We start from the raw sequence: 72,089 nt of genomic DNA, 5'->3' as shown, positions 1-72,089 counted from the left end.
TGGTGTGAAGATGATGTTGGATATCTTTGCTATCTACCACCGGGAATTATTTCCAAATACTTCTTGTCTCTTGACAATTGGTAATCATTTATGTGGTAGAAATTGGTGACCATCTTTACATTGTTTTTTGTTTTTAATTGCCTTATCTCTTGCCAAGGAATGTGTCAACTCCCGCTGCCTTCCGTGCCACTTGTGAATCTTGTTAATTTCTTGATCTTGCCTAGTGTTTCTCTAGACATAGTGAAAGTGGAGATCCCATCTCGTGCATTTTGTATTAAAATTAAAATTCTCTATAATGCACAACTCTTGGGGGAGCTATTCTATTTTCTTTAGAACACTCATCTTGTGATCCTTATAAAGTGTGTGTGGGTGAAATGAAAGTCGTTTCTTTTTGGTACTTTGTGCCATCATGAAACTTTGTAGAGGGTTTGGTTTGTTTGGAACCTTTCTCTCTTTTGGGAGTTTGATATCTTTAAATTAGTGTGTATCAATGCATAACTCTTTCCTTGATGTATCTTTTATTTGGTATCATTCAAGTGATGATTTCTTCATTGGTATCTCATTTTCACTTGGTATCTTCTCGTTTGGTATCTTATCAATCATGTGATTGATTTGGTTCTTGAATGTCTTCAGCATGCATGTTTACTATATGTACTTCTTTTGGCATGTTTTCTTTCTTTGAACCAATATATAGGGGAAACTACACCATGTCACATATTGGCTAAAGTGTGCACGAAATTCAATTTCATATCTATATGCACATATTTATGTGGAGTTTGTCCTACGTATTGTTGGTTCTCTAAATCTTTGGTCCCAATGTGTTTGGGTACCATTTTGTTTGTGATGATTGGTCTAGGAACAATTGGAGATACATTGGATGCTTGCCTCACTCACAAGGAAGGTGGTGTCACCATGTGCTTATCGGAGTCAAGCTAGGATGATCAATGAATCATTATCTACTACATCATTCCAATGCTATCTCGATAACAAGTATCTACTTCATGCATACAGTTCTTGCATTCAACCTTGTGTAGATTGCATCATTGCATGAATTTCTTGATTCCTTCTTGTGATACTTGTTTCCTTTCTCAAAGCATCCAACAATGATATATTGTTGCTAGTTGTGATGTATTTGTTTTCTGTGTGGTTGCAGTTCATTTATATACAATAAGATAATACTGAGCCATATACTATGCTTTTCAAGCAAAGATCTTGTTGGTATATTTATGACTCCCTTTTGGATATCTTGTTCCTTCCTTGTGTAATAATTTTGGTGTGTACATCCTTCTTTGTGGATATATATCATCATGATTGTCATCTACCTAGAATCTTATACACATGAGAGAAGTTACATCTCTAGCTGATATCCTTTTGTTTCACGTCCACCGTTGCATTCCGTTTTTATTTCCTTGGTGGTTTTGTGAAAGGTTTTGTCTTGAGTGCGGATCTTATATCTTTGTAACTTGATGCACTCATTCTTGGTGAAGATTGTTTTCCTCATACTTGTCGTGACGAGGCTTTTGCCATTTCATTTGGTATCCCTAATCTTGACGAGGCTATCATTGTCTATCTTCACTATGGGTTGTCACAAGTTTTGTTGTTTATTTGCATTTTAGTGAGCTTGTGAACTCATTGCTAGTTACGTGTGTGTGGGAAGGACATGTCTTGCACCTTGTATCTCATTTATTCAAGACTATGTTGATGCTTTATGCTCATGCTTATATTAGCCTTCTCAAGTGCTTTGCCATGACTCACACACATCATTTTGGTTGAGCCTATTCTTAAGTTGCCTCTTTTACATGTTGCTCAACCATGTGCTTGTTGCCAGTGCTATGCCTTGTTTCTTATCTTTGCTCACTTGCACTTGTTGTGAGTTTCTATTGATTTTGGGGGAGTGATGATCCTATTTCACGCACGTTGTATCCAAATACAAAACTAAATAATGCACAAATCATGGGGAGCTTCTCTATGTTCTTCAGAACACTCCTATGCTCATATCATAATATCTTTTAGTCTTGTGGCTCGTAGGATCACTTGATCGATTGGTTCAATTGGTTTCTTTCAATTGCTTGCTTCACTCTTTGGTATGTCTTTGTGCCATATCATCCCTTTGCAACCTTTGGATCCTCAATATAGTTTATCTTCCTCCAACTATTTATCATTGGATTTGTGTATGCCATTCCACCCATATTTTGAGAAATACACACTTTATGGAGGAACACATATTATACTGGCCTTCTAAGTTTTTCGCCCATTTTGGCAATCGTTGCCAATGGGGGAGAAGTTTGGAGAGTTTAGAGGTTTGGAAAGCAAAGAGGCTTTTTGTTTTCATGCTTTGGTTTTGTTCCTAAGCATTTGCATCTCATGCTCATGCATGATTTGTTGTTGCTTTGCATGGTTGTGCCCAATTCCTTATATAAACTCTCTCGAAAGTGATTGTCATCAATTACCAAAATGGGGGATATTGAAAGAGCATGGTGCCCCCATGTGTGGTTTTGGTAATTGATGGCATTCTCTATGGACTAATGGTTGCCTTGAGTTATATTTGTAGGTTTGTCCATAGACATTTCTTGAAGTCCATTTGTTGGTTTCAAGTAGATTATGTGATGACCAAAGTGCTATTCAAGGAATTATCCAAAGATTGGTCATAGAGAAGACATGATACGAGGTTGATCAACACTAAGTCAAAGAGTGAATCAAGTTGATCAACACACAAAGCGTACAAGACACGAGAGGGATCAAGTGATCCATGGTATGGTAAGCATTGTCCATTACACTTTGTGTACTAACCCATGGTCTACGTGAGAGTTCTATGTGGGGTTAGGTGTGTTTCCATGGGCTCGCGTCAAGAGGAAGATCTCATACAACACATGTAGGATGACATCAAGTGGTGATCGTCATCAAGATTGCGGTGTGCAAGTTCAAGTGGAGCATCACGAAGAGATCATGCTTGAAGCTTGCCATCCATTGTGGTGACAGTGGACTTGTGAAGTTGTGCCAAAGAGTTGCTCACCCATACTGGAGTATGGGGGAGCAATCAACTAGTCTTCATTGAGCCAACGCAATCAAGAAAGGTGGTCCAACTTGAGGAAGTCAAGATCGTCATCACCTAGCTCAAGTGGACTATGCGCAAGGCAAAGGTTTTCCCTTGATAGGTTTTCTATTTTACCGGTATCATGGTGGTAGTTGGGAGACTGGGTTATAGGATCGATTGTCGCACTATCAAGGGGGGGCTCTCAAGTAAGTACCTTGATCTTATCCTTTGCCGAGTGCTCAAAGCATTGGATCATTGCATCGTCTTTCTTGGTTCTTATTTGACTCTTCTCTTTGTGAGGTTTTAGAGTTTGTGTTCGTCTTCTTGTCAAACTCAAGCTCATCGAAAACAGAGTTCGCATGCTTCATCTTTAGTTTTCGGTGTTGGAGAGTTTGCCAGTTCATGCTTGGGGAATGTCCTCTTCCTTATCCTATTGACATTTCTTCTCCATTACTAGTTCGTAATTTATCCAGTCGCTGTTGGATAGTACTTGTCGTCTTCTATCGAATAAGCTTTAGTTTGCTGATTTTGGAATCCGTTTGCAGTAGTTATAGTAGTTTCAGTATTGGAGCACCCTTCTGTTTTGCTTGGGCAGTTTTTCAGCTCTAAGCGGTACTACCTCCACGAGCGGTAGTACCTCTCTAGCAGAACTTTTTCTCTTGTTGGGCTGTTTTGACCATGCTAAACGGTAGTACCGCTCCCTCGAGCGGTAATACCGCTTGAGCACGACTTGTGCGCATAACGGTTGGATTCAGGGGAGCCTATTTAAGGGGGTCTTCTTCCCCAATGGTTCTTATCCTTTGAGCCCATGTTTTGCCCCCATTGTTGACCTCCTTCAAGCTTGCTATCTCTCAATCCCTCCAATGATTCTTTCTAGTTCTTGAGGGAAAAGAGAGAGAAGATCTAGATCTACTGTAACATCCCAAATTTTCAATTTGGCATGTTATATATAGATCATCATTGCATATCATGTTTTATTGCATTTTGACAAATCCTCGATAAATCCTAAGCAACTCAAGGACCCTCGGAGAGAGTTGGGGATTTTCTCGAATTTTCATATTTGATTTTCATCAAATAATAAAACGAGGATTCCGGTTTTAATTATTTTTCTCCCGGAAAAATATTTCATTTTAAAAATAAATGAGAGGAGAAAATATGACTTCTCCAAAACAATTGAAATACTGGAGGAAAAATGTAAAAATCATTTATTGGAATTTATTTGGATTTTATTTGCAATTTTTATTGCATTAAAAATATTGCATGTTTTCAAAATATTTATTTTGATTTAGAAAAATGTTCACCCTATCCTAGATTTTCTAACTAGACGGGGAAAATTTATTTCATATTTTTCGGATTTGTATTTATTTTTCTGTGAATTATTTACCGCGGAACTTATTTAAAAAAAAACGAGCGACGCCCGCTGGGCCGAAGCCCAGCCGAGCGCCGGCCCACCCCGCACTTTCCTCTCCGCGCACGGGACGCCGCCGCCGCCATGGCCGAGTCCGGCTCCCGCACGGCACCCGCCGGCCGCCCCCTTCCCCAAGCCTCGCCGCGCCCCCCCTTTATATACCCCCCATCTCTCTTTCCTCGCAACCCGCCGCCGCCGCCGCCGCGTTCGCCCGCCGGAGCCGCCGCCCCTCGCCGCCCGCCCCCCAGCCCCGCACCCCGCCGCCCGAGCTCGCCGCCCTGCCGGAGCCCTCGCCGGAGCCCGACGAGGTACTGTCCGCTGCCCCGTTGACTTTGCCGGTTTTCGTTTTAAAAAAAACCCTTCGTTAAAAAAAACCTTAGATCGGTTTTTTTAGGTTTTATTATTTTAGCGAACGCGTTCGTCGGTTTTTCTCTGTTAACGAACGTCCGTTCTTTAACCGTTCGTCCGTTTTTTCTTTTTCGTCGGATTTTTCTGCGATTATCTCAGATTCGATTTCTGATCGAATCTTCGTTTCTGTTTAACTTCTCGCTCGTTTATCGGAATCAGGCGATTCAAGCGCCTAGAGTTTCGTCTCGAAATTCTCTTTCCGTTTAACCTACTCAAACAAGTTTTTGCTACAGTAAAATTTGACCTAGATCCAGATTAGCAAACGAAGTTTCTTTCTTCCGCCGTTTGACTTTCGTTGCTTCTTTCGAGTTGATTCTTTTTGCAAACCGGAGTTCTTAAGTTGAACTTTCTGGTTGGATCTTTCATTCGAGTTTTACCTGTGCATTAGATGAGTACTGATTGTATGCTTGTTTGTTTGCGATAGAGTACCCGGAGTGTGCCGCTTGTTACTTCGACTCGGTAGGTTTTACGGATCATCAGCAAGGCAAGTAACACTTTGATCATACTTTTCATACCCAGTTTTATTGCATTAGATCTTTCCCTCAAACACATTGCATGACTAGGATCTAAATAAATTGTGGGTATTGGGAAGTAGTTGAGGTAGTACCTATTACCTGTTTTATTATCAAACCCTTGGGAGTTACTTCTACGTTGCTTTTATTATTGCCATGCTATGCTCGTAGACGTGGATTGGGTTTGAGAGATATTCATGACAGATGTGAGATGTTAATTAATGGTTCAACCTAAGGTGGCAACTAAAACTCACATCTGGGTGGATTGAGGCACCTGGAGAACCCAGTGTTGTCTGTTTTTATAAGGACCCCCACCCAGGCTCAAAGGGATCATAAGATTATTCATGCTAGAAACTTCCGTGTGCAGCCACAAGCTATTATGGGCTCTAGCATAGTGGAGTAGGTTACGGGATCTCTTGAAGAGGTGGACTAGCAGATGTAGGGGAAAGTAGGTGTACCGGTCCATCCAGAGTAAAGAGTGATTGTTTCTGAAAGACTGTGTCTCGATCATCCGTTTCTCAAACATCATGTAGTGCGAGAATCAAGCGGAGGCAATCGAGTCTTGTGAGGAAAAGTGCGCAAACCTCTGCAGAGTGTACAAACTAATCATGGTTAGCCGTGTCCCCGGTTATGGACAACTTGAGTATCTAGTACCTGGATTATCATTTGAATCTCATCACCATGTTACTTTTAATTAATTTTGTTGGGTTAATGATGACACTTAATTGGGATTGAGTTGGAGGTACCTTCTCAATGTTTCAACCACCATGATAGTTAAATAAAATTTATTCCTTTGCAGTAGGATAAAATTGGCTTTTCGCAAAACTGTAACCATAGAGCTTTCCACCAGCCATATATGCATATAGTATAGCATTATTATTGTTCATTGCTCTCTATGTGTTACATTGCCAGCATATTCTATGTGCTGACCCGTTTTCGGGCTGCAACGTTTCATGTTGCAGACTTTTCAGACGACGAGTAAGGTGCCTTAGGTCGTGGTCTTATACTCAGTGATGCCGCTGGAGTTGATGGACTCACTTATCTTCCAAGTCTTCCGCTGTTATCGTTATTAGATGGCCTTAAGCCATGTTTATCATACTTATTCTCTTTGGAGATATTCGATGTAATAAGTGTGTGATTGCTACTCTGTTATAAATCCTCCATTTGTACTGTGCGTGTCAGCATTACTGATCCAGGGATGACACTGGTGCATAGCAGCACAGACCATTTGAGGTCTGGTCGCTACATCTACATTTCCACCAATCACTTTCTCCACTATGTGAGGGGAACCCCTTAGATCTATATCTTGGAGTGATTTGTGTTCACTTCTTCGTTCTTCCTCTCATTTTCCTCCATACATTAGTTGTTGTGGTGGGATTTGTGAGAGAAGGACTTGGGCACTCCGTGTGCCCTTGCCATTGCATTTGGTGCATAGTTTGAGTTATTCACGGTGATACGTGGAAATGAAGGTGAGAAGCTTATTACTCTTGGGTGTTTGGGCACCCTAGAGCTTGTTCCTCTTGGGTGCTTTGGTGCCCTAGATGGTTGGTGTCGCGGAGCTCAATCATTGTGGTGGAAAGCTCCGGGACAAGCTTCGGGGTCTCCAATTGAGTTGTGGAGATTTCCCCGAGTGATTTGTACGGGTTCTGGTGACCGCCCCCAAGGGTTGCCAAAGTGTACGGGTTCGGTTACTGCCCTCAAGGGTTGGCATTTGTACGGGTTCGGTGACCGCCCTCAAGTGTCCCTTAGTGGAATCACGACATCTTGCATTGTGCGAGGGCGTGAGGAGATTACTGTGGCCCTAGTGGCATTTTGGGGGGAATTGTGCCTCCACACCGCTTCAAACGGTGATTAGCATCCGCAAGGGTGTGAACTTCGTCGTCGTCTCCGCGTGCCTCAGTTATCTCTTACCCGAGCCCTTTACTTATGCTTTACTTTGTGATAGCCATAGTGTTTCATGTTATACATCTTGCTGTCACATAGTTGTTTATCTTGCTTAGCATAAGTTGTTAGTGCACATAGGTGAGCCTAATTGTTTTAGGTTTTGTGCTTGACAAATTAAATGCTAGTTTTATTCCGCATTTGTTCAAGTCTAAACCATAATTATTTTAAAGTGCCTATTCACCCCCTCAAGGCGACATCCACGATCTTTGAGATCCTCATGTACATCTCGTAGCTTGTGTACGCGTCCTTGGCCATGTACTTGATGTGTTTTCAATCCAGTCTCTACACCTAGGCACTGTGCCAGGCGGACTTGTTCTTATTGCACTCATCCTTCATGTTCCTGTAGTAGGGTTCGATGATGGCCGCAGCAAGGTCAAACAGGGAGTCCTTCTCCTTCGTGCTGCCCCAGACCCTGTACTAGCCTTGGATGTCGACCTTAGTGAACTTGGCCCCAGACCCTGTACTAGCCTTCGAGCACCTTTAGATCGTTGATGGTGTCCACCATAGTGAACCTGTAGTCAGGGTTGTTGACAAACCTGGCGAAGCACTCGCAAGGCCTTGTGGCCAGGCAGTAGTGGTAGACGAGGACGTGATGGCGCACACACAACTGGGCGATCATAACCTTCTGATCATACCCGGCACAACCGTCGGTTTACTCGAGGTTGAAGCCGACCAGTTGGTACTTGTCCTCAGCAAGCAATTTCTCCATAGTGTTGATGGAGCTCTCCACCCATACCAGCTCGTTGGTGTACACCATTGAGAGGTCCTTCTCCCTCACGTGGGTGTCCACTATGTGATGCATGGTGAACTGCCACTCGTCATCGTCAGATGCTAGGAGTGCTATTGGAGCCGCTAGATATCCTCTCTGTATGTGTTGGTGTGGGTGTGCTTATTATGTTGTGAGGCGCGAGAGATCAAGGTAAATGGCCGCGGGAATAAATGGGGGTCGGACGGCCTGGAATCTCAGCATGTCCGCATGGCAGTTTTTGCAGTGGGTAACTGCATCGTGGCACCGCACCCGGCACAACCACATGCATATGGCACCTGAACGTACTTGATCGTATGCCAGCCCCAACCGCTGGCAGCACACCTGGAGGGACGTGAGCAGAGCGCGCCGTGGCCGCCTCACCCGCGAGACCATGCGCATATAGCAGTTGAACATGCAGGGCATGGCCATCTCCAAGTCGGCTGACGGTTGTGAGCCGGCGGCGTGATGTGAAATGCCGCCGGCTTTCACATCACACCATGGGCGAACAATCGTTCACGATGCTGCATAGAGAATGTTCGTTTGCTAGGTAATTAAATTGCAAACATTTCTTATTATTTACCATATGTGTACGTGTCATTTCGTCCTCCTCTTGCACGTCTTGTCACCGCATTGCCGCCGGAGGATTCGAGTGCAACCTGCTTGAGCACCGCATAGGTGTTTCATTTGGCCATGCGTCAGCTCGAAGAGGCACCAATGAATCATCAATGAGACCATTCCCGCGCAATCGCGCAGGTTCCCGCATGCAGCCACACAAGATTCACGCCCAGCTCGGCGAAATCCTCCAAAACCTCAATGCTTATCGGCATGCTATATAAAGCCTCACGGCCGGTGACTCCCGCATCGCATTCTCCCATCCCTCCCTATAGCTTATCTCGTCTTCTTATTGATAACCTACAAGTGTAGGGGATCGTGACAGTCTTCGAGGGTAGTACTCATCCAAATTTATTGATTCGACATAAGGGGAGCCAAAGAATATTTATGAGTATTAGCAGTTGAGTTGTCAATTCAACCACACCCAGAGAACTAAATATCTGCAGCAAAGTGTTTAGTAGCACAATAGTATGATAGTTTGATAGCAGTGGTAACAGTAACAGTAGGAAAAGGAATAGTAATAGTAGAAGTTTTGTAGTGATTGTAACAGCAGCATCAAAAGTAGTAACTTAGCAAAGATCAATATGCGAAAAGTGTAGGCATTGGATCAGCGATGGATAATTGTGTTGGATGACATTCATCATGTAAAAGTCACAACCTAGAGCGATACACAATAGCTCTAATTCATCAATGTAATGTAGGCATGTATTCCATATGTAGTCATACATGCTTATAATAAGAACTTTGCATGACATCTTTTGTCCTACCCTCCAGTGGCAGCAGGATCCATAAGGAAATCTAAGGGATATTAAGGCCTCCTTTTAATAGAGAACCGGATCAAAGCATTAACACATGGTGGATACATGAACTCCTCATACTACGGTCATCACCAGAAAGAATCCCATTTTTTGTCACCTTGGGGAATGCGGATCATAACACGTAATAGGTGAATACAACTTGCAAGATAGGATCCAAAACACACTTATATTCATGAAAACATAATGGGTTCAGATCTTAAATCATGGCACTCGGGCCCTAGTGACAAGCGTTAAGCATAGCAAAGTCATAGCAACATCAATCTCAGAACATAGTGGATAGTAGGGATCAAGCCCTAACTAATTGACTCGATTACGTGATAAATCTCATCCAACCCATCACCGTCTAGCAAGCCTACGAAGGAATTACTCACTCTCATTGGTGAGCATCATGGAATTGTTGATGGAGGATGGTTGATGATGACAACGATGAATTCCCCTCTTCGGAGCCCCAAATGGACTCTAAAATAGCCATCCCGGTGAAGAACAGGAGGTGGCGCCGGCTCCGTGTCGTAAAACGCGATGAAACTCCTTCTCTTATTTTTTTTCTTGATGAAACAGAACTTATAGCATTGGAATTAGGTCATGGCCGCCTGTGGGGCCCACAAGGTAACAGGGCGCGCCCAGGGGTGGCCGCACCTTGTTGCCTTGTGGGCAACAGGTGGCCACTCTCTAGTGGATTTTTGCTCTAGTATTTTTCGTATATTCCATAAAAAATCTCCAGAAAGTTTCGTCCAATTATGAGAACTTTTATTTCTGCACAAAAAACAACACCATGGTGGTTCTGCTGAAAACAACGTCAGTCCAGGTTAGTTTTGTTCAAATCATGCAAATTTGAGTCAAAAACAAGAGCAGAAGTGTTTGGAAAAGTAGATACGATGGAGACGTATCAACTCCCCCAAGCTTAACCCATTGCTTGTTCTCAAGCAATTCAGTTGATAAACTGAAAGTCATAAAGAAAAAACTTTTATGAACTCTTTTGTTCTTGTATCCGTATATAAGCTTAGATAGCACCCAAGTTTTCAGCAAAGATCATGAACCAACAATGGAAATGATAACACTTAAAATTTATATTAACTCATATCAATGGCATAATCAACTAACGAGCAATAATAACATATCTCCAATGCCAACAATTTGTCAAAACAATCATCATATAATATGCATGGTATCTCGCTAGCCCTTTCTGAGACCGCAAGACATAAATGCAGAGCACCTCTGAAGTTCAAGCAGTGACGAAAATTCAGGGTAGAAGAGAACCAGTTATGGTATAACTATACTCAATGCATAAGAATGACAATAGCGCTCTCAGGATTGGTGCTTAAAATGAGAAGGTGACGACTCAACAATAAAAGTAAGTAACATAAAAGTAAATAGATAGGCCCTTCGCAGAGGGAAGCACAGATTTGCAGAGGTGCCAGAGCTCGAAACTTAAATCAGAGATGAAAACAATTTTGGGAGGTGTGCTTTTCCTGTCAACATCACGATCGAGAGTTTTCAATATCTTCCATGCTAAACACATTATCGGCGGTTCCCAAGCAGAAATGTAAAGGTTTACTCCCCCTCAACCATACAAACACAAGCCATGGCTAGCCGAATTCACGGGTGCCCTCCAAACTTTCCGGGGGAGTTTGTTTTGTTATATTTTTATTTATTTTGATTATAGGACTGGGCATCCCGATTACCTACCTCTCTTGTGCAATGACAAGTGAATAAACACCCATCATGAGAATAACCCGCTTAGCATGGAAGATATTGAGCGCCCCCCTATCGCTCCATGAGTGGTACAGGCACACAAAACAGATGCTTATTTGAATGATTAGAGGTGGCACATGCAAATTTACTTGGAACTACCGCATATAGGTAGATATAGTGGACTCATCTGGAACAACTTTGGTTTAAGGATTGTGGATGCACAAGCAGCATTCCCGCTTAGTACAGGCAAAGGCTAGCAAATAGATTGAGAAGCGATCAACTAGAGAGCGATAATGGCCATAATCATGTATTGCGAATAATTAACGTTGAATTCTAGCATGAGTAGGATATAAACACCCTGAACATAAATATCATGAAGGCTGCATTGGTTTTGAATCAACTACATGTGTGAACATGTGCCAAGTGAAGCCACTCAAAACATTCCGAGGAGGACACCATACTAACATACTACATCATAACTATTTTAATGCATGTTGACATTCAAGATTAACCATTATCCACTACTAGCTACTTAAGCATGGCATGAGCAACTATAATATCTAATTGCCATCACAAACATGTTTACTCATAATATGTTGAATCATGGATACTGTGTTAAACACATTTACAAAAAGAAAAAGAGTTCATACCAGCTTTTCTTTGCCACAGTCACTTCAGCAAATCATCGTCATCATTGCCTTGCACTTGCACGACTGAATGATATGAAAATAATAATAGTGCAAGGGTGTCGTGGAATAAGCTGGAATCTGCAAACATTTTATTCATAGGAGAAGACAAGGTAATATTGGCTCTTCGTTAGATAGACAACAAAGCATCAACAATTTCATTGTCGTCTTCTCCCTACGACGACTCAATGAAAAGAAAAGAATTTCAGAGAAACACACTGAAATATTTTTTTAGTTTTTAGTTTTCTGAAGAAAGCAAATTAAGCAAGAAAAACGAAAAGCGAGAAAAACTATTTACATGGAAGAACTCCCAACAAGCAAAAGAAAAAATGAGAAATCTTTTTGGGTTTTCTTTTAGTACTACGAACTAACTAAAGAAGCAGGAAAAACCGAAAAGAAGCAAGAAATATTTTTGGATTTTTGAAGTTTTTCGAACACACAAGAAGAAAGTGAAAAATAAGAACTAACATGGATATACAATGAAAGACGATGAACACCGGCAACTGGAATGAATGTGTGATGCATGAATGTAATGTCGGTGAGAAATGCATACTCCCCCAAGCTTAGGCTTTTGGCCTAACTTGGCGATCACCATCCGTAGTATCCGTCGGGTCCAGTAGGAAAGTGGCTGGGCTGCGGCACCCGAGAGTCCCAAGGTTGGGCCTCATTCTCCACCGCGGCCAACTCATCCTTATAAGCAATGATGTCCGGTGGCATAATGAAGTATCCACGCCTTGCATGAGAGTCAAACAAAGAAGGTGCAGGCAACAAAATAATCTCATGAGTATCCTCACTAAAAACCAAGTTATAACGAATGTGGTGAGGAGGCTTGGGGTTATCAATAAAGTGATGATCTAGATAAATCCTAGGTAGTGCAAAATCATCATCGCGTATATAAACAAGAAAACATCTCGCGAGGCGAGTAGCATAAATACCACCATGAATTTTACCCCTAGTTCTGTTAGTGTGCAAGCGGCATGCAATTATAGCTCCCAAACTATAAGTGTTGTCGCCGACGACGTAAAATGGCGAGGTCAGGGGCACTGACCGTACCACCTTCCTCCCTGGCAGTCAAACATTTCCCTATAAATAAACCAAAGTAGTGCACAGTAGGAAAATGCAAGCTAGTAACTCGGGCTCTCGACACGCTATTCACCCACAGTTAAAGTACGGAGGAAGCCCTCGAACTCCTCCGGTCGAGGCTCCCTAGGTTCCCCATCAGAGGGAATCACACATATCTCAAAAAATTCTGCAAGTGGTATCTCGAAGTTTTGAGCATATAAATCAAAGTGTACCATGGGAATATCGAGCCTAGGCATGAAATAGAAGTTTTACACAAAGGAATTTGTAAGATGGAATTGATCACACACTCATCTGCGAGAAAGTCGATCAACCCAACATTTGCAACGAATTGCGTAAACTATTGGTGAAACCTGGCTTCGTTCCTGAAGGCATTGTGTGGCCATTCACACAGCCGAACCTCCATCCTACGATGAAAGTGAAGGTCCGAGGCACCCCCGGTGACTCCCTTGGCACTATTGCTCGAAGAACCTCTCCAGAAGAAGTTCATTTTCCTAAGAACAAATTTCTAAAAAAATTGGGCCACAAAATGATGATAACAAAACTTCACAAGATTCATAGCAACTACTCATATAAGTGCCTAGAGGCCATACAAGCATTCAAACTACTTGGAACTCAAAGAATTCAACATGCAAGCTCATTTTCAGTAGCACCAATAGCAGCAAAATATGCAAACTATAATCCACTAAAGCAAAAACTAATTGGAGCAATGGATGAGTCACATACCAAGGAGCAATCTCCCAAAACAGTTTCGGAAATGGAGCTCCGAGCAAAGAGATTGAAAATCTCAGGTTTGGGAACAAGAACACGAGAAAGAGAGCTACTACAACTTGTGAGTTGCGTTGGAATTTTCCCCGAAGAGGAGAGGAGATGCAGTATAGTAGAGATAAATATTTCCCTCAGTGAGAACCAAGGTTTAATGAACCAAAAGGAGAATCACGCAAAGCCTCGTGAACAACACCTGCACACACAAAAGCAAAAATACTTGCACCCAACACGAACAAGAGGGTTGTCAATCCCCTTGGCAGTTACTTGCAGGGATTAAATCTTGTAGTGGTAGATAGATAAATTCCAAAGATAAAATAAAAGAAAATAGAAAATTGCAGCAAAGTATTTTGGTTTTTATATATGATAAAGGTAGACCCGGGGGCCATAGTTTTCACTAGAGGCTTCTATCTCGAACACATAGCATACAGTGGGTAAACAAATTATTGTTGGACAATTGATAGAAAAGTGCATAGTTATGACGATATTCAAGGCAATGATCATGTATATAGGCATCATGTCCAAGACAAGTAGACCAACTCCTGCCTGCATCTACTACTATTACACCACCCATCAACCGCTATCCAGCATGCATTTAGGGTGTTAAGTTAATAAAAACAGAGCAACGCCTTAAGCAAGATGACATGATGTAGACAAAGTAAACTCAACTAATATGAATAAACCCCATCGTTTTATCCTTAATGGCAACAATAAAATACGTGTCTTGTCCCCTACTTTGTCACTGGGATATAGGGCACCGCGAGATTGAACCCGTTACAAAGCACCTCTCCCACTGAAGATAAATCAATCTAGTTGGCCAAACCAAACGGATAGATTGTAGAGAAATACAAATCTATAACAATCATGCATAATAAAGTTCAGAAAAGACTCAATTACTTCTCATGTATATTCAGATCATAAACCCACAATTCATCGGATCACAACAAAACACCGCAAAAGAAGATTACATTGGATAGAACTCCAAGAACATCGAGGAGAACATGGTATTGAAGACTAAAGAGAGACAAGATGTCATCTAGCTACTAGCTATGGACCTGTAGGTCTATGGTAAACTACTCATGCATCATCGGTAGGGCAACAAGGTTGATGTAGAAGCCCTCCGTGATCGACCCCCCCCTCCGGCAGAGTGCCGGAAAAGGCCTCTAGATGGGATCGTGGAAGAACAAAAACTTGCGGCAGCGGAAAAGGGTTTCAGATGGCTCTCCATTGGTTTCCCAATATTTGATCATTTATAGTAGTGGAATTAGGTCAGACGAAGCCTCGAGGGGCCAACAAGGCAACAGGGCATGCATGGTTGCCTTGCCATCTCCTCGTACATCCTCTGGTCTCCTCCTGAAGCTTTCAGGGTCTCTTATGTCCAGAAAAAAATCGACAAAAAGTTTCATAGCATTTGGACTCCGTTTGGTACTGATTTTGTCGAAAAACAAAAACAAGTGGAAAACATCAACTGGCACTGGGCACTGGGTTAATAGGTTAGTCCAAAAATTGATATAAAATGGCATATAAAACATCCAAGATTGATACTATAATAGCATGGAACAATCGAAAATTATCTATACGTTGGAGACGTATCAGCTACCCCAATTTTTTCTGGAGGTAGGAGATGAAGTGGGTTGAAGGGATAAGTGAGTGGGGTCCTGTGGACCCCACAAGGTATCTTGGCGCGACCAGGGGGTGGTCGCGCCCTGTTGCCTTGTGAGCAACAGGGGCACCCCCCTGGGATATAATCGGTGCCACAAATTTTAAAATATTCTAGAAAAAAATCATGTTAGAGCACTTCTATTTTTGGGCCATTTTTATTGCACGGATAATTCAGAAAGTAGGATAATCATTGCATTTTACTTTATTAAACTACAAATAATAGAGAGCAAACTAGGATTACAGAAATTTGTGCTTACTAAATTCATCGACCACATGCCCCTAAAAAAGAATCCATTAATATGGTTGATCAAGTCTTATTAACAAACTATTTCAGAGTAACATGAAACTGAAGAATTTTCATATAACACTAAGTTACCTCAATGGGGATATGCATTTCCCCAACAATAAGAGTTTCATATTTCTTTTTGACGTTAGGAAGCGGAAATTTGAAACCTCCAATAGTAATTGTCACAATTCTTTCAATAGAGTTGATACTATTCACTTGGAGTTGTTTCTTCGGGAAATATACTGTATGCTCATTATCATTGACATGGAAAATAACCTTGCTTTGTTGCAATCAATAACATCCCCTGCAATATTTAAAAAGGGTCTACCAAAGATAATCGACATGTTGTCATCCTTGGGCATATAAAAAATAACAAAGTCTGCCAAGAGAGCAACATTTGCAACTACAACGGCTACATCCTCACAAATACCGATAGGTATAGCTGTTGATTTATCAGCCATTTGCAGAGATATTTCAGTAGGTGCCAATTTATTCAAACCAAGTCTTCTATATAAAGACAAAGGCATAACACTAACACCGGTTCCTAAATCACATAAAGCAGTTTGACATAACTTCTTTTAATGGATCAAGGTATAGTAGGTATTCCTGGGTGTGAACCATGGATGAATGTTTACTTAAGCCTTTCACATAATTAGCAATTCGAAACATCAAGTCACTCAAATGATCAATCATGATAGCATTACATTTCAATTGATTGCTAACATACATATTAAAGTGTTCTTGCTTAACATTGTAATTATCAAATTCATCCAAGCATTGACTAGCAGATTTATTATAAGGAATATCACCTTCATCAAATCTAATAAGGGAATTTACCTCTACTACCTATGAAGGGATGTCGAGCTCATGTATTTCTTCAATAGGTGGTAAATTCTTAATATCTTCATATTTAATACCCTTTTCTTTCATAGATTTCTTTGCCTCTTGCATATCTTCAGGACCGAGGAATAGAATACCTCTCTTCTTCGGAGTTGCTTTGGGTGGTGGTTCGGGAAGTGTCCAATCATTGGCATTCTTTAATATACCATTCAATAGTTCTTCAGCCTGTTCAACAGTCCGGTCCCTGAAAACACAACCAACACAACTATCTAGGTAGTCCCTAGAAGCATCGGTTAGTCCATTATAAACGATATCAAGTATTTTGTTTTTCTTAAGAGGATGATTAGGCAAAGCATTAACTAATTGGAGAATCCTCCCCCAAGATCGAGGGAGATTCTATTCTTCAATTTGCACAAAGTTAAATATTTCCTGTAAGGCAACTTGTATCTTATGAGAAGGAAAATATTTTTCAGAGAAGTAATATACCATATCCTAGGGACTACGCACACAACCAGGAGCAAGAGTATTGAACCATATCTTAGCATCACCCTTTAGTGAGAAAGGAAACAACTTAAGAATATATTAGTAGTGATTTTTTTCCTCATGAGCAAATAGGGTGGCTATATCATTCAGTTTAGTAAGATGTGCCACAACGGTTTTAGTTTCATAACCATGGAAAGGATCATATTCAACCAAAGTAATTAACTCAGGATCGACAAAGAATTCATAATCCTTATCAGTCACAAAGATAGGTGAAGTAGCAAACTTAGGATCATATTTCATTATCTCCATCATAGACTTTTCTTTCAGTTTACTCAATAATTTCTCAACATCCTCTCTATCATTACAAGCAAGGATTTCCCTAGCTGTCTCTCCATCTATGACATAACCATTAGTATCTTAGGCATTTCAATTCTAGTACGAGAGCTAGGCATAATAGGTGAATCATAATTTTTATCTGTTTCAACATTCTCAATTTCTTTAGCTTTAGCTATTTGTTCATCAAGAAATTCACCTAGTGGCAAAGAATCATCAAGCAGAGTTCTAGTATCATCACAAGTTTCATTATAGCAGAAGTAGTATCATCAATTACTGTGACATATCAGAATGAATAGCAGGTATCAGTGTCGCAAGACAACTTAAAACAAAATGTGAATCAAGTGCAGTGTTAGATGATAGTTCCTTACCTCCCCTCGTCTCAGAGGGTACGATCTTGGTCTTAGCGTCTTTCAGATTCTTCATAGTGATCAATAGATATAATTCCAAAGCGACTCAACAAAGAGAGCTATGCTCCCTGGCAATGGTGCCAGAAAAAGTCCTGACAACCCAGAAGTATAGGGGATCATGACAGTCTTCGAGGGTAGTATTTCACCCAAATTTATTGATTCGACACAAGGGGAGCCAAAGAATATTTATGAGTATTAGCAGTTGAGTTGTCAATTCAACCACACCTGGAGAACTAAATGTCTGCAGCAAAGTGTTTAGTAGCATGGTAGTATGATAGTTTGATAGAAGTGGTAACAGTAACAGTAGCAGTTTTGTGGTGATTGTAACAGCAGCAGCAACAGTAGTAACTTAACAAAGTACAATATGCGAAAAGCGTAGGCATTGGATCAGCGATGGATAATTGTGTTGGATGACATTCATCATGTAACAGTCACAACCTAGAGCGATACACAATAACTCCAATTAATCCATGTAATGTAGGCATGCATTCCGTATATAGTCATACGTGCTTATAATAAGAACTTGCATGACATCTTTTGTCCTACCCTCCCGCAGCAGTGGGGTCCATAAGGAAATATAAGAGATATTAAGGCCTCCTTTTAAAAGAGAACTGGATCAAAGCATTAACACATGGTGAATACATGAACTCCTCATACTACTGTCATCACCGGAAAGAATCCCAATTTTTGTCACCTTGGTGTATGCGGATCATAACACATACTAGGTGCATACAACTTGCAAGATAGGATCCAAAACACACTTATATTCATGAAAACATAATGGGTTCAGATCTGAAATCATGGCACTCGGGCCCTAGTGACAAGCATTAAGCATAGCAAAGTCATAACAACATCAATCTCCGAACCAAAAACAACACCATGGTAGTTCTGTTGAAAATAACGTCAGTACGGGTTAGTTTCATTCAAATCATGCAAATTAGAGTCCAAAACAAGAGCAAAAGTGTTTGGAAAAGTAGATACGATGGAGACATATCACTTCTTCCCCAATCGCCAATGCACCGGTCCGTCATCGTCGCTCAGCCACTCCGCCTTCAGAGGACAGCTCCAGCTGGGAAGCTGCACCACGGCAGTGGCATAGTCCCCGACCGCGTGTAGTGTGTGTGGTGGCCCAGTTGGGTGTGCGCACACCACCACCACACGCTCTACCACCGGTGCTCAACAGCAGCTGTTGTCGGCCGCCGTGGCCGCAGCCCCACCATCGGCCGTCGTGGCCGCCACTCCACCACCGGCCATCGTGGCCATCACCCGCTCCGCCACCGCGGCATGAAGACGGGAGGTGGCCACCGTGGCCGCCACCCCACCATCGGCCGCTGGGGCCATCACCCGCTCCGCCAGCGCGGCCCGAAGGCGGGAGGTGGAGGCCGCCGAAGGTCAGCCGCTCGGCATTTGCGTTAGCGACCTTGCGAGCTACATCGAGTTCCTACAGGAGGAGGAGCGCCAGGTCGCGCACACAAAGAGGCTTACCGTCACCGTGGCCGCAACAGAAGCCGCCGCAGTCACATGGAATGCGGAGATCTAGGAGGAGTCCCGCCTCTTCGAGCAGGATCGTCAGGAGCGGCAGAGGGCGTACGAGCTACGCATCGCTAAAGATGCAACAGTGACAGGCGCCAGATTCTACTGCTTCAGCTCGTCGTTAGTCCCCTCCTCCTCTGCCTCTTATAGAGCTCGCTCGGCAAAGGAGACGCTGCTGGAAGTAGTACAAAGCCCCTCCGTATTAGTATTTAGGGGCTATTTTTTCAGTTCATCTGACTATAGATATGGTTGAACTGTACTACGTACTTAAAATTAGCTAGTATATCTAGTTGAACACGCTATTTTAGTACGTGGTTGGCAACAATTGGGGAAAGTTTGTTCGGTTCAGCTGTCGAGTTGAACTGTTTGTATAAAGAACGACGGCTTAATCTATGAATGAAATCTATGCTTAGTGAATTTCAGTTGCAAAATTAGACAGTACTAGTGACTTTTAGCTGCAAAATTTGACAAATGGCGGTGTTACATGGTTGACTAATGACAATGTTACTAGATTGACAAATGCCAATGTTTTCCAATTTGACAAATGGCAATATACCCAATATGACATATGCAAATCTTACCAAATTATCTGTAGTAAGCACAGGGGTCATCATACTAAATCATTTGCGATGAAGGATGCACAAATCCTTCACGTCAAAATTCCCTTGGCTTACTGGCGAAGGAACCATAGCTCTCGCTTTGCATACGAGGTTCAATCTAAAACAATTGCGATGAGTGTTTCATTCAGAGAAAAATATTGATGTATTTTTTTTTACTTTGATAAGTTTGTACATTCAGAGGAAAAACACTCGGTTGATCAAACCATATATTTCATTCGATCACACTATGATTTTACATTCATACGATCGAGATACAATACTAATAAAAACAAAAAAACTAATTGCGGCGGCACAAAACCTGCGCGCCACATTTAACGAAAACCCAATATGACAGATGCAAACCTTACCAAATTGTTTGTACGTGGTTGCACATGGGTCATCATCCAAAATTGTTTGCGATGAAGAGATGCACAAAATCTGCACGTCACATTTTCCCTTGGCTTAGCGGCGAAGGAACCTAGCTCTCACTTTACATACGGGTGTTCAATCTGAAACGTTTGCGACGAGTGTTTTATTCAGAGAAAACATGGATGTTTTTATTATTATTTTACCTTTGATAAGTCTGTACATTCAGATAAAAAACCCTAAGTTGATCAAAACCATGTATTTCATTTGGTCACACTGTGATTTACATCCATATGATCGTGATACAATATTAAACAAAAAAACTAATTGCAGCAGCGACGACGTTGTGGTCCTCTGGGAAGCCGTTGTTCAAGTCTTCAAGCCAGCCTAGAAAGTTCTGGACTTGCAAATCAAAGAGTCGGTCGTCACACGATCGACGGGCGGGGGGACGACAACTTGCGGCGCTGTGAGGTAGCGGTCGATGGTGGCGTCCGATGACGTTGAGGGGGTGCGACGTGTGCAGGCGTGCACGGGCACGGGCACGACGGCTGCAGGCACGCTCACGGGGACCGGCACTGCGGTGGATGCAGGGGCGCACATGAGCACACGTGGGGGCGCTGGCGCTGGCACGTACACGACCTCACGTGGGTCCGTGGGGACCTCGCCGACGCCCGCGTCTTCCAGCGCTGTGATTGTGCTCGGCGACTAGCCCGTCAATGCCACGGGGATGGTCGATGGCACAGGCGTGGGGATGGGAGCTGGGACAGACGCGGGGGCAGCATCCACCACAGCTAGCTTGTTCAGGGCCATGTTCCTGAGGTCCCATTCCTCCTTATTTTCTATCTCCTCCGGCTCAGAGTCAACTTCACCAAACCGGAAGACTAGTGGTAGATGACCCTTGTGCGCCATGGCGTAGGTGGAGCCCTGGAAGTCAGGATTCAGGCCAGGGGATTGGGAGGCGAAGAGAGAGGATTGTGAGTGAGGGAGTAGTAAGGCTTCCTATTAAACAGCGGCTCGGGCACCATTAATGGAGAAGCTGGGAGTAAGGCGGGCAATGGATGAAGGTCAAAGGGCTCGCCTCTCGGTGAACCTGCGCAGCAAACTGCTCGCGCGCCTCCTGGTGAGCCTGCACAGCGGACTGCTCGCACGCCTCTCGTCTACTCAAGCAGCTGCCCACACGGGACCTCCTAGCCAATAAAAGTGTGACACGTGAATGGTTAGCAGAATGCCCACGATTTAAATACTACAAACCTTTGAGATGATAGCGTGGCAGCTATTGGTTTCAAAATGCCATTATTGGCGGTTAATGTGTGCGCCTTTTCTCAAATTGGACATGAAAAATACCACAACATGTTAGTGCCATTTCATGACACCTTGCCAAGTTTCATGGATTTCAAACGAGTTTTGGAATTACAGGAATTTAAAAACCAAGTTTCTCAATGTTTGCGACCGAGCCACGACGTCGAGGTGTTTGAAATTCATTCTCATTTCTTGCATGGGACCTAAACATGCACCCAAGAACACATATATGATTTTTGAACCCATTTTGGTACGTTGGAGCATGTCCGTGTAGTTCAAATTTGAATTATGCACATTAAATGCCTAGAAAACTCAGTCAATGTATAAAAAATCCAACGAACCCTGAATAATTCCAAATTTTAACATGACACTCCAATTGGTCTATTTTGCCTCTAGAAAAATATTCAAGGTGAGAAGAGGCAACAATGTCGTTTCATCCACATAGGTGACACGCTCCCTATCGGAACCACGAGGCTTCTTGTGAGAAGCTCTAGTTTGTAAGAATCTTATACCAAAACTTGTCCCAAATTGGACGAAAATTTTACCATAGCATGTTGGTGCCATTTCATGACACGATACCAAGTTTCATGATTTTCAGATGAGTTTTGAAGTTACAGGAATTTAAAAACCAAGTTTCTCAATTTTTGCGGCCGAGCCACAATGCCGAGGTGTTTGAAATTCATCCCCATTTCGTGCATGGGACCTAAACATGCACCCAAGGACACATATATGACTTTCAACCCATTTTGGTGCACTAGAGCATGTGCATGTAGTTCAAATTTGAATTATGCACATTAAATGCCTAGAAAACTTAGCTAATTTAAAAAAGTCCAAACAAACCCTAAATAATTCCAAATTTTAACATAACACTCATATTGGTCTATGTCGCCTCTCAAAAAATATTCAAGGCGAGAAGAGGAAACAAATGTCATTTCGTAAACAAAGGTGACACGTTCCCTATCGAAACCATGAGGCTTCTTGTGACAAGCTCTGGTTTGTAAGAAGCTTATACCAAAACTTGTCCCAAATTAGACAAAAAGTTTACCACAACATGTTGCTGCCATTTCATGACACTATGCCAAGTTTCACGAACTTTAGACGAGATTTGGATTTACAGGAATTCAAAAACCAACCTTCTCAATGTTTGCGTCTGAGTCACGATGCTGAGGTGTTTGAAATTCATTCTCATTTCTTGCATGGGACCTAAACATGCACCCAAGGACACATATATGTTTTTAACCCATTTTGGTGCACTCGAGCATGTGCATGTAGTTCAAATTTGGATTATGCACATTAAATGCCTAGAAAACATAGTTAATGTATAAAAAAATCTAAACAAACCTTGAATAATTCCAAATTTTAACACGACACTCCTATTGCTCTATGTTGCCTCTAGGAAAATATACAAGGCGAGAAGAGACACGTGTTAAAATTCCAAATTTTAACACAACACTTCACCTATGTTGCCTCTAGGAAAATATACAAGGCGAGAAGGAACGTTTCGTCCACAAAGGTGACACGTTCCGGAACCACGAGGCTTCTTGTGAGAAGCTATGGTTTATATGAAGCTTATACCAAAACCTCCCTTAGATGGGACAAATTTTTTACCACAACATATTGGTGCCATTTCATGATACCATGGCAAGTTTCATGAATTTCAAACGAGTTTTGGATTTACAGGAATTTAAAAACCAAGTTTCTCAATGTTTGCAGTCGAGCCACGACACCGAGGTGTTTAAAATCCATTCTCATTTCTTGCATGGGACCTAAACATGCACTCAAGGACACATATATGATTTTTCAACCCATTTTGGTGCACTAGAGCATGTGCCTGTAGTTCGAATTTTAATTTCACACATTAAATGCCTACAAAACCCAGTTAACGTATAAAAATGTACAAACGAACCTTGAATAATTCCAAACTTTAACACGACACTCCTATAATTGCATGTTCACTGCAGATAAATGTTCTAGCAATTCAAACACCGTCCTTTGCCGATGTGAACCCATTTTGCTTTTCAAATCAAAACAAAAATCATGTACATCACAAATAGTTTATTATCACGAATCGTGTGCGATGATGTACAAAATATCTTGGAGCACCCCATATATGGCTTACGCCGAAAGCTTCATCGGCTATAGTCCACCGCCGACGCGTCAACCACACTAGCTCCCTAATATCATTTTACTATTCAATCGTCATTGGTCAAATATGGGGACATGGATCCACGTCGTGAGGGCAACTTCGGTGGCCCACTCCGGCCAGAGTGCGGCCACAAACGCCATGAGCATGCTCACAACCTCCATGATCGCGGCCACAATCTTCGACCGGGCGGCCACGACAGCCGAAAGGGAAGTTGTTGTAGCTGAGATGGCGGCAACAACATCTGCGACGGGGATAGTCCGTTCCTTGGCGGCCGCCGTAGCCCTAATGGAGGCCGCCCACGCCCATGTCGAGGTCTCCCACGTCCAGCTCGTGGCGGTCACCGCACAAATCCCACGAAGCTTCTCCGACACCATTCGGCAACCCACATCCGAAGAGTTGGCAATCGCTGAGAGTGCTCGAGTAGTCGTTCGATCGTCGGCGGCATCCCTAGCCGAGATGGAAGCCGTCCACGCCCGAACCGCGGATGCCCACGCCCAGCTCATGGAAGCCTTTTCCAAGGAGATGGCGTACACATGCGAGGAGATGCTTGCCGAGTATGCTGCGATGGATTCCATGAAGCCCCTTCCCTAGGAGATCATCAAGCGCAAGATGGACATGGAAGAGGCGGTGGAGATCGACGAGCGCCAGACGGAGTAGTAGTCTTTGTTTAGAGCGTCGATCTTTTGTTAGAGTAATGTTTAGGTCAGCTAGCTCTATTTAATTGCTGGACTTGCTCGATTAAGAAGTGTGGGTGTGTTGTAGGCTCTTTTGTGTACCCAAATTTTGCAATGACGTGAATGATCATTGTAACCATGGAAATTCGGACCAAAATTTGTACGTTCAAACTCATCACACACGGGGTAAGCTATAAGAATCGTTTGTGATGTTCACATATTGCACACAATGCTGAATAAGGGACCGTGTCTGATGACACTTTGCACGCCAGTTTTTCGCCGCACCTAGCGAAAATTTTCGGCAACCGCGGAATATCTACCCCCTCCTCCTGACCAAAATCCACATTTTCCCTATTTCCTCCTTCCTTTTCAAGTTCAAACCTTCACTCCTTGCTTGCAGCGCCTCCTCCTTGCCGCTGACGCTCCATCCTGCTGCTCGGCCTCGTCGATCTGGTCAGGTAATCCACACCCCACCCTATTCTCCTCCTCCATCCTACATGCCCCGATCGCCGGCGCGACATCTTCCACCTAAATCACCACCCCATCCTACAAATAAGCGCCCTCCAAAGCCATGGTGCACGTACTATAGCCATGAGCTCAATGAGCATTTGCTAGCGGAGAAGCAAATCGCGGCCGCACGCGCGGATGAGGTCATGATGGCTGCCATTCGTGCCGACCCCCAGATCTTGGAGGAGCACCTCGTCGTCGAGGCCTGCTACCTCTTGAGCACTGCGTTGGTTTTCTCTTGAAGAGGAAAGGGTGATGTGGTAAAGTAGCGTAAGTATTTCCCTCAGTTTTTGAGAACCAAGGTATCAATCCAGTAGGAGATAACGCACAAGTCCCACGCACCTACACAAACAAATAAGAACCTCGCAACCAACGCGATAAAGGGGTTGTCAATCCCTTCACGGTCACTTACGAGAGTGAGATCTGATAGATATGATAAGATAATATTTTTGGTATTTTTATGATAAAGATGCAAAGTAAAATAAACAGCAATAAAAATAGCTAAGTGTTGGAAAATTAATATGATGGAAAATAGACCCGGGGGGCATAGGTTTCACTTGTGGCTTCTCTCAAGAGCATAAGTATTACGGTGGGTAAACGAATTACTGTCGAGCAATTGATAGAATTGAGCATAGTTATGAGAATATCTAGGTATGATCATGTATATAGGCATCACGTCCGCGACAAGTAGATCGAAACGATTCTGCATCTACTACTATTACTCCACACATCGACCGCTATCCAGCATGCATCTAGAGTATTAAGTTCACAAGAACAGAGTAATGCTTTAAGTAAGATGACATGATGTAGAGGGATAAACTCATGCAATATGATATAAACCCCATCTTTTTATCCTCGATGGCAACAATACAATACGTGCCTTGCTGCCCCTGCTGTCACTGGGAAAGGACACCGCAAGATTGAACCCAAAGCTAAGCACTTCTCCCATTGCAAGAAGGATCAATCTAGTAGGCCAAACCAAACTGATAATTCGAAGAGACTTGCAAAGATAACCTATCATACATAAAAGAATTCAGAGGAGATTCAAATATTGTTCATAGATAATCTTGATCATAAACCCACAATTCATCGGATCTCGACAAACACACCGCAAAAGAAGATTACATCGAATAGATCTCCAAGAAGATCGAGGAGAACTTTGTATTGAGATCCAAAGAGAGAGAAGAAGCCATCTAGCTAATAACTATGGACCCGAAGGTCTGAGGTAAACTACTCACACATCATCGGAGAGGCTATGGTGTTGATGTAGAAGCCCTCTGTGATCAATGCCCCCTCTGGCGGAGTGCCGGAAAAGGCCCCAAGATGGGATCTCACGGGTACAGAAGGTTGCGGCGGTGGAAATAGGGGTTTTGCTCCGTATCTGATGTTTCCAGGGCATATGGGTATATATAGGAGGAAGAAGTACGTTAATGGAGCAACGTGGGCCCCATGAGGGTGGAGGGCGCGCCTGGGGGGTAGGCGCGCCCCCCTGCCTCGTGCTCTCCTCGTTGATTGCTTTACGTAGACTCCAAGTCCTCTGGATCACGTTTGTTCCGAAAATCACGTTCCCGAAGGTTTCATTCCGTTTGGACTCCGTTTGATATCCTTTTCCTTCGAAACACTGAAATAGGCAAAAAAACAGCAATTTGGGCTGGGCCTCCGGTTAATAGGTTAGTCCCAAAAATAATATAAAAGTGTATAGTAAAGCCCATTAAACATCCAAAACAGAATATAATATAGCATGGAACAATCAAAAATTATAGATACGTTGGAGACGTATCAAGGCCACCGTCGACGCCTCACGCGCGGACACCACCACGCGGTTGCCTGCTTTAAACGATAGTTTGTGGTGTTTTCTGTCAAGGCCATCGTCGGTGCATTCAACGAAGACTATGAGGTGTTTTCTCAGCAGCCGGTGGGCCCCACGGCCGACAAGACCCGCCAGCCTGTGGGCCCCACGGCCATCAGGACCCCGCAGTCGGCGGGCCCCACTAGAGGCCGGAGACGCTGGCAGTAGGGGCCTACCCCTCTTTCTCAGACACTTTGTAACCTGGGAGGCCCATGTATAAGGCCTCCCAGGAGCCCTCCTAAGGGAGGGGGCGATCATTCATTCCACCCACACAAACACTCAAGGGAGAGAGCAGAGCTTAGAGCCCTCTTCTTCCTCCTCCGATACAGCTCCAGGAGCAACCTTGTACAGCATGAGTTCATCATTGAGATCCTTGCAGAGTAGGGGTGTTACCTCCACACGAGGGCCCTGAACCTGGGTACAACGCTGTGTCTGTCAGTGCTTGTGCCTAATCCCGCATCCATATACCGTCGGCGCTCATCGGTCCCTAACCACACGAGATAAACCATCCCATGGCATCTGCCGTGCAAATACCACAACAACCCCAATGCACGTCTACAACACAACTACAAAAAACAAATACCAAAGTCAAACGTAATCACCCCCTCCCTCCACAAATCGTGGTTTGTGTGATTAATTGCGGAACACATATTTTTGTGATTAATTGTGCAACACACATTTTCGCGCGTCTTCTGTTGGAAGCAAACTTGGATGATTCACTACCTTAAATCCTTCATTTAAACCACCATTGCATTTAAACCACCATTATACATTTTGAAAGAACAGGAGGATAAATCCCTTGTCTCTGCATCAATCATGCATGTGGCCATTAATACAAACCATCATATATTAATTCTATGTGAAGGATGATTTTCTAGCTAAGTGTGTTCAAGTGATAATTTTGGCTTGGTTGTAAGCGTGAAACTCCGAATGCCTGATTTTTCCAAGATTTTGTTTCTCTTGCATTAAAGGGCTCACGCGGTTTGTAGGATTTTTGCAGTATTCCTATAGGATTTCTTCCCACGGGATTTTTACCTATGTGTGGCATTCATTTTATAGGATGGAGGCACTATATTTCTTTTCTTTTTTAGATTTTGCTTATTTATCTATTGACCTAGAGCATCATAGCACACTTTCAAATATGAAGTTGCTTTCCTAGGATTATGTCCAAAACTGCATCTTCTGTGACTTGCGTGTGAATGTAAACTCGTGCATGCTCTCTCCTTCACTTCAGAAAGAGTCTTATGTTTCAACTTGTCGAGTCAAGCTAACTATGCCTTGGCGCCCTAACAAGTTTGAACTTGCTCGAAAAAGATTCTAAAAAGGGGCTCATTTCAAAAAAAGAGAAATATCGTGATTCTACGCGGGTTGATGATGAGTCACCAGCGATCACCACCATCACAAGCTGCAACCCCATGGTCGTCGCCCATCCCCCACGGGGCCCGCCGGAAATCCAAACGGCGTGACAGCTCGCCCAATAGAATTCCGCCTCTCCGGATTCCGCGCGCCCGCCAGCCAATCAGCTTCGAGATAACCACCTCCCTGGGTCCCGCCGTTCCTCCAGTCCACTCCCGTCAGGCCACGTCGTCGAAAAGGCCCTGCCAGGCCCACCGGCCCGCTCTTTTACCCGAATCACCCACACACGAACCCACGGGCGCTGGAGCGTGGGCCCAGGGTCGCCGTCCGGGCTCGCGGTTTAATAGAGGAAAAGGGCTCCGACCTCTCACCCCACACTGCTCCGAGTTAAGCGCTCGCTTAACTCTACTGAGCTAGTGTCAGCGGGGCAGGCGCCAGGGTGCCTAGCTTGAGTCCGACGAGATGGCGAGCGCCGGCGCGGCGATCGGGGCGCGCGCGGCCCGCGCCTGCGACGGCTGCATGCGGCGGCGGGCGCGGTGGCACTGCGCCGCGGACGACGCGTACCTGTGCCAGGCGTGCGACGCCTCCGTCCACTCGGCCAACCCGCTCGCGCGGCGCCACCACCGGGTGCGCCTCCCCTCCTCGTCCTCGCCGGCCGCCACCTCCTCCCTTCAGCACGCCGACCCGGACGAGCCCGCGTGGCTGCACGGCCTCAAGCGCCGGCCGCGCACGCCGCGGTCCAAGCCCGGGATGGTGGGCAAGCACGGCGCGCCCGCCGCCGCGAAGGCCGCGGCTGCCTCGGCGGTCCCCGATCTCGAGGCGGAGGACTCCGGCTCTGGCATCGTCGGTGACAACGACGACGGCCACGGCGTGGAGGTCGAAGACGAGGATCTCCTGTACCGCGTCCCGGTGTTCGACCCCATGCTCGCTGAGCTCTACAACCCCATGCCGGTCGACGAGTTCCGGGAGCCCCTCGAGCAGAAGCCTTCCGTCTGCTGCTTCTCGTCGCTTGCCGGTCAGCCGTCGTCGGAGTATGCATCCGGCGTGGCGGACGCGGCCGACGGGTTCACCGGGTTCGACGTCGTGCCGGACATGGAGCTCGCCAGCTTCGCCGCGGACATGGAGAGCCTGCTCATGGGAGGAGTCGAGGACGGGTTCGACGACCTGCGGTTCTTGGACGAAGAGAAGCCCCAGCTGAACCTTGACTTCGACATGGCGGACTTCGATGATCAGAGCACCGCGGCGCCGGCGCCGGAGCAAGAGTTAGAGGACAGGAAAAGGAAGCGGTCGGACTCGGGGATGATACTTAAGCTCGACTACGAGAGGGTTATCGACTCCTGGGCCCATGACGGCGGCTCGCCGTGGTTCTACGGCGAGCGCCCCCACATCGACCCTAGTGACGATTCCTGGCTGGACTTACCGGTAAGGACCTGCCCTGACTCCTGGCATGTGATCTAGCAGTACTCTTATTTCACTTTTGTATATATAAACTTGTCGAGTTGTCGTCTAATCAAGCTCGATCTGTTGATTGGCATGGACAGGCGGGGAGCCGGGGGTTCGGGCTCGGCGCAGCGGTGACGGCGGTGACCGGCGGCGAGCGGGAGGCGCGGGTGTCGCGGTACCGGGAGAAGCGGCGGACGCGGCTGTTCGCCAAGAAGATCCGGTACGAGGTGCGCAAGCTCAACGCCGAGAAGCGGCCGCGGATGAAGGGGCGGTTCGTCAAGCGCACCGCGCTGCCACCGCTGCCACCGCGGCCGCCGATGGTGCTCGCGGCCCACGGCCACGGCGGCGCGCACGGGCGCTTCCGTTTTTGAAAGCAAGCGCTCGATCGTTCGTCCGTGGATGAAGCCGCATGCATGCATGCCTGTGCATGCGTCGTCCTCGCCGCCGCTCGAACGATAATCCGCTAATAAAATACTTCACCTACGTACGTTCTTTCTTTCTAGTTTTGAGCAGAAACCTCTGTCAAATAGGACGCCCTCACCACGTACGTACGACTGAATATACACTTGTAGAAAGTTGTAGCTATGTACTGCAAGCATCTGTATATACGTTCCATGATTTAGGGTTATTGTTGTTGTTACTTTCGTCGTTTTTGTAAGGAAGTTGTGCTGATTACAAAGGTTGTACTGTAGATGTTTATCTCAAAACGTAGGAGATACATTCATGGTACAAAAGAGTTAGGGTGGGTAAGGACTTGTAACTGAGAATGGTAGAGGGAGATCAAAGCCTAGTTTGTGTATGTCAATGCATGCCTTCCAGCCTTCCATTCCTGATGTATTGGGTAGCCTCGAACCAGGGCACAATCTCTGAATCACAACCACAATGTGCTTATTTGTAAGTCTAGAAATCTGGTATTTTATACTGGTGTAAAGGTTGCATGTCTTTTTTCCTTTCTCGATCAAAGCCTTGTACCATTTTTTGGATCTAAACATCTTGACACTTTGTATGTAGATATATATGAAATTTTTCGCTAGCTTTGCATCTAGTAGCTATAGACTGAAGAGCATGCCACTCACATATCTTAACGCCTCTTGGATTCAAACAATTTCTAAGGGCTCATTCGGTTTACAGGATTTCCGATCATAGAAACAGGAAAAGTAATGATTAGGGTGGCCTCTTTTCCTTAGGCTTTGGTTCAGTAATGGTAAACACAACCGTAATCGGAATGGGATTGCGTAGGATGTACTTCACATATTTGTCGGAAATCCTCACCGTAATTTATAACCTCCACATATTTATTTTGCTGTGACAATGCATCAAAAGTTACAAAACCAGCTCTTTGGATCATCTCTTTGAAATTCACGGAAATTTGAAGAGAGATGAGGTTCATGCAACCAATCTCGTGTTACAATTCTTTCAAAATTCCTCTGGTTTGAGTTATCCAGTAGGATGCCTATTTATACAACCTGATTCATATGGTCATAGGGGTATCCATAAGAAAATTTCTAATGAATTAAAATCCTAACCCTTTGCTTCAACAAGTAAATTCAGATCATGTTACCAATCAACTTGTGCGATGTGGTGTACAAGGTTATCTCAAAAATGGTTGATGCTCGCTTGAAGATAATTCTATCATATATCATCAGCCCAACTCAGAGTGCTTTTGTGCCTAGAAGAATGATTACAGAAAATATTTTAGTGGCAAATGAGTGTTCCCACACAATAAAGAAGAAAAGGGCGGGTAAAGAAGGCTTGTGTGCTATCAAACTGGACATGCACAAAGCATATGACCGAGTGGAATGGTGCTTTTTAAAGGAAATTTTGTTGAAACTGGGATTCCAAGAAAATTGGGTGGATTTGTGTATCCTCTGTGGAGTACCGAGTTCGTTTTAATGTTGAAGAGGCTGAGAGTTTTAAACCTACTAGAGGATTGAGGCAGGGGGGGTCCTCTCTCTCCCTACTTGTTCTTGTTATGTACGGAGGGCTTGACCGCCCTCTTAGCTAACACGGAGAAGGGTGATATTTCCGGTATTAAGGTTAGCAGAGACGCCCCTTCAATTTCCGAGACGCCCCTTCAATTTCCAATCTGCTCTTTGCTGACGACTCTTTGATCCTTATGCAAGCCAACGCCATGAATGTGGAGGCTTTGAGATCAGTTATGGATTCTTATTGTGCCGCCTCGGGGCAAATGGTGAGTGTCAAAAAATCTAGCATATTTTTAGCCCCAATACAAACGTGGAAGACAAGGCGCAAAGTGGTTGTTTTCTGTTCCTGGTTGATAAATTATTATGAAAAATAGTGCATGGAAAGAAAAATTATTATATGCTGGAGGGAGGGAAAATTTGCTCAAAGCTGTTGTACAAGCTATTCCCACCTATGCCATTTTCGTCTTTATAGTTCCTACAAAAATTTGCAAAGGAATCATTGACGCGATGTCGTAGAGGACAATCAGAAAAGGATGCATTGGATGGCGTGGTGAAAGATGTGTGTTCCAAAAGACCAAGGATATATGGGCTTTAGAGATATAAATTGTTATAATCTGGCATTGTTAGCTAAACAAGCTTGACGTCTTTTGGATAATCCTGATTCCTTATGTGCAGAAATCTTGAGAGCCAAGTATTTCCCGGAGGGTGCTTTGATGAACGCAATTTTAAGAAAGGGCTCCTCTTTTACTTGGCAAACATTATGGCGGGAGTCAACTCTCTCAGAAATGGTTATATATGGCGAGTTAGAAATAGACAAACTATTGATATTTGGCGAAATGCTTAGATCCCAAATTGTGCAAATAGGAAAATTATTACTCCTAGACGAGGGCACCTTCTGTCAAAGGTTTATTATGATCCTATTGATCCCGTCATGAATTTTTGGGATGAAGATTTGATGAGACAAACGTTGGCCAATTGATGCTCAACGAGTCCTTGTGATTCCCCTCCCTATGCATAATATGCCGGATTTCATTGCTTGAATACAAAAAAATGGTTTATTCACTGCTCGATCAGCTTATTTGAAGGAATGAAAACAACAACACGGGAGGAAATTGCAATACACAAATGGTATGGGTAGAAGCAAGGTCAATCCTATTTGGGGTAAGATAGCTTGTCCAGCAAAGGTAAAAATATTTATTTGATGTACGAATCCTCGCGTGTCATGTTACGCTTGCCAATGGACACATGAAAGTTTTGCCCATTTGCCCATCATGCTCGAATGGGCCAAAGGATACAAAACATGTTGTTAGGCAAAAAAAAGGTGTGGGATAAGTTGGGGATGTACAAGGTGATTAAGAAAGCTTGTGTTAATTATCATGCGGGAGAGGCAGTACTTATATTACTACTCATGCCAGATCAAGAATTGTCTATTTTGGGCCTCAATGCGCGTGAATTGATCGCTATAACTGCTTGGCATTTATGATATGATAGATGTAAGTTGGTTCATGAGGGTAAGTTTCAAGAGGGGCGTATGAAACCTCGATGGGGATTAAGTTATAACGGCAAACTATGTAAATGCCCACTCCCCTAATACTACTAGGAGAAATGGAGGATGGAGCAGACCTCCTAAGGGGTTTGTTAAGTTGAATGTGGATGCTCATGGTCTGCTTAGGGGCACAATCGGTGTTGTAATCAAGGATGACAAAGGAAAATTCATTGTTGAAGGAAATTGGAAGATTGATTGGTGTGCTGATGTTATGACAGCGAAAGCGTTGGTGCTTAGGTTTGACTTATTATTGGCACAAAAGGCAGGCTGCAATCGTCTCATGATTAACTCTGATAACATGGAAGTTATTGACACGATGAAGAATAGATGACATTCTGTAGGAGTGGCGGCGGCAGTTTTTGATGATTGTTGTTTTGTGGCAGGTGATTTTTCTCTTACTAGTTTTGAACATTGTAATATGGAAGCGAATAAAGTAGCTCATGAACGGACGTGAAGTATCTGCTCCCGAGCTCAAATGTACCCTGATGAATAGTAAAAGAAAAGTAAAACAATTCAAAAAATTCTGAAATTATTTTGTGGTAAATTTTGACAAATGTTTTGTATGCTTGCAAAATTTCAACACGAAAGGACATTCGAGGAAGTCATGAAAAAAGCGATGCTCCAAACATGCTAGTTTTGAAAACATTTTGGAGTACTTTTTGTTTACCACAACTTCCATGAATGTCATTTCGTGCTGAAATTTGTTGAACATACAAAACATTTTTAAAATTTTATCATAATTTTTTTTAGAATTGTTTCTATATATTTTTAATTTTACTGTGGTGCATTTGAGCTTGGGATCAGAATAGGACTTTCACTCATGAACTTGCTAGGTTCATGAAATGTTCCATGACAAGGGGTTGTGAAATGTTCCATGACAAGGGATTGGTTCAAGGAGCCTATGGAAATATTGTACCTCTTCTTATAAACGATGTAACCATTGTTTCTAATTAATAAAGGTGTTTTTTTTAAAGATCATGTTACCACACATTCACTTCCATGATGTAGACTTGTACGATTCCCATGGTTATATCAGTATAGCACACACTACTGATATGGAGGAGAAAAGAACGACCATCATATTCCCTTTAACGAAGAGAGCGAGAGAAAGCCCAGCAACGAAAGTTCTTATGCCCCTAAAACTAGGATAACAGAGCCACCAAAAATGAACGCGAGAAAGGCAATATATATTCTTAATGGCATCTCTGGATGAGATGTAGGTACATCAAATAAGACACAGGTGCGATATTTATGTCAAAGCGCAAACGAAATTGTGGTATTTTGTCAAAAAAAATCTTACACTACTTCTGGACGGGGAGAAAAATGACATACCAAATCCTTCTCAAACAAAACAAAAAGTGACTCCTGAAATTGCACAACCTCATCCAGAGAATATGTCGACGACGTGATAAAATCAAGAAACAAATATGTGGACAGCAGAAGACAAAGAATTGAATCTGCTGCTCTGTTACAAAAAGACCTGGTGAACTGATTATACTATTGGGCTTACTTACTAGCTAGACTGTCTTTCAATAGGAAAATACATCACACCTCTGTTAAACATACATTCTCAGTTCTCTCGGTACAAAGGAACTGCTCAATATAACTCTACATGCTGGAGTTAGTGTGCTACATACAATTGATGTACACGACCCATACCATTTACAAAATGGGAAATTAACTATTTCTCAATACCTTGCTGCAAGTATTGAATCAAATCGTACCCAGCGGTGGTCCATTTGTTGTAGGCATCGACACATGTCCGTACCATGAAATTGGCCGCCTCGCGCTCATTCATCTCTGGATGAAACCGCTTCCGAAGATTAGCAATGGGCTCTCCCCTGCTAAAGCAAGGGAGTCCACTGTCCACCATCAACTGTACTGTAGTTACAATGCCATTCATGTGTCTCCTTCCCGCTAGGTATCCCTTGACACAGAGTCTGGACAGACAACATTGTAATCAGAACAATGCAGTGCAAGGTGAAGGTCAATGCAGTCCATGGATTCGTACAAACTACACTTCATATAGTGTTCAGTATCGTTTTCCAAACAACATAGAAAGTTTGCAGACGGACAATCTCCCTCCACAAATTCATACTGAGAGGGATAGCTACAGTTTGCATAACTTTATGTACAAAAGGTCGCCCAACTTTTTTCCCTCCCCTTACATTTTCTAGGCATAATTTTCTCTACAAAATGTTTCAACCTATATTTTCTATGCATAATTTTATCTACAAAGGTCATGACTTTCTTGCCTAGCTCCCTCACCCTTGTGGTGGAAAAAGTGTATCAAACTTGCATAAATTGCAAAGACATGTACTCCCTCCGTTCCTAAATATATCTTTTTAGAGATTTCAATTGAGACTATATACGGATGTATATAAGACATATTTTAGTGTAGATTCACTCATTTTGCTCCGTATGTAGTCCGCACTGGAATCTCTATAAAGACATATATAGGAACAGAGGGAGTATTAAAGAGTCACTCCCAATTACAGTTTGCTAGAACTGTGAAAAAATTGCATACCTGAGAAACTGATTCCAGGTGTCACTCTTCATAGTTCCAGATGGATCAAGCAATTGAGTCATCTCATGGCTTAGCTTGAAATGTGCACTCTCAAACCCCATGTTACCTCCAGGGGAAATCTCCAAAATAAATCCAAAATCAATATGAACTAGTCTCCCCTGGCTGCATAAGCAAGGTGATGGTTAAGTGATTATTCCAGCTTTACGCGGTCAATTAATTATATAGGACTAAGTTAGAACCTATCAAAGAGAAGATTGCCATTATGCCGATCCTTCGGTTGAAGAAGCAGGCTGGCAACAGCATATCCAGCACTACTAACAATAAACATTTGACGTGCAGCTTCAAAAGAAGGTGACCCTACAGGGCCATAATCTTGCTGAAATATTTCTAATAAACCACCATCAGTTGTTTCACCCATTTGATTTCTACTCCGAGTATTTGGGACAACCTGCAGCATGCTCAGGTTAAGATGTATGAACCATACAGGAAAGCAAGAACAACAGCCAATAACTCTTTCCAAGACCACTAGTTGGTTCCGTAGTCCATAGGGTGAAAAATGAAACAATTGCAGGTCTATGCTGACCTCAATTATGCCTCGTTCAGGGCCAGTGGGCAAAACACCATAGGGAAAGAGATACAGGTTTAATCCGACTGCTTCAAATATGTCCCTTAATAGGGCAATAACTTGAAGGGCCAGCACATCCTGCCTACAGTCATCACCAACCTGTCATAGCATAGAAAGTTGCTTGTAAGAACTGTCAAGCACAGTGAACGATATAAGATTACCAGGACAGGATGAAAAATTATAACATTATCGGAAAGACGTTGTAGACATACTACCTTTTCAAACTCCTGAACTACAAGTCAACTAAAATGAACTTGACCTCACTTTTAATTAGTTTACACTCGACCGAAGTAATTTGTGCACCTTTATCATTATGCCTACAATATTGTTTATGGTGTAAATTATAATGACGCAATTAATCAAGGTCATTTTAGTATTTCACCATGTTACCTATAGTCCACATGATAACCATATTGTGGCAATGATAAAAGTGTATTTACTAACTGTCATGTCAAAGGAACTATTACGGTCTGTTGCCAGCAAAATCAGAATGAGAAATGAGCCACCATGTTGATAGCTAGCTTTTAGTTGCACAAAACCACGACAGCAGCACAGAAAGGCTGTAATCAAGCCTAAAAAATAAATTGTGTACAACTGCACCCAGAAAGCATATGTTTCAGTAGGACATGCACGCGCGTGTGCATGGGTGTGGTGGTGTGAGTGTCTGCAGTCTGCACTTGTAACTTTTTTAGAGAACATGCGAAAAGTAGTTGCATATCACGTATAAGTACCCAGGTGACAATGAAATGAAACTAATAATGAGATTATCAGCAATGAACAATGTGACTGAAACATGGTGGGAACTTTCAGTGGTAACTTTGTAAAATTGCCCACCCAATTTTGTAGAGGTGAAGATATTTCTCAGGTCAAGGTTCCTACCACAATTGATGTACCTCAACAAATTTAGCACTCTTTTTTTCCTAACCTCAAGCTGTACGTTTTTGTATCAAGAGAATGCAAGACACCAAAAAAACACTGTACAGTTCCCATGGGAGCCTCTGATCATACTTGAGAAGACTGTTCCCAACAGCCGCAGGTTGTACAGTGGTTTTAATTATGCTGGTCATCAGCTTATGACATGATTTGAAAATCGACGCTAAGCTTTCCAGGTCCTTGCTATATAGGCACACATCGGTTTAAAACCTTGGTATGGAGTCAGCAATCTCATTGTCCTTCCAAAGACGGAAATGTGAGCTGAGGTTTATGTTCCCATAATAATAGATAAATACACATGACCCAGAATTATAGGTTTACCCCCATGAAAGAAATTAGCTGCGCAGATTTCATTGCGACAAAAGAATTATTTACCTTAAAAATGCAAGCCTGTGGCATTACATCATTTGGGTTCCCGTCACGATCAATCACGTTAAAAGTAATCATTATTGGAACTTTTGCGGCAGACTGGAGAGGAATACCACTGTCCAGCTGTATGCCCCGTACTAACTTGTTTGTTGCAGTAGGTAGATAGAGGTCGTCACCTGGAATAGTAATCTTCTCCAGCTCCCTGCATGAAGAATTCAAAATGATGAGTTCACTAGCACAAATTTCCAGATGAGAAGAAGTTCTCTTGGTAGTAGGGTCTTAGTTCTTCAACAAAACACAAGAATGAAATTTCTATAAATACCTTTTAATACCAGCTCTTCGCTCTTCCTTGGGGAGAGGGAAAAGAACACCAGAAATCGAGGTGACCTTGTCAAAAAAATCAAACTCTCTTTCAAACATGTCCCGAGCTTCCTGAGTGAAACCGTCAACAATTTTCTGCCTAACAGCAGGAAGCAAGGACTGGAAAGCATTGGGCTGAAAAGAAAAAAATGTTTAAGATTATACACATTACCTTCAAAGCTTGCAATGTGCTTTGGCAAAACAGCACACATTACTATGACTAAGTTACAAGATAAGAAATGACCAAGACAAGATTTTACTCAGAAAATGTTGTGCACTAGGCTAGAAGAGGCACTTGGCCCTGGAAGCAAGTTAGATATATAGAGATCACGGGGATCCTCTCCCTAACTTGGTGCTGGGTGGGCCATATACAGTACGTACAAAACAGAAAAGCATCAGACTAACACGGCGACTGACATACAAGACATAGAGTCCTATGTTCATGCCTACTGTACGTCTGAATATAATATGGATTCTTCCCGTTCAAAATAACATTGCACGACTTAACTGTTCAATCCATCATTTATTCACCACTACAACAGCTTTACTTGCAAAAACGATGGAAGTTAATTTCATGAAGCGCATGAGTCAAAAGTAAACAAACATTTCATAAAATCTTTCAGGTGCCTTATCAAATAAGCATAACCCTGACTACAAACTAACATTCTTGCTGTCCCTCAAGCTTATTAATTTATGGGGAACCAACCGTTACAAGGAACTTCCATAAAGGGGCTGTAATGGATTTTTTTGGGTAATGCAACAGGATACTTTGAAACCCAAAGGAAAATGAAAGGAAGATTCCAGCTATAGAAAGATGACAAGGTGTTGTACCTTTGGGGCAGCTCCTTCCTTTTCATTGTCATCTTCCTCACATTCCCCCTGGAATTTCCAGTTTGCAAATGAACAAGAAAGTCAGCGAAGAATTTCCCAGTAGGAATATGTTAGAGAATAAAATAAAATTTATATCTTCATTTGAACAAACACAAGTTCCCATAATTTTAGAAATATAGAAAATACAAACTAAATAATTTCACCTGCAGATGCCATATTAAGATGTGAGCAAATATATTACTTCTTCGAGCAGCTCCAAGCAAGTATCCTTCAACTAATTTCTGATGAGATAAAAGGCAAGGAAAAAAAGAGAAGCACATTATTATTTTTAAGAAGGTGACATGTCTTCTACAAGGAATAATAAATCAAAATGCAGATTTAATTATTACTACCTCTGATCCGAAGTAAGTGTCGCAGTTCAAAACTGCGACACTTACTTTGGATCGGAGGGGGTAGTATTTTTTTCTGGTCTGCACTGATAGAAACACATGGAAGAAATTCTCACCCCATCATCGTATCTGAGAGACTGTACCAACTGTGGCATAAAAAAGGTGACAGTCTCAGGTGGATAAGTCTCCATGACACGAAGAACATATGCCATAACACGGGGATGTCCTTTATAAGGAGAGGTAAAAAACTCCAATGCCTGCGTAACAGAACACGGAGCCCAGTGTGGAAGTTGCTGTAACAGTGCTGAGTTTTCGTCCACTGCCTTTGGAGTGATGAAAAAGGGTAATGCTTCAGGAATTGTACGGAGCTCCAGTATGTGTGTCTGCAAAGACAAAAAAAATGATATGGCAATTCACCCTTATCCCTGAAACTGAACAGTTGGTAGGGCTTAAAGATGCTCAATATAGAATGAAGCACTTCTTTTTAAACACGAATGAAGCACATTAGACGCTTCATTTAATGGTCACATGCATTGAAGCATAAGCTTAATAATGTGAGAGCATCCACTAGTTACAAACTTCCAGTATTGAAGTATAATCATTGAAACTGAATCTGTGATCGACGGTCTTCCTAGCAAACCAGACCAGACAGTACTTCGGCTCTGGTTGAACCGGTCTGGTTCGGTTTTAATGACTATGGTTAAAGGTAAGGGGAAAGTAATCTAGAAAAATGTAAGATAATGACAAGAAAATAAAAGGCTGAAAATGCTGAGCTTGCAAGCATCACACAGTGCACTTTCTTATCTTCAGATAAGATTTTTCTCATGCCATTTAAATATCCAGATGTCACACCCAAAAGAAACTGAAACCATAATAGCCCAAGCCAGCAGTATGTTATATTAGGTATCATGATTAACAAGACATAACTGCCAGTTCGTCATTTTACCACAATATGAATTTTACCTCCATAGGTAAGGCAGCCAACATAACATTGTCACATATCTATCCTTGTACTTATACATTTTTCTGTAGTTGATACATTCAAGATATCCTAACTAATTCATTTCTGATTTGCCATTTGACTACATACTAATAAGACATAATGCATGGGGGCAAACAGATCACAGCAATGCCCTTAAAATAGTGGCAACTCTGGTTAGGCAGTGATTAAAATTATTGCATGTTATTCTAAATTAAGTATATTCATGACTACATTTCCCTGACTAATTTACAAATCTTTAAGAGTAGATAATTATGAAAGATAACATCTTCAGCTAACATTAAGTTGCGAAATGCAACAAGAGATAAATATTACATTTCCTGTGAATGAATGCCTACAGTATAGATGAAATGCGGAGATATTCCAAAAAATAACTTAAATGTGAAGAAAGGGACACAATGGAGAACTATATCTGAAAGGCAGCAGCTATAGGCAAGAACCATACCTGTACCAACTGAGTAATTTCAGACTGCAATGTTGCATTTGTCGGAAACCTCATAGGCATAGAGAGTGCAATTCGAGGATCAACAGCAAAAGCAGTTCTGCAGTGATCAATCCATTTGTCTGAGCTAATTTTGCCACGAAATGTTGACGTATCTCTGCCCAGATATAATATGCAACACATGTGAGTTTAAACTCATAACACAAATAAGAAACAATAGATAACATAATATCACAGTAGTAGTTACTTTGTGTTTATTGGTTGTGCCCAGACTTCAAGCCTGTCCGCCTCATTCTGAGAAAGCATCAAAAGTAATTGCTTACGCTTTTCTTTCGCAGTTGCATAGTTATCCACAGAACCCCACACTGGGTGGATCTGATCCGCCTGCCACCAAAGGGAAAACAAGAGAGAAATGTTAAGCTTTTCACATAGATAATAGAAGTGAATGCCACAGCACCCCCATGGGCACATGCGTGCAAGGAGGGCAGCAACAGCAATATTAACTTATTAAGCGTAGCAGCAAATTAGGTCCATGCATTAGGTTATATATTACTTTGTTAGTCACATTCAACAATCCATCTTTATCTACTGCTTGCATTCAATATTCAATTGGTCATCATATGTAAGAACTCCAATAAGTAGAGTCGATCTAGTTCAATTTTACCAAGAAAAGAATAAACTGGTAGCCATCTCTCTCTTTCTGTCTCTGTGGCGCACCTTCCCCTCCTGCCACACTCCTCCCTCTCTCCCTCCCAGAAGCTCTCCTCTCTCCACCAAGTTATCTCCCCGTGTTTTATATCACAAGCACAAGACTGGATATGCATTTAATGTTCGGTGGGGAAGGGCAGAGAGATAGAGGAGGACTATCATACCGTGTTAAGTTCACCTTCACGTCCCTGTGGCTTCGAACCAGAATCAGTGGAACTGGTATTTTGCAGATTGTGCACAAATATTGAAACAGACTGGGCCTCTCTCTGAGCAAAACTTTTGTTTGGAGACTCATAAAATTCAGGTGCATAAGCAAACCATCCCAAAGCAGCACTGCAAGAAAAGACAGGACAAGCAAACTATATTATCAAGTACCATAACATAATGGGAGGAAACAGAAAAGATGCAAACTTGCATATCATTACATAAGCACGACGCATAAAAACAAATTTTGAATATTACATGAACACGTTTAATGAAGAGGTAGACGACGCATACAGAATACTCAACAGCACAGTATCAAGCTAATAACAAGAGATAAGTGTCCTAACCACATGTTCATAAAGTTTATTGAATTACCAAATGTAACTTTTAGCAACTGTAGCAATTGTATAGTACTACTATCCACCTTGTGACGAATGATCTTCTCAACTCCCTAAACTTGCTAATGCTTGCACGTTTGCTCATAATCTCATGTAATTAACAGTATAAAGCGTTGTGGTATCTAGTCAGCTTGAGAATCCTGTGGCATTCAGTTCTCGTCTTTCTCAAATGCATTATCTCTCTCTTAATTACACCCTTTATTCCCAACCTTCCCATCCTAATTGACTCTGACATCTTCCTCTTAACATGATTTCCAAATAAATATTATTTGCACCAATATGATTGAAAGATATAGAAAGCAGCAAACCAAATATTGCAGCAGAAATATCGTAAAATACACTGAAGAGCAATATAGTAAGACAAGGAAACTGTGTAACGAATTGATTATTACCGGTATACTCTGTCCTCTAACAACTGAAGCCCCATATTACATTTCTGCAAGTTAAATTGATCCTGGCACGAGCAAAAGTTCAGACCAAGTTGCATCGCGGTAAAGAAAGTGCCAGTAGCAGCAGGATGGTGAGAAAAATGAGTTGGAGACTTCATCATCCCTTGCAGCATACGGCCTAGAAGTAGAAGTTGCTCAATGCTATCATGCCGAACCACCTGTTTAAATAACACGCACACAAGGTAGCTGATTAAACAGCACAACAAGAGAACAGCGGATGTATAAGATCTAGCTAGCAATCAATCAAAACATTGCTTAAAGGGTCAATAATGAATCTTCATTTTATCCTACGGAACATCACAAGGCGACTCTTATTTTGGACCACAAAAAATGCAAGCAACTTTAATTATGTACTGACGATAAAAGACATCAAGTTTTGTCACTTTTAGTACATACATAAAGATGGTTTGAAGACATAGTACGAGGGTAAGCAGCATTTGCTGATAATATGCAGAGAACAAATCAATCGCTCATGGAATGTTAAAGATTCTAGTTCCACAAGAAAAAATATCAGGGCATTAAATGATTACTCCCTCTGTTACAGAATATAAGGTGCATCAACTTTCATGGAAGTCAAACATTTGTATGTTTGACCAAGATTATAGAATAAAATATCAACATCTGCGATACCTAATAGATAAACTATGACAATACTTTTCATGATGTATCAAATTATAAAAAATTGGTATTGTATACATTGATTTTTTTCTAGAAACTTGGTCAAACATGCACAGGTTTGACTTTTGAAAAAACTAATACACCTTATATTTCAGAACGGTGGGAGTAGTAACGTAATTGCTTGCGAAGATGTGGTTTAGAAATGCAACACATTTGCAGACTACCAAAAGTACCGCCAGACCATAAACACAAAAATATTACCCTATGGACAACCCTATATTCAAAATGTACAATTCTGACCAGTTTGAAGCATGTCTCAGCGCATTAATGAAAATCTAGAAACTACTTGTGGTATAATCGACATATACTTCTGCCAACAGGAGAACCGAAACCATTTAAACTGTTTATTATTCGGCACTGACTGGTGTCAAATATAGAAGTTCTACACCAGATAAATTAATCCTGAGATAAGTGACAAGTAAATACCAGGGGAGAAATTTCCTTTATATAACTGTAACTTTCCTTATTTTAAATTATTTTAGAAAGGCGGAATTTTCTTATGCATTGTTTGATTTTCTTCTCCCTCACATATTTCCCTCCATATTATTTGGTCTGTCAAAATAGAACGTGTGAAGAACCCCTCTCTGCAGCAGCGGGTTTAAAAAAAAAGTCATGAGTTATAGTATATCAGTAGATCTTCAGCGGTGATGTCTGTCATGATCCAAACAAGACACAAACTGAACACACAATTATACATCACCATACATTGTCATATAAGGTTCAACAGCTGTAGCATAAGAACAAGTGGAGTTTGGTTGCATGCACAACATCTTAGACAGGCAAAGAAAACAACTGTAGAAAATCACAAGGCAAACAATGAAAAAGTCTGGTTATAACCTCAAAGCGATCAATAAAGAAGCCGAGCCAGAGCCTATGGGCAATTATTGCTTCAACTGGATCCTTTTCTGGTGGTGCCTCAGGTTCACCAGGAATAAGATGTGGCCTCAATTTTGCATCAGGCCCACAGTACTTCATATCAGATGCAAACAAACCACGTTTTGTATCCATTGTCCACAGCCATGCATCAACAAGTTCTGCAAGCACAAGAGGACCTAAAGAAGGTGCTGCAGAAACTAGCCACGTCCAGATATAAATTCCAGTCTCCATTGCATCAGGGGTAGAAATATAAGCAGGGCACCAGCATAGAAGTCGTATAAGCTGAGAAAACCCTTCCAGATTCGTTCGAGAATCAGATACCTGTGTTACACATTAGAATACAATCAAAGCCAAGAACTAAGGAAGTAACAAACCACCTAGGTGCAAACAAATTACCAGATGATCAAGAAGTAATGCTGTAGCCTGAGAACAAGTTTCACGAAATTGTGAATTATCTATTGGTTGTTTTTCCGCCGTAACAACAAAGTCCTGAAGAAGCCGAACAAATTTGGACAGAAAAACTTCATCAAATGACTGTGGGGCCTGCCCAGACTGTGTACCAGGAGGAGACACACCCATGTTTAAGCCGCCCATAGTACTGAACAGCCTTCTCATACCAGCAATCTCCCCTGCATGGTTACATTTCACAGTTGCACTCACTACTGCAGTTGACAGTACTTCCAGGGTGATGTCAGGTGCTTCTTTTCTCGCTCCTGATGCTGCTGCAGCAGAATCCATAACTGCTGGGATATTAGCAGTCCTGATGCCATTCCAATCATTCTTTCCAATACAAATACGTATCTCGGATAAAAGTGAGACAACATCTGCCGTATGCTGTGTTCTTTGTGCACCACTCGGCTTGCAAAAGTTTTCCTAAACAATACCATTAAAAATATTAACAATCAATATATGCATTGGGTGGCGGGGAAACAAAGAGTACAAACTTTATATGCCAGCTTAATGATGCCTCTGGCACAAAGCTTGTGCAATAAACGATTCAAGAAAGGCTGCCATAGAAGTATAGTGCTGTGACTAAATCCTGAACCCTAAAATAATCCAGCAGTTGGTGCTCACAAGCATTTTGTATTGAGAAAACTATAATTGGGTATGCAAACGAGGATAAAGAAGGAATTTCGTAGTCACAAGGCGAGAGGAAGAATAGATGAAAGAGGCGACACTTACTGCTTTAAGAGCATAGATTGTTTACCAAAATAGTGTGAAAACTGAAAAGCATGCTGCACCAAATATCTAATGAAATAAAAAACAATGATGTTTCAGTCAAAGTAAAACTGTGCCCTACAAGTGACCTGCAACCTTAACATTTACACGGTAATGACCATGTTCTAACAACAAATCATGCATCGGCTTCATACAAAGTAAGAATAATGGTGCTCAAAAAGGCAGGCCAAATAATGTTATATTGACTGAACCTGTATTAGGCCTTGAGTGGTACATGGAGCATATGAAAGAGCACTTGTTATCCATTCCCTAGCAATCTTCTGATATAGTGAGCGTATAGTGGCAACCCAAGCAGGATCACTGACAGGACCAGAAGTCAACTCATTATGAACAGATATTAGAAGTAAATCCAAGCATGAGGAGTTCCACAGAACCTGAAAGTTCAGTATACTAGTGTCATCAGTGTGGCTCAAAACAAATAACTAAAACATGAGAAGCCAAATCAAAGCACCTAACCTGTGGAAATTTTTCCTTCAGCTGAGTTAACAACTTGACACTCAGATCACGAACATGTTCATCCCTTTGTGACATGCTCTTTATAAGGAAGCCAGCATGAACGGAAAGAACAGATTCTCTCACATTAGATTCTTCGCCTATGTCAGACGTACGTTCCTCCTGGGAACATAAAATACACTTAATCTGGTGCACGGTTACAGCCTTACAGGTTACAAATTTCTCATCTCTCTAAAGATAAAACAACAGTAGTATAATTCGACAGATGAACTACAGTCTACAATGCAAAGTCGATGAACGGAGGACGGATAACACCAATGCAGATCAAATTCCTAATGTTGTATGATGCAACATCTAGAGCCGATTTAAAACCTTGGAACAAGATGCAAGTAATGTTTGATGTCTCATACTGCCCAAAGGAAAACTAAAACATCTGTCTGCCAGTGCATCTTTGTGCATCTTTTCTAACAACTGTGTGTCTCAACAAGAATCCTAGATATGATAACATGCATCTGAAACACTAGGGAAATGTAAGTGCCTGGCAAAAGCTGTCGAGGATGCAACAATGGCGTAGAATGTGTGTTTCTTTCACAACAGAAAGCTGTAAGCCTTTTTTTACTTATAAAAATCGAAGTTGCCATGAGATGGGGAGTGATTTGATTCAACAGAAAACAACAGAGGACATAGCACATGACGGGATACAAAGACAACAGAACAAATGATTACATATTCAGATATTCTCCACAGATTGTTAATTAAAGTATGAAACATACCAGCCATGACAACATTGTTTCAAAAGCTCTGTGCACAACTGCCGTCAAACACTGAGTTACTGCTGGTGTCAAGTTGGGAGTAAGCAGATACTCAAACACACAACCGAACGAACTATTTGATTTATTCAATGTAGCTGAAAGTATGCCACCACTGCCGCTAAAACGCAATATCTCAAGGAAAGCAACTGCGAGGAGATATGTAGCTTTAACTCCTGAAAATGAAAAATAATGTAAAAACAAATTAGTGGGATACTTCACAAAATTCCATCTCTCATGTGTACCATTCATGCGAATAAAGCCAGGGGAATGCAAATCCCGATAATTCAGAACAAGAGGGAGGGCAGTGGCGAACATTTTTTTATTTTCTTTTAAACTGCAGATTTGCACTTGTGAAAGTTAATCCCTGTAGAGAGCAAAACAATAGCAAGAAGCAGTGGTTGGAGGTGTAAATTGTGCAAGTGCAGCAAATGGAACATAACAGGATGTACCTGTTGCACTATAATGAACTATAATTATGAGAAGAGAGGTTGGCTCTACAGGTAACTTCTGTAAGACCCGCTTTGTGATAATATTTTCAAAATAAATTGCACCGTGGATCCCTTCTTTTATGGTTCTCTCACTTGGGTTCAAAAAATGCAAACTCATCCTAGTAGGTCTCACTTGTAGGTCTCGCAGAAATCTGCATGTTAGACTGTTAGTTCAATCATCCAAATATGTGGACATTGAAGCGTTTCCCAGCTCTTTGATCTTTGTCATGTTCTGCACGTCATCCAGTATAGCAGTTGTGGGCCACCAAGGTGTGTCAAGCCATGGCATCTGGATCGTCAGACACATTGATGGGGAGGATTGGGCATGGCTTCCACCTGATATACTGCTCAAACTACACGAGGGCTGTGGGGCTGCACATTCTGGTAGCTCAACTAGCACATAGATATATGGGCCATTTGGCTAGTAAACTGCCAAGAATATTGTGAAACATAGGGACTTAATGAGACAGCCCTGCATGTTAGAGCATGTCCAATGCCGTCCATCAAAACGGACACCCTAAACGTCCGCGGACACGTCCGGACATGTCCACGGACAGCGCTAGCGGAGCCGGACATCCAATCCTATATACATCAAATGTCCAACTGCTGGATCTGCGTCGGCTGGGCCTGCGACTGCTGGCTGTCCAGCCTCTGAGTGTTCGTCTGCTGGGTGTTCACCTCCGGCCGGGAGTCGTCCACTTGCCCGTCTTCGTAGCCACCTCCTCATCATCCACCATCACACCCGGCTGAGACATTCCGGCAAACAGAGACCGGGCATCGACGGGCGTGGAAGCGGGCATCCGCGAACGGACAAGCGCCGGCGACTGCGACTTTGTGAAGGTGTACTCCCCGTTGAGGTCGATGTTGTACGGGACGTGATGGCCGGCGCTGACGGTAGGCGCGGGCTGCTTCTGACCGAGTAGTGATGGCAATGGGTTTTACCCACGTACCCTGCGGGTAGAAACCCTATTAGGGTAAGGTATGGGATAAAAAGTTACCCATGGGTATACAAATAGGAAAATCTGAAACCCATCGGGTAGAGCGGGTACGGGTATGGAATCGTATAACCCATACCTATATACCCATGTAGCCATATTAACAAGGATGGCCAAATTATGTCACACTTCGTGAATTTATGAACTCAAAATGTATCACTATGTGTTGCTATTTATGACTGTAATGTTGTTTTGATGTGTTGTTGTTTACGAGAAAGTGAAGTTGTTTATTAAATGTGTTGTTCTTTATATGTGTTGTTGTTTATAAATTGTGACTATTTGTTGCTTTTTATGGATGTGAGTTGTACAAATTGATGCTTTGCAAACATGGTTAATTCTACCCACGTGTATAGTCAAGGATGATGGGTAAGCTCAAGGGGGGTGGGTAAAGGTATGGGGTGGCTCCACCCATACCCAAACCCTGTGGGTGCCTTGTGTAGCGGCAAATTAATATGGCGGAATCATCTACACCGGACAGGGCGGAGAAGATTGCACGACCGGCACCCGCCGAGTCGCACGCTTTATCGGACGCCTAACTGGGTGACCGTCCGCTGGCGAAGCATCCTCCCTCTTCCTCTGTTTGTGGCGACGGGTGGTGCGTGTCACCGTGTTGACCTTGCGGGCAGCCAGCACCGATGACTCCTCCGCCTCAGGGCCCGTCGGGAATACGAACATCTCCGTCGGTACCTCATCCGGCTCCATCATGACGGTGGAGGGCGAAACAAGCGGCAACTGGAGTAGGTGGCGACGGTGATCGTAGTGGAGACAGTGGGGAAAGGGCAGGCTTTCGTGCGGAAACAGTGCAGGAAATGTCCAAATGCATAGGCTCCGCCTCGCTTTTGTGCGGGCCGGGTGTGTGGAGTCTAAGGTGGCAGCTGTCCGGACGTCTACAAACCTCCCCCAAGTTTTTTTCGAGAAAACGCAAAGGTCCGTTTCATTGCATTAAAAAAAATAGGTACAGGTACAATCCTCCTAGGAGGTGGAGTTCACAAAAAACCTCCCCCGGGTTTGCTTCTGATTGCAGGAATTCAGACATGCGGACGTTTGATGTACGGCGCTGGACGGTACAAAGTGTCCGAACAGCGCGGTCCGGACGTTTATGGGCGGTTTGATGCACGGTGTTGGAAATGATGCCCTTAGGTACCTATAATGCATCACACTCATCCTATATACTTAAGAAGTTCATCCCCACTACAGGATTTATCTCTACATGCAGCCTGCCCACATCAGCAATATCGCCACATGGGCAAGTCTTGTCTTCCGTTTCTATTTGCATGATGTCACGTCGTGGCTTCCGTAATCAGCGTACGAGTATGTTTCTCTTTTTAAGACAGTCACCCAAGCCAAGCTATTGTTTCGTCTTCTGCCTTCAATAACCGACCAGTCTTATAATCGCTAAATCCTTCAACAGTCAAGCCACCGATTCGTCTCCTAGTAGAAATTGCTCCTGCATAAAGCCCAATCCTCCTCACATGCTCCCTTGGCTCTCCCACGGTCCTGGTCAAGGTAATCACACCCCATCTTCCATGCTCTCACCTTTTCTAGGACCACTGATTAGTAGACGCTAACGACGGGATTTTATTAGTCCCATGGCCTCTGGCTTCTTCTCACTTCCGGCTGCCTTTCTTCTTCGAGGCGCATATACGTTGCATCAGACCACAGGAGGGGACTCGAGCTTCCTATCAGTTTCTACTTCATAGATAGGTATGCGTTGTTTATGTGATCGGAGTTGTTTTATCTCACCGGCAAAAAAGAAGAGATGGTTTATCTCTAAATAACAGGGAATGCTTACAGCAAGTCTAATCGTCTAGGTTTTACCAATCCAGTAAGCAATCCGTCCAATTCGCCGTCCTTAGATAATAGTGGAAATAAAAATTTGTTACTCTCCTGCTAATACTCTGCAATTCGTTGAGCCTATATCAGTGCAATTGATGAGATTTTATTCAATCAGTCGTGCTACAATTGTGATATAATTTACATAATCTGCTACAAAATTTTACACATTTGAGTTTTTTTTTGCGGGTACACATTTGAGTTTTCAATGATATGAAGAGTCATCAGCTTCATGTCATCGCCTTTCTTCTTCCATTCCCAGAGCCCTTGGACTCATGAGGAGGAACTGTGTGGGGATGTGGCTCATGGACCCAAATTATGATGGAGAAGGTGTGCTAGAGCTCAGTTACAGAGAGGCTACGTCGAGGTGCATGTGTATGGTGTACATCTGGTGCAGTTGTAGTAGAGGAGCAAGCCTAGGTAAAGTAGGGAAGTAGCATTTGCAATGGACAGAAGCAGATTTTTTTTTTACTATATGTAGAAACAACACAGTGTCGTGGCAGCTGCGGTCCGTTTAAGGCACAGTAGCACGAGGAAATTGGAGAATGAGGAGTCCTGGGCTGCACACAATGGATAATACCAACATTATAATTTTTAAGAGGTCTCTCTCTCTCTCGTGGGCGCGCACACACAGACATTCACACATTTTCATAATATTTTTATTTGCATTTCCTCACTTGGACTATGATGGTAGTTCGTTGGTACAAATGTTAGATCGCTCAAACTAAATTGGTATTTTTGAGATATCCTGCTAAACTTAGATCACTCTAATTGATGTTTTGCAATATATTAGCAATCCAACACATTAGCAATGCGTTTATCGACTACAATATACTAATTTTCTACCCCGCAAAAAATATACTAATTTTCTATCCAATAAAGATTCAAATAAACATATATTTTCATATTTCTTTAGTGGTTACACTATTTTATCACTGTAAATCCCTCTTCTATGCGGCGCTACAAATTCCCGTAGCAACGCACGGGGCATCATCTAGTTTCTAGAGTTTCTTTGTTATATTTTATGGAGGGCAATTTACATTTTCTGGAATCAAACAACTATCTGCACAAGCCGTAAAGCACTCAACAGAGAATAAACATTGACCTGAAATTGTACTCATTGCTGCTACCTCAACTCGACCTCCCAAAGCTGCAGAAAGTGCAGTTCTCTGTCCAACAGCTGCCTTTTCATCACCATTGCCACGACGACTGCCTGGATTATGCAGAGCATTTAACTCTAGCTCATCTTCAAGCCATTTCACTGAACTGACAACCTGAAATGTAAAAAGTATACATGTGAGATACGAAGTCACAAAGTAATTCTGAATTTTCCAGTGAATATTATATACCATTTTAATTTATACAATCCCGTGTATCATACTCTTACCAAATATTGTAGTATCCATATCCACAAAATACAATAAAAACAGGCCCCTTTTAATGAAAAGTGGTAGATTTATTTTCAAGTTTTCCAAAACATCTAGACAAGCATCATACAAATTACAACTTCACAGTTAAATTCATAGTTCAAAAAAGCGCTAGGCGTTAATTGTGCGTTTTGCCACCGCCTTGCGCTTTACTGACCAAAGCGCATGCTTATGCGCAGTTATGCACAGATTAAACGTAGTTATGCGCAATGAGTTTTGCCAACGCCTAGAGCCTAGGCGCGCTTAAGCGCTCGCTTAGGCGCGCCTTTTTTAACTATGGTTAAATTCACTGATCCAAGTTTATTCCCTGAGCCTACCACACAGTCCTTCCAGAGATAAAATGATATTTATTCATATATCGGCCTGCTAAAAGAAAGCTAACAATAATATGGGGAGCACAAAGAGCTGTATGCAAAGTATACATTATATGAACCACATCTGTCCCCCTTCCATTACAAGCTATGTATGCTCAGTGACAGGAAATGAATTCAAACAAGTTCAGACTCCTAACTGCAGTATAATAATACTGTTTCCCAGCTCTTTGGTCCTAAAAAACTTACCAGCGGCGGAGATCCTTGTGCAATGCGTTGCACTGCTACAGACCATTGGCTATTCCACATGTAGGGTCCAGCAACAGCTTGCAGGGCTACACAGCTCTCCCCAGTGTTTAACGGAGTGGAAACAGGTTTTGTAGATGCCTGGTTGTTCTGTATCGGAGGAGCTAACCCAAACAAGACAATATAGAACCACAGGTTGCGAAACAATTTCAATAGAGATGGCTCGACAGAGGACACTGGATCAAAATCTGAACATATTTCAGCAACCGCAGGAAGTAACGGGCCCATCAAATCAGCACCACTCCTACAGTAATGACAATTACAGTAAGCACGGACAGTTAACTAGCACAAGCATAAGAGATGAAATAAAATTGTGTATGATAAATGAAGAGGGTACAAGAAAAGAATACCACGTACAGATTCAGGTGATACAACGTTAGTATTATACAAATTAGTAGATGGATTTATAATTCTACATGAGAGCCATTTAACCTTCGCAGGGAAAGCTAGAAGGGCTAGATTGTTTCCTTCAGACTCTTCTATTTTCAAGAGGTGAGGGTCCCTACAGCTCCAGTCCAAAATTAAAATCAAGATGGCACGTAAAACATATTTACAAAACAAAATACCTGTAGAAAGTGTATACTCGATGACCAGAGTCTAGCAAAAAAATTGTGGCATTTAAACCAGAAAACAAAAATAAAATCCTAGGAAACTCATACAAAACCACAAATGAACAGAGCCAGACACTCATGACTGTTCGTTCATTCACACCATGGTGAGTTAAGTATATCACAATCTAAGCAATACAACCTCCAGTCCATAATAGATGTTATTTGACTTGAAAAAGGTCCAGTTTTTGAACTCGAAACTCTCCCTTAAGTCCAGTTTTCAACCCTGAACTCTACAACTGTCTTGAGTTACAACCTCAAACATACAAGAAAACATATTGGCGCCTAGCAAAAACTGTGTACAATATTCAAGACGCAAAAACAAGATATATTTTAGCTTAAGAATAGAAAAATAAGATTGATGACAAAACATCTCACCTCCCACTTTTAGATTCAGCGGCTAGCCCCACATCAGAGCACAGAGACAACAGCCTATGACGATAATCAGATCTGAGTTTTGTGCTAGTGAGGTTGGAAGCAACAAGTAAGAAACCTGCGGGAAGAGTCTAGAATTTTGTTGACACAGTTAGCATGGAACATGAATCAAAATTACAACTCTATGATAGTATATAATGTAAATTTCTTATTGGACTCATCACAGACCTCTGTTCGCTCAGCTGTTGCTTCTGATGGCAATGTGTTGTTCTCTGCAGCTCCTACAGCTTTAACCTTATCCAGGTAGCTTCTTGTCATCAATACAACGCTCTCACGGTATGATTTTTCAAAACCCAAGCATGCCACACGAGATATTGCATCTAACAACTGCAGTAGTTTAAATTAATTGATTACCATAAATGCTTTTGCTTAAACTTGAAACAATATCATCAAAAGTGACACATGGTAAGTACGTTAATGGGTAAGAGACAAAATTCCATACTTTTAGACGCAATAAACTTGGAGATGAAGCGTCACCCTCCTCTAGATGTTCAATGAAAAGGGGCAAGATCATGTCTACAACTTCCCATCTTTTCAAGCATACACACAACTCAGCCAGAAGGCGTACTACATTAAGTCGCATCACCGGAACTGTGTCTTTTCCTTTACCATCCTGCAATAGATTCACGCCTCCGTAAACAACCAGCCATTGACAGTTAATCATGCTACCGTGATGCATATCTTTAGTCGCTACAGTTAGCCAGTGTAAGTCCCATAAAGGAAGACTGACGGCAGCAGGGAAGCTTAATTTTTGTATAGAACACATTTTCCAAGTTCCAAGAATTTAAATTTCAGAATGACCCACCCTCAACAGTAAAACAAAGCAATGGGCAGAATTATGGTGCTTGTAATCTGCCATATCATGTATCTGCGACTCTGGTAGAAGAGATATTCCAAAATGTGCTAGATCCATCGCAAAAGACTCAACTAGCAAAATCAAAACAAAGATCATGTAGCTTGTTCTGCTTGCTGCTGGAAATTATTCTGATACCATGGGGAATATTGTCTTGATATATAACCTACCAGCACATCAGGTGATGACGCTGCAACTTTCTCCATGCACCCAAATAATGCAGCATACTATTACTAGGTTGAAATAAATTAAGGGTGGGTGCTTCCAGATTTCTGTGGTTGGATTAAATTAGCAGAAGGCTATATGACTATCCATTTCTTTGCTTACAGCACTAAAACACCCATGAGCCTAAATTTGGAAGAAGAAAAAGGAAAAAAACATAAGTGATTGGAGTTTTACCGCAAACAGAACACTAGCTGGATACTCATGTTTTATGAAAGCCATGCAAACCTATGACTGATATTGCCTTCTCGTTATCTTTCATCTTAGTGAATGAGGAGAATCCAGGTTATCAGAATAAAAGTTTATCTGGTAGGCATATTAGTATTATCCCCTCCAGTTCAGAAAGAAGAGTTACAGGTAAAAGCTTCTTTAACATGACCAGTGCCATATATATTAATATCTAGATTGACAACTTTCCACAGGAAAATGACACCAGTCACCAGAATGTTCGTGATTAAAATCACTTTCCTAATAATAAATCTGTTATTATTTTTACTACCATACAACCATGAATATTGGCAGTCAAAATGAAAAAAATATGGACAACACGCTATGTAATAAATGTAAAGAAACAATACTAATTTTTTGACTGGTATAGAGCACATGGAAAGATTAATTCAAAACTCACAGGTCATGAGTCTACCACAACATAAAGAAGTTTATGGCCTCATAGGAAAGAAGATAGCATCAATATTGTCTAGTCTAACCCAAATACAGAAAAAGTAAACACAGTTATAACTGTACAAATGATGCATCGTAGTATCTTGAAATTTTTGAAGATTTTAGGCGGACTGAGAGCACCAAATGCATGACCTTCTAGCTGTTTGCTGAGGTGATAAGTTCAGAAAACATCGCTTTTCAGTTCTCAGTTCTTCAATGTGCTGGCATGGTAACTTGTATATAACCAAGCATTTTATGTGACTGACACATGCTGATTGACAACAATTTTAAGCATCTTGCGCAAAGTGACATCAAGTAAGGTTGGCTTGTGCAGCTATGCCCTAAGGGTTGCAGGAAACCTTACTAGCGCATGGAATTTTCATGTGGTGAAAAAAATTAAGAAGAATACCTCTTCCTCATAATCATTCCGTTCACGAACATATGCAGCTAAACGCATAATGAATGTGTCAACTAGAGCCCTATCCTTTGTCCAGCCAAACTCTATGATCTCACAGCTCAACTTCACCACTGCCTCGAACAAAGCGCCAGGGCTACAGCCCGTCATGTCAGCCTGCAAGGGAATGATTGATTTCACATTAGGCAACACCTCCATAAAAGAAATCAGTAGTCCAAACAAGAGAAGCATGAGACCAACATACCTGCGAACATGTGCTGACAACAAGCGGTTTCAAGGGAATCAGCAGAACCGGCAGGAGCTGGCCCCCACGCGAGACTGTTATCTGGCTGATCCCATTGAGCAGAGTGCAAAAGAGCTCCTCACAAATCTTGAGTTTTCGCCAGGATGAGAGGATGCACGACTTGGTGGCTTCGATGAACCAAGCAAGAGTCTGCTGAAGCATATCCTTGGAAGCTTTGCTGTCAGCGTCCAAGACCGAGACACTCCGGACCAGAACCACCACCGCAGCTTGGCAACACGATAATTTGGTGTTTATCCTCACCCTCAGTTGTGCACCCTGCTCCTTCCAGTCCCGCTTCCTAATCTGCCAACCATCACCTCAAGCATGATCAGACCGCAAGCAAACATCTACCTTACACATGTACACGCGCAAATGCGAATGCAGACACCGACAGGCGATATACAGATGAAGGGAGAGAAGAGAAGACACCGCCTCACCTTAAGAAAATCCGTGAGCGAACGGACCTGCCATGCGGCAGCATTCCTGACCTTGGCAACCTTGTCGGCCTCCAGCCCGCCCTCGCCCCCGAGCATCTGAACGATGAGCCTGAAGGCGACCTCCTTGCGCTCGAGGGCCTCGATCGCCTCCCCCTCGAACTTCTGCACCGCCTCCTTGATCCCTCCATTCTCCTGCCCCGCCGCGTCCTCCCCCTTCCCCTTGGCCCTGGGCGGGGCCTCGTCGGAGCCAGGGAACTCGAGGAAGAGGCGCTGGGCGACGGGCGCGGTGTCGGCGGGGAGGAGCTGCGGGGGCTTGGCGGCCGCGGCGGAGAGGAAGGCCCGGGCGAGCGGCGCGGAGGCGGGGTCGGCGGCGTCGAGCGCGGCGAGGAGCGCGGCGGAGAGCGCGGAGGAGAGGGCGGGGGAGGCGGGCGCGGCGGCGAGGAGCGGGAGGAGCTTGGCGAGGAAGGGCGCGGGCGCGAAGGACTGCGGCCAGAAGGCCGGCGAGAGGAAGGCGCGGGAGGCGAGGAAGGCGAGGAGCGGGGCCGCCGGCGGGCCGGCGCCCGCGGGGAGGAGGCGCGCGAGGGCGAGGAGGGAGTGGAGGTGCGCCCGGGTCGCGCGCTGCGGGGCGGAGGAGGGCGAGGCGGGCGGCGCGCAGCGGGAGGAGAGCCAGGTGAGCTTGTCAGCGAGGAGGAGATCCGGGTGCGCGGCCACCAGGTCGCAGAGCTCGTTGAGCGCCTCCATCGGGTTACCGCGGCGGCAATGCGGTCAGATCATGGGGGGGTCGTCGCCGCGGCCGCGACGCAGAGCAGATCGGAAGCGGAGGGAGACGCGGAGGAAGAGGAGGGAGGGGAGGGCGGAGACGGAGATGTGCGCCCCTCTCTTTTTTCTTTGACGCGAGAGTGATTGGTGGAGCCGAGGACGACGAGGAGGGGACCTCGGGTAGTCGGGTTGGCCTCTCTCTCTCTCTCTCTCTCTCTCTCTCTCTCTCTCTCTCTCGGGTTGGGTAGTTTTTGGTCGCTCGGCGAAATGTTGGGGACGGCAGGCAGACGCGCCAGAGAGGAAGGGGCGAGAAGGCGAGACCGGATCCGACCTTTTCTTTTCTTTTTTCTTTTTATTTATAATATTGCACTTTGTTTAGAAAAATGGTTGACATAGGTTTGGCATTGCTTACCACACTTTTGTTGATACTCCCTCCATACGAATACAATGCTTGGTTGGTAAAATCGATGATCAAAGTTAAAAAAAAAATTGATGTGTGCTTTATTAGTTGAAACAAAGAGAGTGTCACATTAGCGATGGGTTGTACTCTTTTCGTCTAGGTACATTGGGTGTATTGGCCTCGGCTGCGCCACCAAGACTCAGTGAAATTAATTGGCGCATGTTGGTTGGGTGAAATTAATTAGCATATTTTTCCAGCACACTTAGCGCTATCCCGGACGAGGCAGTGTGGCAGCCTACCACCCCGCATGTGCGCTCGAGGCATGTGTGCGAACAACTCGCTACATCAATTACTACATTTGCATGCATTGGGTGTTACTACACTGTTCGCATATTTGGCTCACGGAGTTAATTACTACTCTGCCCTAATGAATGATGACGACTAACAAAATGAATGTCTAGTTTTGATAGAGCGTCCAATGCACCCGACCGAAGGGAGTGCTGATCTATCTTCATACCCCGGAAAAACATATGTAGTGGCCTTAGCTGGACAAAAACTTAGTGATTGGTGCCGAGGTGCAAAAACAAAAAAGTCGTTGTATGCCCCCACAAAAAAGTCTTATCTCATTATATAACAAAACATGGCCAGCTTCCATCCAACCGCATGAAAAGCACCAGGAGAGTTTGGGGAGGGAGGATGTGTGCCTTCTTGCGTATATCTTCTTTTTAAGAAAATCCTTCTGTTACCTAGGTAGTGTTCAACTAATGTTTGCAATGCTTGCAACATCATCTTTGATCAAACAATTCCAATCAATTTTGATTTATTTTTTTGTTCACGAACTAAAACAACCATCATAGGTTCATTTAGAAACCCATTAGAAAATGACCATCTCAGCACTACATCTTTATCAACTCCCGGCAACTTTATACATGTATAAGGTCCTAATGCCAAGACAATGCATTTTCTGTGTTATAAACAAAAAAAAGTTGTATTTGACACTTCATAAGATTTAAAAGACTTTTGAAGAACACCATAAGTCGGTGATCAACTAATCATCATTTTTGAAAAATGCATAGAATTTATATTTATAGGTGCGAACAATGGAGAGAACACACACACACATCGAAAGATCAATAGAAAACTTTGTAGAGCTATTAAATAATAACTAGCTAAGCACCCATGCGTTGCCACGGAATAATAATAAAAGGTAGCGATCAAACAACCGTTTTGGTTCAAAAATATGGGTCAAACATGGTAACATTTAGTTTGTATTTATATATGGCAAGTGGTTCCATGTCTCACACCAATCCTCCTCAGACCTCCTTCCCCTCAACCTTGATTCTTACTAATATTTTACAAAAGGATGTTTCATTTGTTTTTTATGATGATTGTGTAGAAGCCTTTAAAACACTTAAGAAAGCCTTAACTTCTGCACCTATTGTTCAACCACCTGATTGGAACTTGCCTTTTAAAATTATGTGTGATGCTAGTGATTATGTTGTTGGTGCTCTTCTAGGACAAAGAGTTCATAAGAAATTAAATGTTATCCATTATGCTAGCAAAACTCTAGACAGTGCACTACAAAAAAAGACACATCCGTGACATTTTGGGCCGAACGAATTTTTTTTCTGTCATGCTTATGACACTTCTATGATGATAATTGTGACAAAAGCACGTATCAGCATAGATGTGGTGGGCTCCTACTTCTATGACAAAAAATCATGACAGAAAATGGGCTTTTCGTCCTGGGCGGGCCGGGGACGCAACTGCATGACATTCTTTGGGCCATCCATGATGAAAAAAACCGTGGTAGAAGCGAGGCGAGGAAAATTTTGGGGAGTTCCCGGTTACGGTGGGTGGTCGGGGCCGAGCGATGCACGGAGGTTTGCGCGTTCCTCACATACACTGCGCGCGTGTGTGCGAGGCGTTGGGCTCTAATTGAACCCGAGCGAGGCGTTCGCTTATTGAACCCGAGCAATTGCACTAGCTACGTTACTGAACCCGAGCGATCGATCCCTTGGCTGTTAACTGAACCTGAGCGATTCCTTCTCTACTGCTGCTAACTGAAACCGATCGAACCAGCTGTTGCCTTTTGATGAACAGTGACCGTTGTTAGGGGTTGGATGAACAGTTCCCGGTGGGGGTTGGATGAATAGGACCCCAGTTGTAGCCGTTGCTGCTGGATGAACAGGACCCCGATCGAGCCGGTTGGGGTGGATGAACAGGACCCCGTGGAGGGCTGGTTAAACAGTAGCCGGTGGAGGCTGGATGAACAGAACCCTGTGGAGGGCTGGTTGAACAGTAGCCGGTGGAGGCTGGATGAACAGGAGCCCGTGAATGAACAGTAGCTGGTGGAGGCAGAGGGAGACGCCGTGGATGAACAGTAGCAGGTGGAGGCTGTAGGAGGTCGACGGTGGATGAACAGTAACCCATAGAGGCTGGAGGAGGTTGACGGTGGATGAACAATAGCCCGTGGAGTCCCATTTTGCGGTACGCCACACTCCTCCCGATGAACAGGACCCCGTTTCGACCGTAGGCGGTCGAAGAGAAGTCCGTTTCCTCCGTTTTGCGGTATGCCACACCCCTCCCGATCAACAGGACCCCGTTTCGACCGTAGGAGGTCGAAGAGAAGTCTGTTTCCTTTGTTTTGCGGTACGCCAGACCCCTCCCGATGAAGAGGATCCCGTTTCGACCGTAGGCGGTCGAACAGAAGGCCGTTTCCTCCGTTCTGCGGTATACCAGGCCTCGTTTCGGCTGTTCCATCCAAGTCGGCTTGCTCCCAATGAACATGACGCATTCCGCTGCCTCCCGATGAACACGACACAATTTCTCCATTCCGACCCAGCCGGTTGGCTACCGATGAATAGGACACCGTTGCTGCCCTCCACTGCCTCTCCATGTACACGAGCCATGGTCGAACATGCGCGAGTAGGCGTTCGAGACCCCGCCCGTATGTACGTATACGTATATGGCCGTATTTACTTTCTTGCACCCTGGTTGTACGTACGTGTACACGGTATAGACGGGACCAGAGTCGTATCAGAGTAAAATCCGCACCAGAGTCGTACGGTAATCCTGTTCTGGAGGTTATGTTACTAGACCATGACGAACCTACGAACTATGAAGAAGCGATGGTGTGCCCAGATTCTGCAAAATGGCTTGAGGCCATGAAATCTGAGATGGAATCCATGTATGAGAACAAAGTATGGACTTTGATTGACTTGCCCAATGATCGGCGAGCCATAAAAAATAAATGGATCTTCAAGAGGAAGACAGACGCTGATAGTAGTGTTACTATCTACAAAGCTAGACTTGTCGGAAAAAGGTTTTTGACAAAGTTCAAAGTGTTGAAAACGATGAGATTTTCTCACTCGCAGCGATGCTTAAGTCTGTCCGAATCATGTTAGCAATTGCCGCATTTTATGAAATCTGGCAAATGGATAAACAAAACTGCATTCCTTAATGAATTCATTAAAGAAGAGTTGTATATGATGCAACCAGAAGGTATTCTCAATCCTAAAGGTGCTAACAAAATATGCAAACTCCAGCGATCCATCTATGGACTGGTGCAAGCATCTCGGAGTTGGAATATACGCTTTGATAAGTTGATCAAAGCATATAGTTTTATACATACTTGCGGTGAAGCCTGTATTTACAAGAAAGTGAGTGGGAGCACTACAGCATTTCTGATAAGTATATGTGAATGACATATTGTTGATCGGAAATAATGTAGAATTATTCTGCAAAGCATAAAGGAGTGTTTGAAAGGAGTTTTTCAAAGAAAGACCTCGGTGAAGCTGCTTACATATTGAGCATCAAGATCTATAGAGATAGATCAAGACGCTTGATAAGTTTTTTCAATGAGTACATACCTTAACAAGATTTTGAAGTAGTTCAAAATGGAACAGTCAAAGAAAGAGTTTCTTGCCTGTGTTACAGGGTGTGAAATTGAGTAAGACTCAAAGCCCGACCACGACAGAAGATAGAAAAAGAATGAAAGTCATTCCCTATGCCTCGGCCATAAGTTCTATAAAGTATGCCATGCTGTGTACCAGATCTATTGTATACCCTACACTGATTTTGGCAAGGGAGTACAATAGTGATCTAGGAGTAGATCACTGGACAGCGGTCAAAATTATCCTTACTGGAATAAGGATATGTTTCTCGATTATGGAAGTGACAAAAGGTTCGTCGTAAAGGGTTACGTCGATGCAAGTTTTGACACTAATATAGATGACTCTAAGTCTCGGTCTAGATACATATTGAAAGAGGGAGCAATTAGCTAGAGTAGCTCCGGGCAGAGCATTGTAGACATAGAAATTTGCAAAATACTTACGGATCTGAATGTGACAGACCCGTTGACTAAAATTATCTCACAAGCAAAACATGATCACACCTTAGTACTCTTTGGGTGTTAATCACATAAGCGATGTGAACTAGATTACTGACTCTGGTAAACCCTTTGGGTGTTGGTCACATGACGATGTGAACTATCGGTGTTAATCACATGGTGATGTGAACTATTGATGTTAAATCACATGGCGATGTGAACTAGATTATTGACTCTAGTGCAAGTGGGAGACTGAAGGAAATATGCCCTAGAGGCAATAATAAAGTTATTATTTATTTCCTTATATCATGATAAATGTTTATTATTCATGCTAGAATTGTATTAACCGGAAACTTGATGCATGTGTGAATACATAGACAAACAGAGTGTCACTAGTATGTCTCTACTTGACTAGCTCGTTGATCAAAGATGGTTATGTTTCCTAGCCATAGACATGAGTTGTCATTTGATTAACGGGATCACATCATTAGGAGAATGATGTGATTGACTTGACCCATTCCGTTAGCTTAGCACTCGATCGTTTAGTATGTTGTTATTGCTTTCTTCATGACTTATACATGTTCCTATGACTATGAGATTATGCAACTCCCATTTACCGGATGAATACCTTGTGTGCTATCAAACGTCACAACGTAACTGAGTGATTATAAATATGCTCTACAGGTATCTCCAAAGGTGTTTGTTGGGTTGGCATAGATCGAGATTAGGATTTGTCACTCCGAGTATCGGAGAGGTATCTTTGGGCCCTCTCGGTAATACACATCATAAGAAGCCTTGCAAGCAATGTGACTAATGAGTTAGTCGCGGGATGATGTATTACGGAACGAGTAAAGAGACTTGCCAGTAAAGAGATTGAACTAGGTATGAAGATATCGACGATCGAATCTCGGGCAAGTAACATACTGATGACAAAGGGAATAACGTATGTTGTCATTACGGTACGACCGATAAAGATCTTCGTAGAATATGTGGGAACCAATATGAGCATCCAGGTTCCACTATTGGTTATTGACCGAAGAGGTGTCTCGGTCATGTCTACATGGTTCTCGAACCCGTAGGGTCCGCACGCTTAACGTTACGATGACAGTTATATTATGAGTTTATGTGTTTTGATGTACCGAAGGAGTTCGGAGTCCCTGATGAGATCGGGGACATGACGAGGAGTCTCGAAATGGCCGAGACGTAAAGATCGATATATTGGACGACTATATTCGGACTTCGGAAAGGTTCCGAGTGATTCGGGTATTTTTTGAAGTACCGGAGAGTTACGGGAATTCGTATTGGGCCTTAATGGGCCATACGGGAAAGGAGAGAAAGGCCCCAAAGGGTGGCCGCACCCCTCCCCATGGACTAGTCCGAATTGGACTAGGGAGGGGGGCGCCCCCTTCCTTCTTTCTCCTTCTCCCTTCCGTTCTCCTATTCCAACAAGGAAAGGAGGAGTCCTACTCCCGTGGGAGTAGGACTCCCCCCCTGGCGCGCCCTCCTCCTTGGCCGGCGGCCTCCCCCTTGCTCCTTTCTATACGGGGGCACCCCATGGACACACAATTGATCAACGATCTTTTAGCCGTGTGCGGTGCCCCCTTCCACCATATTACACCTCGATAATATCGTAGCGGTGCTTAGGCGAAGCCCTGCGTCGGTAGAACATCATCATCGTCACCACGCCGTCGTGCTGACGAAACTCTCCCTCAACACTCGGCTGGATCGGAGTTCGAGGGACGTCATCAAGCTGAACGTGTGCTGAACTCGGAGGTGCCGTGCATTCGGTACTTGATCGGTCGGATCGTGAAGACATAAGACTACATCAACCGCGTTGTGCTAACGCTTCCGCTTTCGGTCTACGAGGGTACGTAGACAACACTCTCCCCTCTCGTTGCTATGCATCACCATGATCTTGCGTGTGCGTAGGAATTTTTTTGAAATTACTACGTTCCCCAACAGTGGCATCCGAGCCAGGTTTTATGCGTTGATGTTATATGCACGAGTAGAACACAAGTGAGTTGTGGGCGATATAAGTCATACTGCTTACCAGCATGTCATACTTTGGTTCGGCGGTATAGTGAGATGAAGCGGCCGGGACCGACATTACGCGTATGCTTACGCGTGACTGGTTTCACCGTTGCGAGCACTCGATGCTTAAAGGTGACTGGCGGGTGTCTGTCTCTCTCACTTTAGTTGAACCGAGTGTGGCTACGCCCGGTCCTTGCGAAGGTTAAAATAGCACCAACTTGACAAACTATCGTTGTGGTTTTGATGCGTAGGTAAGAACGGTTTTTGCTAAGCCCGTAGTAGCCACGTAAAACTTGCAACAACAAAGTAGAGGACGTCTAACTTGTTTTTGTAGGGCATGTTGTGATGTGATATGGTCAAGACATGATGCTATATTTTATTGTATGAGATGATCATGTTTTGTAACCGAGTTATCGGCAACTGGCAGGAGCCATATGGTTGTCACTTTATTGTATGAAATGCAATCGCCATGTAATTGTTTTACTTTATCACTAAGCGGTAGCGATAGTCGTAAAAGCAATAGTTGGCGAGACGACAACGATGCTACGATGGAGATCAAGGTGTCGCGCCGGTGACGATGGTGATCATGACGGTGCTTCGGAGATGGAGATCACAAGCACAAGATGATGATGGCCATATCATATCACTTATATTGATTGCATGTGATGTTTATCTTTTATGCATCTTATCTTGCTTTGATTGACGGTAGCATTATAAGATGATCTCTCACTAAAATTTCAAGATAAAAGTGTTCTCCCTGAGTATGCATCGTTGCGAAAGTTCTTCGTGCTGAGACACCACGTGATGATCGGGTGTGATAGGCTCTACGTTCAAATACAACGGGTGCAAAACAGTTGCACACGCGGAATACTCAGGTTAAACTTGACGAGCCTAGCATATGCAGATATGGCCTCGGAACACGGAGACCGAAAGGTCGAGCGTGAATCATATAGTAGATATGATCAACATAGTGATGTTCACCATTGAAACTACTCCATCTCACGTGATGATCGGACATGGTTTAGTTGATATGGATCACGTGATCACTTAGAGGATTAGAGGGATGTCTATCTAAGTGGGAGTTCTTAAGTAATATGATTAATTGAACTTAAATTTATCATGAACTTAGTCCTGATAGTATTTTGCAAATTATGTTGTAGATCAATAGCTCGCGTTGTTGCTTCCCTGTGTTTATTTTTGATATGTTCCTAGAGAAAAATTATGTTGAAAGATGTTAGTAGCAAAGACGCGGATTGGATCCGTGATCTGAGGATTATCCTCATTGCTGCACAGAAGAATTATGTCCTTGATGCACCGCTAGGTGACAGACCTATTGCAGGAGCAGATGCAGACGTTATGAACGTTTGGCTAGCTCAATATGATGACTACTTGATAGTTTAGTGCACCATGCTTAACGGCTTAGAATCGGGACTTCAAAGACGTTTTAAACGTCATTGACCATATGAGATGTTCCAGGAGTTGAAGTTAATATTTCAAGCAAATACCCGAGTTGAGAGATATGAAGTCTCCAACAAGTTCTATAGCTAAAAGATGGAGGAGAATAGCTCAAGCAGTGAGCATGTGCTCAGATTGTCTGCGTACTACAATCGCTTGAATCAAGTGGGAGTTAATCTTCCAGATAAAATAGTGATTGACAGAATTCTCTAGTCACCATCACCAAGTTAGTAGAACTTCGTGATGAACTATAGTATGCAAGGGATGACGAAGGTAATTCCCGAGCTCTTCGTGATGCTGAAATCGACGAAGGTAGAAATCAAGAAAAACATCAAGTGTTGATGGTTGATGAGACCACTAGTTTCAAGAAAAGGGCAAAGGGAAGAAGGGGAACTTCAAGAAGAACGGCAAGCAAGTTGCTGCTCAAGTGAAGAAGCCTAAGTCTGGTCCTAAGCATGAGACTAAGTGCTTCTACTGCAAAGGGACTGGTCACTGGAATCGGAACTACCCCAAGTATTTGGTGGATAAGAAGGATGGCAAAGTGAACAAAGGTATATTGGATATACATGTTATTGATGTGTACTTTACTAGTGTTTATATCAACCCCTCAGCATTTGATACTGGTTCAGGTTCTAAGAGTAGTAACTCAAAACGGGAGTTGCAGAATAAACAGAGACTAGTAAAAGGCGAGGTGACGATGTGTGTTGGAAGTAATTCCAAGATTGATATGATCATCATCGCACACTCCCTATAGTTTCGGGATTAGTGTTGAAACTAAATAAGTGTTATTTGGTGTTTGCGTTGAGCATGAATATGATTTGATCATGTTTGTTGCAATACGGTTATTCATTTAAATTAGAGAATAATTGTTGTTCTGTTTACATGAATAAAACCTTCTATGGTCATACACCCAATAAAATGGTTTGTTGGATCTCGATCGTAGTGATACACATATTCATAATAATGAAGCCAAAAGATGCAAAGTTAATAATGATAGTGCAACTTATTTGTGGCACTGCCGTTTAGGTCATATTGGTGTAAAGCGCATGAAGAAACTCCATACTGATGGTATTTTGGAATCACTTGATTATGAATCACTTGATGCTTGCTAACCGTGCCTCATGGGCAAGATGACTAAAACGCCGTTCTCCGGAACTACGGAGAGAGCAACAGATTTGTTGGAAATCATACATACAGATGTATGTGGTCCAATGAATATTGAGGCTCGTAGCAGGTATCATTATTTTCTGACCTTCACAGATGATTTGAGCAGATATGGGTATATCTACTTAATGAAATAGAAGTCTGAAACATTTGAAAAGTTCATATAATTTCAGAGTGAAGCGGAAAATCATCGTAACAAGAAAATAAAGTTTCTACGATCTGATCGTGGAGAAGAGTATTTGAGTTACGAGTTTGGCCTTCAGTTAAAACAATGTGAAATAGTTTCACTACTCACGCCACCTGGAACACCACAGTGTAATGGTGTGTCCGAACATCGTAACCGTACTTTATTAGATATGGTGCAATCTATGATGTTTCTTACCGATTTACCACTATAGTTTCGGGGTTATGCATTAGAGACAGCTACATTCACGTTAAATAGGGTACCATCGAAATCCGTTGAGACGACGCCTTATGAAGTATGGTTTGGCAAGAAACCAAAGTTGTCGTTTCTTAAAGTTTGGGGTTGCGGTGCTTATGTGAAAAGGTTTCATCCTGATAAGCTCAAACCCAAATCGGAGAAATGTGTCTTCATAGGATACCCAAAGGAGACAGTTGGGTACACCTTCTATCACAGATCCGAAGGCAAGACATTCGTTGCTAAGAATGGATCCTTTCTAGAGAAGGAGTTTCTCTCGAAAGAAGTGAGTGGGAGGAAAGTAGAACTTGATGAGGTAACTGTAGCTCATCGCTTATTGGAAAGTAGTTCATCACAGAAAACCGGTTCCTGTGACACCTACACCAATTAGTGAGGAAGTTAATGATGATGATCATGAAACTTCAGATCAAGTTGTTACTGAACCTCGTAGGTCAACCAGAGTAAGATTCGCACCAGAGTCGTACGGTAATCCTGTTCTGGAGGTTATGTTACTAGACCATGACGAACCTACGAACTATGAAGAAGCGATGGTGTGCCCAGATTCCGCAAAATGGCTTGAGGCCATGAAATCTGAGATGGGATCCATGTATGAGAACAAAGTATGGACTTTGATTGACTTGCCCAATGATCGGCGAGCCATAAAAAATAAATGGATCTTCAAGAGGAAGACGGACGCTGATAGTAGTGTTACTATCTACAAAGCTAGACTTGTCGGAAAAAGGTTTTTGACAAAGTTCAAAGTGTTGAAAACGATGAGATTTTCTCACTCGCAGCGATGCTTAAGTCTGTCCGAATCATGTTAGCAATTGCCGCATTTTATGAAATCTGGCAAATGGATAAACAAAACTGCATTCCTTAATGGATTCATTAAAGAAGAGTTGTATATGATGCAACCAGAAGGTATTCTCAATCCTAAAGGTGCTAACAAAATATGCAAACTCCGGCGATCCATCTATGGACTGGTGCAAGCATCTCGGAGTTGGAATATACGCTTTGATAAGTTGATCAAAGCATATAGTTTTATACATACTTGCGGTGAAGCCTGTATTTACAAGAAAGTGAGTGGGAGCACTACAGCATTTCTGATAAGTATATGTGAATGACATATTGTTGATCGGAAATAATGTAGAATTATTCTGCAAAGCATAAAGGAGTGTTTGAAAGGAGTTTTTCAAAGAAAGCCCTCGGTGAAGCTGCTTACATATTGAGCATCAAGATCTATAGAGATAGATCAAGACGCTTGATAAGTTTTTTCAATGAGTACATACCTTAACAAGATTTTGAAGTAGTTCATAATGGAACAGTCAAAGAAAGAGTTTCTTGCCTGTGTTACAAGGTGTGAAATTGAGTAAGACTCAAAGCCCGACCACGACAGAAGATAGAAAAAGAATGAAAGTCACTCCCTATGCCTCGGCCATAAGTTCTATAAAGTATGCCATGCTGTGTACCAGATCTATTGTATACCCTACACTGATTTTGGCAAGGGAGTACAATAGTGATCTAGGAGCAGATCACTGGACAGCGGTCAAAATTATCCTTACTGGAATAAGGATATGTTTCTCGATTATGGAAGTGACAAAAGGTTCGTCGTAAAGGGTTACGTCGATGCAAGTTTTGACACTAATATAGATGACTCTAAGTCTCGGTCTAGATACATATTGAAAGAGGGAGCAATTAGCTAGAGTAGCTCCGGGCAGAGCATTGTAGACATAGAAATTTGCAAAATACTTACGGATCTGAATGTGACAGACCCGTTGACTAAAATTATCTCACAAGCAAAACATGATCACACCTTAGTACTCTTTGGGTGTTAATCACATAAGCGATGTGAACTAGATTACTGACTCTGGTAAACCCTTTGGGTGTTGGTCACATGACGATGTGAACTATCGGTGTTAATCACATGGTGATGTGAACTATTGATGTTAAATCACATGGCGATGTGAACTAGATTATTGACTCTAGTGCAAGTGGGAGACTGAAGGAAATATGCCCTAGAGGCAATAATAAAGTTATTATTTATTTCCTTATATCATGATAAATGTTTATTATTCATGCTAGAATTGTATTAACCGGAAACTTGATACATGTGTGAATACATAGACAAACAGAGTGTCACTAGTATGCCTCTACTTGACTAGCTCGTTGATCAAAGATGGTTATGTTTCCTAGCCATAAACATGAGTTGTCATTTGATTAACGGGATCACATCATTAGGAGAATGATGTGATTGACTTGACCCATTCCGTTAGCTTAGCACTCGATCGTTTAGTATGTTGTTATTGCTTTCTTCATGACTTATACATGTTCCTATGACTATGAGATTATGCAACTCCCGTTTACCGGAGGAACACTTTGCGTGCTACCAAACGTCACAACGTAACTGGGTGATTATAAAGGTGCTCTACAGGTGTCTCCGAAGGTACTTGTTGGGTTGGCGTATTTCGAGATTAGGATTTGTCACTTCGATTGTCGGAGAGGTATCTCTGGGCCCACTCGGTAATGCACATCACTATAAGCCTTGCAAGCATTGTAACTAATGAGTTAATTGCGGGATGATGTATTACGGAACGAGTAAAGAGACTTGCCGGTAACGAGATTGAAATAGGTATTGAGATACCGACGATCGAATCTCGGGCAAGTAAAATACCGATGACAAAGGGAACAACGTATGTTGTTATGCGGTTTGACCTATAAAGATCTTCGTAGAATATGTAGGAGGCAATATGAGCATCCAGGTTCCGCTATTGGTTATTGACTGGAGAGGTGTCTCGGTCATGTCTACATAGTTCTTGAACCCGTAGGGTCCGCACGCTTAACGTTACGATGACAGTTATATTATGAGTTTATGTGTTTTGATGTACCGAAGGAGTTCGGAGTCCCTGATGAGATCGGGGACATGACGAGGAGTCTCGAAATGGCCGAGACGTAAAGATCGATATATTGGACGACTATATTCGGACTTCGGAAAGGTTCCGAGTGATTCGGGTATTTTTTGAAGTACCGGAGAGTTACGGGAATTCGTATTGGGCCTTAATGGGCCATACGGGAAAGGAGAGAAAGGCCCCAAAGGGTGGCCGCACCCCTCCCCATGGACTAGTCCGAATTGGACTAGGGAGGGGGGGCGCCCCCTTCCTTCTTTCTCCTTCTCCCTTCCCTTCTCCTATTACAACAAGGAAAGGAGGAGTCCTACTCCCGTGGGAGTAGGACTCCCCCCTGGCGCGCCCTCCTCCTTGGCCGGCGGCCTCCCCCTTGCTCCTTTCTATACGGGGGCAGGGGGGCACCCCATGGACACACAATTGATCAACGATCTTTTAGCCGTGTGCGGTGCCCCCTTCCACCATATTACACCTCGATAATATCGTAGCGGTGCTTAGGCGAAGCCCTGCGTCGGTAGAACATCATCATCGTCACCACGCCGTCGTGCTGACGAAACTCTCCCTCAACACTCGGCTGGATCGGAGTTCGAGGGACGTCATCAAGCTGAACGTGTGCTGAACTCGGAGGTGTCGTGCATTCGGTACTTGATCGGTCGGATCGTGAAGACGTACGACTACATCAACCGCGTTGTGTTAACGCTTCCGCTTTCGGTCTACGAGGGTACGTAGACAACACTCTCCCCTCTCGTTGCTATGCATCACCATGATCTTGCGTGTGCATAGGAATTTTTTTGAAATTACTACGTTCCCCAACAAAAACAGCATAGAGCCCGTCTGCCATTATTTCTAATAATTTACAACCCATTTGCTAATTCTTAAGGTTTTTTAGCCCATATTCTTTTTGTTAGCATTACAGCTCATATTGTGGCCACGGTTAAAAAATTATACGAAATTTTGCATATTTCGATGCGGTCCAAACTGTTTTTAATCCCAAAATTTCGAGTCACATTCAAACTAATTTGAAAAATAAATTTATATCAATATAAAATCTAAATAATTATCCACGCATAAAAATCAATGGAATTTAAAATCTCAAAATGAAAAAAAAATTGAAACTAATTGCCGGTTTGATGTGTTTTAAAAATGTACAACCCATTTCTCATTACTGATATCCCATTTTCTGGGCAAGTCGAAGGAAGCTCTCCTCGTATTGAAAGATTTGCAGCCCAGCAGGGCTGACAAAGCAAGTAGGCCCCGGTTGTGTATTCTACAAAAGAACCAAAAAATTGGGCTAGCCATTTTCAGAAAGAAAAAACCTACTGGGCTGGTCTTGTGGTAAACATAAAAGAAAAGGCTGGCTAGAAAGGCCAGAGTGCCCCGCACAGCCCAGTTGACACCCTGCTTCCGTCTCAAAAACAAGAATAGGGCGAGCTACTGGGTCCCTGGTGTCAGCCGCTCGATGTGCATTTCTCTCGTTTATTGACTACGTTGACAATGGCATGGGACCCAGATATCAGAAATCCATTAGGAGGACCCATTTTTTTGGCTGGAAATAAGGAGGCACTTGCTTGTGTACTGCCATGACCCTGGTGGGTCCCTGCTGCCATCCTCTTCATATACAATCACTAATAGAACGCCCGTGTGTTGCTACGGGCCTAGCGGAGGTAAATGAATCAATTAACAAAGGCATCATTTTCTACCACGGGCTTGCTCTGGTGCCACATAAATTGTCCTAATATTCTCCTGCTAGTATATAAGTTCCAAAACAAAAAAGTGGAAAACAACTATCCCAACTAAAATTAAGAGGATCAAATAAAATCAGAAGTTCACTCTTTCAGATCTTATTCTGTGTTCAGATTAATTTATATATAGAATCATATTTTTGAACACTTATATAGATAAACATTGATCATGCGTCGAATGCTTATCCTCACTGTCCCCTACCATTGTTGATGTGAGCCCCATATATTCCCCATCCTTAGCGATGAATGTTGTGTTTCCTAGCCACCTCGAACACTTGCGCCACCAAATCGTTGTCCTCCCCACTTCTCACACGTTTTTTTAAATATGTACCCATTTGTTTTTCAAATCTTGAGATTTGTACCTGTAGGCAATGATGTAAAGCAATAATTTTCATTCTAAAGCATACAATTTAAGCAAATTGTAAGCATATCAATGTGATGTACAATAGGAAGTCGGTGTTACAAAATGGAAGGAACTATATAGGAATAAGTAATCGTAATTCATAAGATCTATTTCATCCTCACGTCTCTTCTCATGGCATGATAAACAACCTGGACCTGAACAACAACCAAAGTAACCTTGTACACGTGTGAAAGGATCGATATAGTTGACTAGAGGGGGGGGTGAATAGGCAACTAACAATTTTTAGCTTTTCTTTACCAAATTAAACTTTGCATCAAAATAGGTTGTCTAGATATGCAACTAAGTGAGCAACCTATATGATGCAACTACAACAAGCACGCAAGTAAGTAAGAGAAACAACACAAGTAAACTAGCGAAAGTAAAGGAACAAGATAACCAAGAGTGGAGCCGGTGGAGACGAGGATGTGTTACCGAAGTTCCTTCCTTTTGAAGGGAAGTACGTCTCCGTTGGAGCGGTGTGGAGGCACAATGCTCCCCAAGAAGCCACTAGGGCCACCGTATTCTCCTCACGCCCTCACACAATGCGAGATGCCGTGATTCCACTATTGGTGCCCTTGAAGGCGGCGACCGAACCTTTACAAACAAGGTTGGGGCAATCTCCACAACTTAATTGGAGGCTCCCAACGACACCACAAAGCTTCACCACAATGGACTATGGCTTCGCGGTGACCTCAACCGTCTAGGGTGCTCAAACACCCAAGAGTAACAAGATCCGCTAGGGATAAGTGGGGGAATCAAATTTCTCTTGGTGGAAGTGTAGATCGTGGCCTTCTCAACCAATCCCGAGCAAATCAACAAGTTTGATTGGCTAGGGAGAGAGATCGGGCGAAAATGGAGCTTGGAGCAACAATGGAGCTTTTTGGGGAAGAGGTAAGTCAACTTTGGGGAAGAAGACCCCTTTATATAGTGGGGGGAACAAACCAACCGTTACCCCCC

The 72,089-nt window shown here is 43.0% G+C and overlaps 2 protein-coding genes across 3 annotated transcripts; one reads left to right on the top strand and one right to left on the bottom strand.

The window, feature by feature from the left end:
- The first annotated feature begins 28,344 nt into the window (after positions 1-28,344).
- On the top strand, positions 28,345-30,424 carry LOC109741918 (zinc finger protein CONSTANS-LIKE 16). The gene is made up of 2 exons (XM_020301006.4): positions 28,345-29,472; positions 29,592-30,424. Exons 1-2 carry the CDS (start codon positions 28,513-28,515, stop codon positions 29,862-29,864), a joined length of 1,233 nt encoding a protein of 410 aa, XP_020156595.1. The 5' UTR covers positions 28,345-28,512; the 3' UTR covers positions 29,865-30,424.
- Positions 30,425-34,348: 3,924 nt separating this feature from the next.
- On the bottom strand, positions 34,349-56,525 carry LOC109741919 (phosphatidylinositol 4-kinase alpha 1). 2 transcript variants are annotated; one of them, XM_020301007.4, is made up of 26 exons: positions 55,531-56,525; positions 55,055-55,396; positions 54,805-54,966; positions 53,103-53,273; positions 52,829-52,987; positions 52,604-52,731; positions 51,561-51,861; positions 50,679-50,847; positions 46,219-46,430; positions 45,449-45,607; positions 45,184-45,366; positions 44,150-44,626; positions 43,715-44,074; positions 42,143-42,357; positions 41,313-41,481; positions 40,688-40,824; positions 40,444-40,597; positions 39,115-39,381; positions 38,813-38,890; positions 38,610-38,657; positions 37,741-37,913; positions 37,425-37,620; positions 36,075-36,215; positions 35,731-35,939; positions 35,492-35,653; positions 34,349-34,904 (listed from the first exon to the last, which is right to left on the bottom strand). In XM_020301007.4, exons 1-26 carry the CDS (start codon positions 56,269-56,271, stop codon positions 34,646-34,648), a joined length of 5,772 nt encoding a protein of 1,923 aa, XP_020156596.1. In that variant the 5' UTR covers positions 56,272-56,525; the 3' UTR covers positions 34,349-34,645. The 2 variants fall into 2 exon arrangements, with proteins under 2 accessions (XP_020156596.1, XP_045083277.1); XM_045227342.2 differs by lacking the exon at positions 53,103-53,273.
- Positions 56,526-72,089: the final 15,564 nt, after the last annotated feature.

Source organism: Aegilops tauschii, chromosome 4, assembly GCF_002575655.3.
Source record: "Aegilops tauschii subsp. strangulata cultivar AL8/78 chromosome 4, Aet v6.0, whole genome shotgun sequence".
Classification (NCBI taxonomy): Eukaryota; Viridiplantae; Streptophyta; class Magnoliopsida; order Poales; family Poaceae; genus Aegilops; species Aegilops tauschii.
The sequence above is the reverse complement of the archived record's forward strand: the minus strand, read 5'-3'. Positions and strand labels throughout refer to the sequence as shown.

What these genes read in the sequence shown, in the direction of transcription:
- LOC109741918 (XM_020301006.4), top strand. Translation starts at nt 28,513, where the DNA reads ATGGCGAGCGCCGGCGCGGCGATCGGGGCGCGCGCGGCCCGCGCCTGC. An exon ending in ATTCCTGGCTGGACTTACCG is followed by an intron (nt 29,473 to 29,591) that starts GTAAGGACCTGC and finishes TGGCATGGACAG; the next exon opens with GCGGGGAGCCGGGGGTTCGG.
- LOC109741919 (XM_020301007.4), bottom strand. Translation starts at nt 56,271, where the DNA reads ATGGAGGCGCTCAACGAGCTCTGCGACCTGGTGGCCGCGCACCCGGAT. An exon ending in CCACTCAAGGCCTAATACAG is followed by an intron (nt 44,627 to 45,183) that starts GTTCAGTCAATA and finishes GGTATTGTTTAG; the next exon opens with GAAAACTTTTGCAAGCCGAG. An exon ending in TTAGAGGACAGAGTATACCG is followed by an intron (nt 41,482 to 42,142) that starts GTAATAATCAAT and finishes CTTTTCTTGCAG; the next exon opens with TGCTGCTTTGGGATGGTTTG.